Source organism: Pongo abelii, chromosome 3 (genome assembly GCF_028885655.2).
Source record: "Pongo abelii isolate AG06213 chromosome 3, NHGRI_mPonAbe1-v2.0_pri, whole genome shotgun sequence".
NCBI lineage: Eukaryota > Metazoa > Chordata > Mammalia > Primates > Hominidae > Pongo > Pongo abelii.
In genome coordinates, this window is record NC_071988.2 from 159,363,621 (window position 1) to 159,435,709 (window position 72,089).

General features: G+C 36.0%; 1 protein-coding gene across 2 annotated transcripts; it reads right to left on the minus strand.

The window, feature by feature from the left end:
- Window positions 1–8,718: 8,718 nt before the first annotated feature.
- On the minus strand, window positions 8,719–21,591 carry PCDH18 (protocadherin 18). 2 transcript variants are annotated; one of them, XM_054554507.2, is made up of 4 exons: window positions 18,635–21,591; window positions 17,768–17,853; window positions 17,514–17,677; window positions 8,719–10,730 (listed from the first exon to the last, which is right to left on the minus strand). In XM_054554507.2, the coding sequence occupies exons 1-4, from the start codon at window positions 21,119–21,121 to the stop codon at window positions 10,063–10,065; spliced, it is 3,405 nt and encodes a 1,134-aa protein (XP_054410482.1). In that variant the 5' UTR covers window positions 21,122–21,591; the 3' UTR covers window positions 8,719–10,062. The 2 variants fall into 2 exon arrangements, with proteins under 2 accessions (XP_054410482.1, XP_054410481.1); XM_054554506.2 differs by having other exon boundaries at window positions 17,768–17,856; window positions 18,635–21,579.
- Window positions 21,592–72,089: the final 50,498 nt, after the last annotated feature.

The window sequence follows — 72,089 nt, forward strand, 5'->3', positions numbered from 1 at the left end:
TCACTGAAATGGAGAACAAGGTTTCTGCAAACATTTCTGAGCTCTCCTCATTCCAGATACATTCCCTAACAGTCTCTAGGGAGGCTTGGAGCCTAACAAATGGCATAAGGTCTTCACTTACAGGCTTGGGGGAGCTGCACATTCTAATAGCTTTAGTAGCTGTTCCGTTTTTAAAATTTTGGAGCAACAATCTTGTTGCTGTTCAAAAACTTCATATGATAGTTCTGGATAAGTCTCAGATTTCTCTTCCATTGTAACTGACAATGAAATACCCCAGGAATAGTTTTGGAAAACTCCATAAGAATTATCTCTGTTGTTGCCGGAGCAGTGGCTCACGCCTGTAATCTCAGCACTTTGGTAGGCTGAGGTGGGTGGATCACTTGAGGCCAGGAGTTCGAGACCAGCCTGGTCAACATGGCAAAACTCTGTCTCTATGGAAAAAAAACCCAAAAAAACAAAAAAACGATAAATTAGCTGGGCTTGGTTGTGCATGCCTCTAGTCCCAGCTACTTGGGAGGCTGAGGCAGGAGAATCACTTGAACCTGGGAGGTGAGCCGAGTTTGAGCTGCACTCCAGCCTGGGTGACAGAGCAAGCCTCTGTCTCAAAAAAAACCCCACAAAAACAAACAAACAAAAATAATTCTCTCTGCTGCATACTTCACATATATTTCTCCCTCTTTGTCTCAATCTGAACCAAAAATAGGGTTGTTTTGTGTACCTACTTTCCCATAATATTTGCTATCCTGACAATGGATGCAGATTTCTCCCTTCTGTGACAAGCACAATTTGCGTTTCTGTCAAAATAAAACAAAAATCGTAAGGTTTTTCCTAAATATAGGAAGGCTCCTTAATTGAAGTTTGGTCTTCAATGTTCATGATAGTTTCTTCAACACTGTTCCCCTTGTCACATCTCATGGTGCAAAAGTCACACTATTTAGCTCTAAGTAGACACCCTCTCTCCTAAGAATCCTTATGTTGTAAGAGAAAGAAGACTGGGTTGCAGAACTGAGTTGCTGCCAATGCAACATCATAGAGAATATACTGTTGGAGACTTTCCCTGAAGTGACTTCTGTCTAAATTAGACAAATAGATTTGTCTGGGCATGGTGGTTCATGCCTGTAATCCCAACTATTTGGGAGGCTGATGGCAGGAGGATCCCTTCAGGCCAGGAGTTTGATATCAGCCTAGGCAACTTAGTGAGACCTCATCTCGAAAAATAAAACACAAATAAATAAAATTTTAAAAAATTCAAATAGATTTTGAATTCAGTGAGAAGTCCTCATGTTTTTTCTCTATTTTTGTTAATTCATTATATTATTTAAGTTGTGAATTATTTTTCAGTTTTTTCAATAGAGATATGATTTGTATGCAATAAAATTTACATAGAAAATGCATAGATGTTAAATGTACATTTTGATGAGCTTTGACAAATGTGATGTACCGCCCCCAATCAAGATAGAGAGCACTTTTTTACCTTAAACATTTCCCTCAATCTACTTTGCAGGCTCCATACCCCCAACCCCCACCCCCACAATCAGGGAGTCACTTTTCCAATACCTATCAGAATTTGGGAACAAGCAGTCACATTTATTTTGAAAAGATGTTGATTCTGATAATTACTATGTATACTAACACATCCTTATCATATTCCACTCCCTGTCCTCACCATATTCCACTCCCTGTCCTCACCCTCCATTCCCAGCCATTAAAGTCTACTGTGAAGGATCTGTGTAGGATTCAAATGACATTATTTTTTTCCTTATATGTTTACTTGTGATTGAGTACCTTTGACAGGTCAAAACTCTACTAGTCTCTGTAGAAAAAAAAAACAGAAAATAAAAATATGCTCTTCCTTCTCTCTAGGTATTGAGATTCTAATGTGCAACTTAGAGAAGTAAACTGAAAATTACTGTAGAAATTATATAAATAACTTGTAGTGACATTTTGAAGGTGCTAGAACTCCTAAAGATTGCATTATAGGAACAGCCTGGCTCACCAAAATACAGTGGCCAGCATAAGCCTCCCTAAGTGGTCATGTGACTGTTTCTAGACAATGAGCTATCAGTAGAAGGAACATGTGACACTTTCAGGCTGGTCTCTAATGACCTCCTAGTTGTATTTCTCCATGATCATTTCCCTTGTGCCTGGTTGGAAATGAGATTCCTCCCAAATGATGGGTCATTGATGGCAGAGTCTCTATGGTACAGGTCCCCAAAAGATCTCATGAAGGAACGTCACTCTCTCAGAAATTGTACTTTCACTTAAGACTGGCTGTTATGTGTGCAGAAAGAAACTTCTGCTATGTATGAAAAATTATTCATTTTGAGTTTACTTTTTGTAACTGTTAGCCTTTCCCAACTAATACCAACATTGACTATAACTTCTACTTTTTATATAATTTTTTTCTTTTCATCCACTTACAAACGGATAGAAAAAAATGTAAATGGTGAAATCTCAGATGGAGAAGAAACTTGTTGTTTAATTTCCTATAACTACACCTGAGCTGATGAGCCCTTTTGTAGAAAAATGACACAAGAAAACAAAATGTTCCTATTATAAATTCTCCCATGTCCTTATCCTTACTTAGATTTCATTTTTTTGTTTCGCTTGACCAATACAACAGTCCTTTGAGGGGAATAGTGTTATTAGTATTATTTCAATTGCAGTACAAATGTGGAAATCAAAGTATACACTTGTTATGTGACATGATCAATTACACTGCCATAAAGGGTGGAACTGAAACATCAACTTAGAAATTTCTATTACACCACCTAATCTAGAAAAAATGCCCAGAGAAAAGGGCAAATATTCCAAGTATCTGAATTGTCCTTAGAAAACTGAAAAAGAAGTGGATACATATCCTTCTTTCTGGTTCTAGTTGTTCTTGATTTCCAATTCCTCCTGCTGGCAGAGAACACTGAATGCTGTCAATTAATGTTATTCTAGTTCTCCCTGCTTTCATACTTAAGAACATTTAAGTAATAACTCAGTTTTTAATGGTAGGAATGCAGTCACATTTTTAGTCTTTCTCCCTAGGTAGCATATGGGTTCAAGATGAAGCCCACAGTCATTCACATATTCAACAGAGTTGTTAAGCATCTGTAATGGTCAACGGATGCACTGGTAAGCAAAGCAGGGCCTCGAGTCATGTCTCTGTCCTTCTACTGCTCATTACACCTGATGGGAAGTGTCCACCTGTACTGGTATGATGGTGTGGGCCTGGCCTGTCATGACAGTCATGGACTGGTACTGCAGGCTTTGCTCTTCCTCTCTTTTTTGTCTGTTTTGTTCATCAATGTATCACAGCAAACCTAGAACAGTGTCTCAGGCATAGTAAGTGCACAATAATTATTTATTGAACAAAGGAATGATTACATACTGCCCTTCTACTAAGATGCCACCTAAGGAGAAAATGAGGACAAAGGCATGGGAGAAAAAGCAGTGAGTGGACTGAGTCAGTGGGGCAGCTTGTCCTCGGTAGCTGTCTCCCATAGAGACATTTTGCTCATTACCATCTCATGTATTTGCCACCCAAAACTCTTAACAAATACCAAAAGTTGTAGAGGAAGCTCACAAAATCCACACTGACAGCCTCCGGGCATGAGTTTGCAGAAGAAATACAAATCACAAAGCAGGGACTGGCAAAACATTTTTCTGGTTAGAATTCATGAAACGTTATTAGTTGCATATTTGGGATTTATTACATCGTATGTAACAAGATTTACTGGCAGTTTTGTAGATAATTTAGAACCTAAAGCACTGTCTAAAACAAAGGCCTACTTCCAAAGGAAAGGTCTATGCTTCTTATGTCTAGAATATTCTGTGGTTAGCTATTTTAAGCTGTAGAATGTACCTTTTAATAAAACAGGAATGTACATGGGGTTTTAGAAAGCCTGACTTCATTAAGATAAAAGCACTTTGAAATATAATAGGGCTTATAGTATCAACCCCTCCCCCATTTCAGCAAGGAATAAAGTCTAAGTTTCTCCTAGGCCACACATCTATCCAAAGGCACTGAGGAGGAAGATGTTTCCCAGAGGCAAACACCTTGGCACCACTTCCTTCCATGTCTGCTCTCCTGTGCCATGAGGGTCAGGGAAACAGAAATTATCATTTTCAAAGTCTTGTTTCGTAATTTCTTCTAGAGATCATTGGCAGTGGGAATAAAAAATATACTAACATCTGATTTTACCCTTCTCAATTTACTCACCCCTAGGGCTTTATACTCCCAACAATTAGCTAAGTTATCATTATATTCTGTGGCAAGGGGCCTTTCTTATTCACTATGCTGTTTTCTTCCTGCATTTCACTTTGATTTATAGTAAAATTCCAACCTCACCATTCCAACCCTTAATACATAAAGAGAAGCGTTTTACATTAAAAAAATGATTTCCTCCCTCAATAAGCCACATTTTCTACACTAGTTTCTTTCTAGGCACTCGAAAACATTTAATTTAAAACTTAGAAAAAAAAGAAATGATCCTTTGTTCTTGATTGCATGAATTTACCTTCTCATTAAACCAATAAATCATAGGCAAGGTTTATTGAGAACAAAATGTATTAGCTTTATATATCAAAATTATGATCCCTATTATATCAATAACAAAGAAAAGACATAAGAAAGAAAAGACATAAGAAAAAATATAAAAGACATAAGAAAAAAAGACAAAGAAAAGACATAAGAAAAAAATATAAAATCTAGGTGATTATATGAGGAACTCTATACATGTGAAAATTTGGAGAGGAGTGCTATAAAATGTGGACAGTAGTGTGAATTATCAAGGAAGAATACCATTAAATAAATAAATTGAAGAGATAAAATCAGAGAAAGCAAACAAGAATTAGGAGCATCTTGCAGAAGTCATAAAAGGAAATAGAAAACTATTATTTTAAAGTGCCAGAGTAGGATGTGTCATTGCAATTTTAAGAGTCAGAAAGTATGAAAATTTTGGTAGCAATTTTTGTGATGCTAGCTCCTCATAAAATGTGTTTAACAGTGCTACAAGTTATATATGCTAGCATATAATAAAAATATAATAAATTAATAAGAAATATACACTACCACTTCTATATCTATTATATAGTGTCTACCTATTTAATTATTTTATGGGGTTAGATTATATTAAGGGTCCCTATTTTTTCTGGTAGTAAGAGTGTATATACTTGACTATGACCTCAGTTACACAGATAAAGAATGAAACCACAATTTAAGCAATACAATATTTTCAATTTCCATGTAAATATCATTTAATTATCTCAGAAACAGTGACTAGGTTTATTCTAGGAACTTAACTGAACCAGATGATACTTCAGTGGCCCAAATAGCCTAATTTATCAAATTAAAACTTCATTTTATGTAGCATACAGTATTATTGCTATCATTCACAGAGAAATCCAAATATTATAAATGATTACAATCAGTATGGTGTCTTACACTTTCACAACCTAAAACAGCTTATAAATGTAAAAGTGGCTTTATTTTGGGCATTCAACCTGCAATTAAGGAATTTAAATGTGCTGTTCCTTTGAAATGCCTGCACTATTTTTATTCTTCTTTAAACTGACATAAATCTTTAAGACTTTCATATGGTTGGATTTTTTTTTTCTTTTTCTTTTTCTGAGATGGAGTCTCTCTGTATTGCTCAGGCTGGGGTGCAGTGGCTCAATCTCAGCTCACTGCAACCTCTGCCTCTCAGGTTCAAGCAATTCTCTCTGCCTCAGCCTACCGGGTAGCTGGGATTACAGGCGTACACCACCATGCCCGGCTAATTTTTGTATTTTTAGTAGAGACTTGATTTCGCCATGTTGGCCAGACTGGTCTTGAACTCCTGACCTCAAATGACCCGCCTGGCTTGGCCTCCCAAAGTGCTGGGATTATAGGCGTGAGCCACCGTGCCCAGCATCATTTGGTTGGATTTTAATTTTTTTTTGAGATGGAGTCTTACTCTGTAGCCCAGGTTGGAGTGAAGTGGTGCAATCTCAGCTCACTGCAACCTCCACCACCCAGGTTCAAGTGACTCTCCTACCTCAACCTCCCAAGAAGCTGAGATTACAGGTGCATGCCACCATGCCCGGCTAATTTTTGTATTTTTAGTGCAGATGGGGTTTCACCATGTTGGCCAAGCTGGTCTCGACTTCCCGACCTCAGACCTCAGGTGATCTGCCTGTGTTTTTTTTTGTTTTTTTTTTTTTTTGAGACAGAGTCTTGCTCTGTTGCCCAGGCTGGAGTGCAGTGGCTCGATCTCGGCTCACTGCAACCTCCGCCTCCCCGATTCAAGTGATTCTCCTGCCTCAGCCTCCCAAGTAGCTGGGACTACAGGTGTGCACCACCTCACCTGGCTAATTTATTGTATTTTTTTTCATAAAGATGAGGTATTGCCATATTGGCCATGCTGGTCTCGAACTCCCGGCCTCAAGTGATCCACCCGCCTAGGCCTCCCAAAGTGCTGGGATTACAGGCCTGAGCCACCACACTCAGCAGATTTTTATTTTTTTATTTTATTTTATTTTATATTTTATTTTATTTTATTTTTTTATTTTATTTTATTTTATTTTATTTTATTTTATATTTTATTTTATTTATTTTATTTTTGAGACAGAGTCTTGCTCTGTCACCCAGGCTGGAGTGTAGTGGTGCAATCTCGGCTCTCTGCAACCTCTGCCTCCTGGGTTCAAGTGATTCTTCTGCCTCTGCCTCCCGAGTAGCTGGGACTACAGGCGTGCACCACCATGCATGGATAATTTTTGTACTTTCAGTAGAGACGGGGTTTCACCATATTTGCCAGGCTGGTCTCAATCTCCTGACTACTCGCCTCGGCCTCCCAAAGTGCTGGGATTACAGGTGTGAGCCACCACGCCCAGTCCAGATTTTAATTTTTATACAGCAACATGTATTGCTTATTCGGAGTTCAGTATATCCTTAATTTTTGAAGTCACTGAAGAAGTCACATTTATGAAAATCAGCTTAGTTTTTTTGTTTCATTCTTGTGATGATACATTATCCAGATATACTGAAATGGAATAGAAATGTCAAAACATGTAAGACAGTCTTGGGACAGTTCTGTTAGTTTCTGCCACGTTGAAAGCTGCCATGTCAGACAATGCATTTTTCACCCATACAAGTAATCCAGTATAATATTGCTCATTTTAAAAATAGATCTACAATCTTTAAATTTTAAAGTGTCAATGTTTCAAATTCATCTTTGAATATTTTCTGATCACCAGTATCAAAAGAATGAAACAAGAAAACTAAGCTGAGTTTCATAAATGTGACTTCTTCAGTGACTTCAATAAGACAATAACTTAATAACTCACTCATCTTTACCTTAATAGTTACCTATTGGTAAGTGGCAAATTTAAATATTTGTGACAGGAAGAACAACAATTTAAATGATTAACAATGTTATAAGCCCCATCTGCTAAGATCAATAAGTAAATCAATAAGCAATTAATAACAATGTTAATAACTTACAAGAATTTGAAGAAAGCTAATTCTCATCATTCTATAAACAAGCATTTAAGGAGGATTTGTTAAGCAATAGATTCAGTTTTGAGTTACATTTTTTGAAGATAATTTCCTTAATATATGATTATCATTGAAGAACATTTCAAATAATCCATTAGAACGAAAGGGATTAAAAATAATAAGTGGAGGAAAGAATGTGTCAGTGCTTTTTTGTTGTTTCAATCTGAGGAAGGGTAGGGTATCAAAAAAGAGGTGATACAAACTTGATGAGAGATTAGATTGCTATGATAGCATCAGACATCCCAGCTTTCACTAAAAGGATATTACTTGGTGAAAGGAACAGAAGCAAAAAGCTAAAATCTTGCACTTATATTCTCTTAATCTGTGGACATGGGAAGCAATAATAAATGGAGAAGGCTGGAGAAACAAGGGAATTTGAGACATGAAATTCTTGGAATATGGACAATACACAAAAGTTTTGTGTTGAATGAAATATTGCATTTTATTTATTTCACATTATTCAAAATAGCGGTTTTCAGCTTAGCTTCCCATATTACTGCTGGTGCTTTAAATTAACAACAGTGAGGATATAAAAGTCTTTTTCTTAATGGTAATATACACTGAAAGGAAGTGAAGTTGAAAGGCAGAATGTATTTAAATATGGTTAGCGTTCGTGTGTATAATCTACTGAAAAACATACTGAAATTTCACTTGTAATTGCAATCTCTCCTATAAAGGAAAATCTGCCTGTTGAAAGAGGTAATATATTCTATTTAATGTGGTACTTATTTGAGAATTCAAATATCTGAATTTTAGTCACTTTTCAGTTACTTAACTTTCCCAGTATTTCAATTCCCGACTAGCAAGCCAGGGACGATAATATTCTTGCCTCCTGGAAACATTGTAAGGATATCTTTTTATCCTGCACAATTTAATACAAAATGTCCTGAGAAAGTATGTGTTTTTGTAATTTGAAAAATATTCAAGCAATTCTTGCTTGCTTACTCTTTTTTCTTTATTCCCCAAATGCATTTAACTTATTTAGCTGGAATATGGCTTACTATTTTCATTCCCATTACAAGTCTCAAACTCATTCCTTTTCCATTGTGTTTTTCTTGTTCGCCCAGCCAACTGAATGCTGCCTGTTTATTATTTGAAACTCAACACTGAATCACCCTCTCAGGAAGGGCATGCTGCATGCCAAACTTTTGAACAGATATGTAGGAACAGGACTCTGACTTATAGACAGTTCCTTAGCTTTACTTTAATTTTTCTTTTATTTTCACTGACAGAAAAATTTTCTGAAGAGTACAATCAAGATAGTGTATTATTAGAAATAACATTAATAGAAGCTTGGTCAGAAATGATAACAGTCATAATAAGCATCTCTCTCACCAAGGCATTCCACACAGAGAGATCACAGCACAATAAATAAAGGATTTCTCATTTGCCACACAACAAATAAAACAATTGCAGTAACAAAAATGCGATTTTATAAATGTTCTTATACTAAAAATAAAAGCAAAAATATGAGATCATGCACTGGAGACAATAGCTAAAAATGAATAGTTATAACAAAAAAAGACAACATTCCAAAAGATTAAAATGTTCAAGTATTGTGAGAGGAAAGGGGAAGATTCAAAATAGAATGGGTTCAGAATAAGTCAATTATATTTACTACCTTAGGAGAGACACTGACATAACTGTTTTTATCCAGTAATATTTTATGCCATTAGAACACATACTGTTATCCATTTAAAGGACAGATTCCATTTCCTTGGAGCATGTTTCATACCACAAGGATGGAATAAAATTTATTGTTTACCGTAATTATAAGTAGATAATAATATTATGAGAGAAATATTCTCTGGAACAGGCCAGTGTGATGGCCTGGAATAGTAGGGGCCTTGGAGTCAGGAAACATTGACTTTAGTTCTGTTTTCATCATTGTCTATAAGAAGTTCATTTGAAATAATCATCTAATAAATAACCTTCAAGATATTTCTCAGTCCTGAAATAAACTTTCACTTTATCTTTCGATTTTCCTATAAGAGTTCAACTATTAGGGCTAGTAGAAAGTAGAGAAAATAACAATAAAATAAAAATAAAATAAAAAGAATCAACAATTTTAATGATTCTTAATGTCTAAAAAGTTATTGAAAAAAGTGGGATCACTTAATGGAATTAAGAATTGTATAATGCTTCAGTGGGGTTGTTCATACAACATAATAATTCTTCCCCAACAAAACTAATCTAAGCAGTGCCTTTACACTTTGTGGTTGAATTGTGTATCAGATTTGAACAGTGGCTAGTTTCTACATGACTAGGAAAAACATGTCTGTCATGGGAGTAAAAAAATAAAATTTGTTTGTTAAATTACACATAAATATAAGGTACAAATGTATTTTTAAAATACAGATTAAAATAATCACACTTGCATTGTGTACATACGAAAATACAGTATTTAATATTCAATATACACAGACACATTTATGATAAATGCAACTATTTGGCAATGCCAGTTCTTTCAGGGTTTGTTGTTGTTGTTGTTCCCTATTTCCATATACATGGAAACAAAAATGCTTCGCTAAAATCTCCTAGCTCTGGCGGACATCTTGAAGCAGTTTGTTAATCTCTGCCACCAGTTCACTGGCATCCATGAGTTCGTGTTTCCCATCATTGAGGTGGTTGAGCACATTGTCAAAATCATCTTCTTCATAATTTTCAGGGATTTCCTCCATGGCTGGCAGCCATTTTGAAGAAGGCTGCCCACTGGAGTGAGTTCCAAGTGGCGGCCCACAGTTGTTGGTGGGATTTTGAAAATGTGTACTGGCTGCCCATGCCGCTACCCCCTGTGGGTAACCCACAGTTTTGGCTGGCAAGGGTCCCTTCCTGCGCTCCAGGGAGTTGGACCGATCCACCTCACTGCATTCAGAATAGGTGTCCAGGGAAGGCGGTAAGAGACGCTGGAACACACTGCTCATTTCCGAGAGCAGAGATGATGTGCTGGTATCCCCAGTGTCCTCATCGCTTGGGGAGTCCTTTCCAAAGGTGGAAAAACTCTTCTTCTTTTCACCGGAATCTGCAGGCTGAGCGTCATCCTCAAGACTCTGATGTGGATGCTGCTGTTGGGGTTGCGTTGGGAATTCTTCCCCTGGAATGAACATGTTACTCCTATAATCAGAAGACGGTGAGGGCAGTGGTGGCATCCAGCACTGGTCAGAGTGTCCCAGGACCCTGCACTCCTCCGTGCAAAGTCTCATAGCTGCACTCAAGAAAAACAGTGGGGATTCATTATTATACTTAGCACGATTCAAAATGATGCAAAAATGCAATTTTACAATAAAAAATAGAATGAGACAATTTTAAACTATTTCCATGATGCCAACCTATTATTATACACAAAAGCTGGACTACAATTATGGCTTTAATTTGAACACTGGTTTTATAGACCTCCATAAGTGTTATCTTCTGGTGTACTTTTTTTCCTTATTGATCACGTAAGAATATTCTGCTACTTGAATAATGATAAGACGGGTTGATAAAGTATACATGTGAAGAACTAGGTGTGAGTGATGAAATAAGTGCTGAACATAAATTCTAAAGAACAGACTTGTAAGGTGAAACCTATAACTTTAGAATGCCACCCATTAATTCTTGTGTAATACATACCTTTGTGTAACTTCTTCAGTATTACTTTAGTTTTAATGGAAGCAATGAGAATATAATAAGGTATAAGGTAATTATACTTATTAATCTCTCTTAAAGATATTACAAATTATTTATTGACTTATTACTTAACACAGCAGTGAAAAGTATCCTCAGCTACTGGGTGGCCATCTGCAATTACCCTGTTAAGTTTTCTTTTAAAGTTTCAAAATATATTTATATTCAAATATATGAAAATGTCATCAAAAGATGAAGAATATGAAAAATCCATTCCTTAGGTCTTACAGATGTTCTAATGCTCTTATGGGAATATGAGTGGCCACAATCATAGGAAAAAAAATAGATGATATGAGAAAAGCAGGAAAATAAAGAGGAAAAAACCCCTCTACATTTGGCAAATACAATAACTAAGCTACATGACAAGGAAATGAAAAGATGTAAAATACACTCTATAAACCATTGACTTATTTCAGTGAGAAATAAGTCTCTTCAGTATTATGATTTCATTTTAGAGCAAAGAGCAGAATGCAGAAAATGCAAAATAATTCTCTTAGATTTAAAAGAACATTACGTTGTTACTAGCTATACTTATATATTAAGAGCTAATTTTGTAGATCCATCTACTTTGGAAAGATTCCTCTTCCTCCCAAATTATTGCTAAAAAGATAACTCTTGAAGGATGCCCATTCCCTTATTAGAGGAAACAAGTTGTCTATTGCAGTTACTGTGGTATCACTAGCAACTGGTAAAGTGCCTGCATACAGTAGGTATTCACTACATGTTTTCTAAATAAAACATGAAGAAAATAATGTTGACTTTCTGAAAAAAAAGAAGTAATGGTCTTTGATGGAAGGCGTAGAAATTGCTGCTTTTCTCTGCTTGAATCTGAGATAATTCTGTTCTTAAACTGCAAGAGTCCCAAATATGGACCTCAAGTTTTAATGAAAAGGAGGATAATTTGAGGAACAAAATGAGATCAAGTATTGCGAGTGAGAAAAAAGCTGAATCACTAGGAAACTAGAAATACAATGAAGCAGAAAAAAATGTGGAGAAAGTGTGAACACCAATTCCATGTGAATCAAGGTGGGGAAAGAGAAAGAGGGTAAGCATGAAGAAAAATTGTGCAATTTGTTATGAAAGGTTACATTTAAATAAGCAAGAATGATTTAAGAATAAAAGCTTTTTTAGATTTCCTGACTTCTTGCATTATTACTACTTGGAAATATTTACCAACTTTTTTTTTTTAATTTGATGTGGACAAAACAAAAGTGGTTGAAAGTAATTGGAATAACTTAATAGCAATGAGGTTTTCTCAGCAGCAAAATAACAATCATAATGGTAATGATTTTTTTTCCTTCTTAATTCCCCAGGTCTCTGAAAATGGAACTTAGACCTATCTCTATTGTCTTACTCATATCCTGTCAGAAGGAAGAAAAACAGACCTGCTGACACCTCTTCATTTATTTTATTTAACTCTGTAGTTTTAGGCTTGGGAAGGACTTAGTTGTTTGATTCACTTTATTTTAATGCTTAATGATTGGAGGGAAAGGAAAGGCTTGTAAGAATACTGAAAATGACCTAGTTTTCTAAAGACCTAAATATAATAAACATATAGCCAACAATACAATGCAAAAATACGATTTAGGTAACTAACGCAATCTGAAAGTTCATGCTCAAAAATAAGTTTGGTCATAGAAATTTTTTAAACAGTGAATGTTATTTGCAACTTCATCCCAATAAATAAGTGGAGCTTTAATTGTAAAATAATAAATTAACTTAAAAATGAAAAATAACAAGAAAAATTGATGAGAAAAGACTAATGGAGGGAAGGATGGCAAAAATAAGAGAAATAGAAGAGTAATGGTGCAGAAGAGGGCATTTCTTGCAACTTCATTGATATCGTCAACCTTGTCCCCAGGGAACTGACTGAAAACATTCTCAATCTGTAAGTAATTCAGTGCCACAAATGTTCCGTACTATATCCCAGTGATCAGGGCTTGTTGACAAGTGGTGCAAGTGGCTAATCTTTCTGTTGCTCCTTGAAAGCTCTGCTAGGTAGTTAAGTGTCCTCTGGGGAGGGGGAACATGGTGAAAGGAGAGCATCTTCTTTACCACTATAAGACTATGAATTTTGTCACTGCACTGCACCTTATTGGTGGGGCAGGAAGCAGATATATGAGAAGAAATATGTATGCCTTGCTTCTATCAAGTCACTAGTCATCAGGTGATCAATCAGTTATCCATTATGAGTCCGCTACATGTGAAGTGCAACAATAGCACCCTGCTCTCAAAAGTTGTGAAAAGATATAGCTCTAAGTAAAGTGTAGCAAATGATGTCATAAACACAGGCAAAGTGTCAAACTAGATGATGCTAAGGGCATGTCAAGAAAGGAAAAAAGAGTGGAGGTGGAAGCTGAAAAAGAAAGAGCCACCTAAAACAAACTTTGAAAGATGAATAGGATTCAGTTACGCAAAGTGACGAGAAGCCAGTTTCAGGTAGGAAGGACACCATGAGCAAAGCATCAGTGTATTAAGTGAGGAGATGCTTCTAGCTATAACAAAAGATACAAAGATGGCAACATATGAGAGTTAATAAGCTAAGAGGGGATTCCATTGCCCTTTGAATGCCAAGATAAATAGTTTAGTTCAGTGTTGCTGGGAAACAAGAGTTAAGTATTGATTTTGAGCCAAAAATGTGGATTAAAATGTTCTCAAAATGTTGTTCAAGCTGTATGAAAGAAAGATTTGACAAAGGGAGGAGTTACTAGACAGTTAATATCACTTTGCACACTGACACACTAAACCTGTCATGGAAGAAAGGCCAGAACAGATGGGCTTTCATGGATACCTGCCATGAGAAAGCAGAGAACATAGAATTTAAAAAGAATGTTTAAAGTAAGTAATCAGAGATGACAGACTGATGAAAAGTGGATTGGACTCAATCAAGAAAAATGAGTATCACAAGAAACAAAATCAAACGGCTGTATAAATCATCCTGGTGAAGTGAATGCAATGGAAAATGGAGATGTTTGCGGGCATATGCTTAGTGTTATAGTTCAAAGTTGAATGAGTAAGAAAGTATGTTGGCAAACATGAGCCAACAGACAAAAAATGCATACCAATTTAACTGCTCAAAATGCAGGATATTTGTGTGAGAATTAATAGCATGAATGACCAGAAATGACCCCGTTGGCAGGCAATGCAACATAACATAATCTATATTTGTTCAAAGTCTAAGGCAGAAAAACAGTTGGAACAAGACACTTTAGTCCTAGAAATATAAATGCTTTGGAAACTGTGCTGATCTCTTTTAATGGCATTCATATGTGGACTTACGTTTTTCTCTACTTGGGATATTTCCTGGGAATATAAATTTGCAAAACACAAGTTTTACACCCTATTATGCCTCCAGAAGTTGCCAGGGTAAACAATAAACTGGAATATGTGTCATCAAAATTATACTCATTAAATAAGGGATAGTTATCTTTGTATAGATACACAGTATGCATATTGCAGTCTACAGTAGTCAAACATGAATATACTTTGCGGACCATTGGTGACTTCCTGGTGCTCTATACCTCCAGGATAGCTTTGACCACACCTCAGATGAAGGCAGGTACCTAGTAAGGCAGAAATGTATCTACCATAATGTATTTTGTTGTAACACAATGTTAGGCACAAGCAAAATAACTCTCCAGCCACACCCATGGTTAAGTATGATTGTGCAAATATGGGATTGTTTTTTCAAAAATTGTCTCATGTTAAGTGGAATTATTAATGATGATATAAAGGTGAACTCCTAATTTTGAATAGAAATGTGATACTGAGGGAGCTTAACATCACTCACTAAACACAATTCAGTTTTCTACAGTTTATCTATGTCTACCTATTGTTTCCCCAATGTCTTTATTCCTTAACATCTATTATTATTATTGTGATTATTATTATTGTGATTATTATTATTATTATTTACTCCAAGTGCTAGAAAACTTCCTTGCCACAAACTTACGTGGAGGTGGCAACTTAGAAAATATAAGAAAAAGTAAAAGAACTTTGACCTAAAAAAAAAACTTTATAATTAGCTATTAGATTTCTACAGTTTCAGAATTAAAAGGGACTTTAGGATCATTTAATCCCCAAAATACCAAGGTTATGTAATTAGAGCAGCTATTCAGTTAAGTATGCTGATAAATTTAAATTTCGATGAATAAACATTATACAAATCTAAAAATATATAATACAATATTGATGTCATGCCCACTATGTTACTTTTCTGTTTAATGAAATGAAATTACATTATTTAAAATCAAGGATTAATACTCAAAATTAGGCTTCTGTCGGGATCACAGAATTGTAGTTTAGGCATCTCCTTTATTACCCAAGTATGAATAATAAAACTGATTCTCTTTGAGCAAAGTATCTGATTCTAAATATATTCCACTAAATTTTCAGAGATTTCTGTTCAAATTGGTCAAGAAAGTCTATGCATTAAAAACAAAAACAAAAAACAGACACCATGACTGTGCAAACAGGCTCTCAGGTACACTGCATGCCTTATTGTCTCTAGAAGTCCCCCCATACATTCATCCTGTGAGATATATTATAGTATCTATTACTGTAATAACAGAATTAAATAATCAACATTTAATAGTTACAGAGTATGTCATAAGTCTTTAGAACGTAAGAACAATGAGGACACTCTACTTAAAAACAATTACTACAACAACAAAAACCTGTTACTTCACATACTTGATAGATTAGTGTCTAAGAGTACAGGGATTGGTCCAAATCTCAGTCTCCCAAGTACAAACTGCCTGATTTGAGATGCATTTTCTAACCTTTATAAGTTTCAGTTTCCAAATCTTAAAAAAAAAAAAAAATTAGAAACCTGTTACTACTGTCACTACTACTAATTCCTGGCAAAGCCTTAGGAGAGGCAGTGCAGGTATCGAACTCTGCATGAGACTGGAGTAAACCTGGGGGCATAGTTGGTAACTACTATTGCTACTACTATTCCTAATATTAATACCGCTCTGGCTACTGCCATCACTACTTCACTTACGAGTGCTCGAGTTTCTATTCACAGTGGTCCTTTGGTATCCAAAGGGGATTGGTCCAGGCCCCCTGTGGATACCAAAATTGGGTTGCTTATATAAAGTGGTAGGGCAGTTATATAGAGCCTACGCACATCCTCTCAAATACTTTAAATCTTCTCTAGGTTACTAAAAATACCTAATAAATGTAAATGCTATGTAAATAGTTGTTATACTGTATTTTTATTTGTATTGTTTTTTATTGTTGTATTGCTATTTTTTATTGTTTAATCCAAATACTTTTGATTAACAGTTGGTTGAATCTATGGATGTGGAACCTGCTGATATGGAATGTCAGCTATATTGATTTTCTTGAATTCCTGTAGCTGCCTGAGGCTCCCTCATGTTTATTTCCTAAACTCTCTTACTTATCTGTATTCAAAAATAGAGGTGCGATGGAACTAATATGGGTGATATTGTGTTGTTCTATCTTTCATATATCAAATGGCAGTCACTGATCCACATTCAGTGAAACTTGGAAATATAGGCAGCCAAAAGAACACACGTATGTATTCCTAAGGTTGATTTAATATTGCAGTCTTTAGTAGTGGGGCTGCTAGGATAATATAATCAGTATTTACTCAGTTCAGAGAGTTTCTATTGCAGAATTAGAGGGAAGAAACGCTAAGGAAAACGTGGTTCGAAACTTAATAGCATCTCTTCTATCTAGCTGTGTACTTAAAAATTCCACTCTTGGGTCCCTGTGCCTCTTCTACTGTAGCAAAATGAAATGTTGGCAAAAATATTCTGTGCTTACCACTTACAAAGATGCATTCCTTCTCCTATTTTTAATGCTTGAAGTGTACAATTTCTAGTGTATTTTAGTCTCTGATTTTGTGAGTTGGTGCCCATCACAGGAAATGCATCCTCCAAATTACAGTCCAGTTCACCACTCTGTGCCAAAACAGTTTAACTGAATAAAAACCACCACCCAATAATTTTGCAAAGAGTTACACAACCGTGTTCTATGGCTGTATCGGATGAGGTGGAAAGGGGAGGAAAGTGGTTTTTTTTTTGATTTTTCCCTACCCCTTTCTTCTTGTCCTATGAAGCTGTCATGCTTACTCGTTCTCTTCCAACTGCTTAATGAAATTTAAGAAAACAGTGTTAAAATGTTTCAGTGTCTGTTCATTACTAAACAGTGATGAACATATTATAAAACATATTATAAATACTTTAGTGCAAGGGACAAATAAAGAAACAATATAAGCATGAGAGAAATTTTTCATTTTACTGGTGTCACGGTAGACCTGAAAATAAAGATTTATCTATCACTACCCTCTTACCTGCTGGAATTCTTCCATCTGTGAGAAACAGGTCGCTGAATCCTTCACCCAGCAGCCTATCTATTGGAGAATCTCGCCCCAAATCATAATCACTGTCTCCTGCCTCACTGTCACCACGGCCACTGTCTTTCAAGCTAAATTTGTCCATGTCTTGAAGGGCATATCTGGAAAGATAAATCAGAAAAAAAAATTACAGTTTTTACTCTTCAGCATTTATGTTGAGACTTAATAGGTAACACAAGAATAATTCATACCTATAGCTCCTGGAATATTTGTTTCCTCGAAAACTTGGTCTTGGCTGATATTGCCCCTGGTGAAGCATTGAAAGAAGCTGAGAGACCTGCTGGAAACCAAATAGACAGAACTGATTCCTGGAAACAAGCCTCCAAACACAATCTTTAAGCAAGAAAAACAGTTACTTGCTATTTCAACTAAGTAATTGAACATATTATCTCTATTTAAAAGATTTGCAAATGCTGGACTGTGGCGGACCATGCAGCCAGCTACCAACTATAACTAAAATATATCTCAGAGAGATTTGGATGACCTAATACAACTGACTTTTACTTTGTGAAAGAAGACTCCCTTTCAAATAACTGATTTATTTTCTTTATAATTCAGATAAAGTGACCACCTATAAAAATACATGGAAAATACTGTAAAATACAACACTGTAACTCATGTAGTTTAAAAAACGTCAGGAAATCTTCCAAACTTGGACAAACATAGCATGCATTGAAATAGAAGTCTGAAGGCCTCAGTTTTTTTACTTGTTCAGTAAAGACTATAACCTTGAAAATAAAGCAAGTCTCTACTTTTTGGCTTCCCATTATTTTAATATGGGAAGCAAGGGGACTCTAATTACATAGTCATTTGTGACCTTCACATTTATTTTTCAATATTACACATATTATATGCAAGTTATTTACTTAAGGAAAACTAAAAATAGTATGCTAACGTGTGCATCTTTGCTACATATTCACAATGTAACTTGTATCCTACCTAATTTGCACAGTATTAGTATTGTTACTTATTAATGAAAACATTTAAGAACTAGTAAACACAATTCCTGAACACTAACACCTAACATTGCAATGAATTGATGCGGTTTATGATCTTACCTCAACAGCAGGAGTGGCGTGGGTGAGTTCTAATGAGAAATTCTCTGGCACGTGGTTTGATGAGATTGTCACCAAACTGTTGAGTGACTGGTGACTGTTGTGACTCTGCCGGCTGCCCATCTGCCCTCTTTCTAAGGTAGGAGATGAAGATGGAGACGATCTGTGATGAGATCTGATGGGCAGAGTGCCATTTATGGTAGGCACCAATGTGATGTCCCCTTTGTGAATCTGCCGGGATGGCCTTTTTGGGTGGTGCTGGTAAGTTGATTCGGCCACCCTGCAGTTATAGGATCTAGTGTCTTTCTTCTCGCGGTTACACCTAGTTGCAAATAGCACCATAATAACCAACAACACTGCACAAATTGCTCCTAAGGAAATAATTATTATCATGGAGACATCCAAGGATGCCTGGCTTACTGAAGTCATTGCTGTACTTGTCACCGACTCTGCATATTCAAAGATCATGCACTTCAGAAGGACTTTGGTATGTAGCTGAGGATTGCCTTTGTCCTGAATGATAACTGACAGCTCCCATTCTGTGTAGGGAACAGAATCCATGCTAACGTTGGTATGGATGTCACATGATCGTGGATCAATTATGAAGATATTCTCCTCATTACCTGCTACTATGGCACAGCTGAGTTCAGCATTCACACCAGAGTCTCTGTCAATTGCCCTTATTCTTGTGACATGAAAGCCACTTTCAGCCCCTTTGGGAATGGTGATTTCTGCCGTATTATTACGCAATGCAGGCCCTATAACCACAGGAACGTTGTCATTTTCATCAATGATGGTGAGCACAACTGTGGTATTGCTTACCAGTTGCTTCGGGCTTCCTCCATCTCTTGCTTCTACCACAAAAGTGATCTGACTCACTTCTTCATGATCAAAGATTCTGAGGGCATAGATGGCTCCATTAGATGGGTCAATGGTTACATATGTAGTTATGGAACTTCCTAGAATAAAACTCTCCAAGATGGTGTATGTCACTTGCCCATTTTCTCCAAGATCAGGATCTGTGGCTGTAACAGTGGTGATATATGCCCCTGGGGAGTTATTTTCTGAAATTACAAATTCATATCGGCTTCTTTGGAAGTGGGGTGGATTGTCATTGATATCATTGATTTGAACTGTAAAATGTTTCACTGTAGAGAGACTGGGTGTCCCCTTGTCCTCAGCGATTACAGTCAAACTATATTCAGATCTCTTTTCTCTATCCAGTGTGGCATTAGTTAAGATTAAATAATTGTTTTCATATGTCTTCTGAAGTTTAAAGTGACCATGTCCATGAAGCTTACAAACTATTTCTCCATTCAGCCCAGAATCCTTGTCCTGAACTCTGACCAAAGCAACAAATGTATCAATAGGATCCCCTTCAAAAATATAAGATATTTCTTCTTTTCCAGGGGACATGAGGTTGATGTTAATTTCAGGTTTATTGTCATTAACATCCACAACCTTAATTATAATTTTGCAATGGGCTGGGATTGAATTTGGACCCAAATCTTGAGCCTGAACATCAATCTCATAGGATTTGGTGATTTCATAATCCACTTGCTTGAAAAGAGTCAAACGTCCTCTTTCGGAATCAATTTTAAAAGTCTCCATAATTTTGGGAGACACATGACTGCTGAAGGAATATACAATTTTCCCATTAGCGCCCTCATCTGGATCTGTGGCATTCAGATCTAAGAGCAAAGTGCCAACCGGGGAGTTTTCTAAGAGTTGTATTATATAAGATTGCTGCTCAAAAGCAGGGCTGTTGTCATTGGAGTCTGAAATGCTTATTTTTAGTATGGATGAGCCAGACCTCTGAGGTACTCCCATGTCTGAGGCAGTGAGCTGAAGCTCATAGCTTGACTTCAGCTCCCGATCTAACTCTCTGACCACTATGAGTTCTGCATACTTGGCTCCATCAGTCCTGGTCCGAACCTCGATATTAAAAAAATCATTGGCAGAGAGCGAGTATGTGTGGAGGGAATTTTCCCCAACATCTGGATCAAATGCACTGTCCAGGGGAATGCGAGTCCCAACTGCTGCACTCTCAGATATCTCAATAGGTATGAGAGATCTTGAAAACTGGGGAGAATTGTCATTAATATCCAGCACTTCAACTTCAATATGGAAAAGCTGCAGATGCTCTGTGGGTAGAGTGATCACATCAAACTCTATGGAACAGTTCAAGTTTTTCTGGCATAGTTGTTCACGGTCAATTGTAGCCCCTATGCTGATTTCCCCATTATCCTCGTTTACTACAAGTAGAGGAGAATTTCCCCTCTGCATGGCTCGAAATCGAACAGTAGAAGGATTAGGTAGCTTCAATAAAACATCAGCCACATCCTCTGATAGTCTTGCAATTACTGATCCAACCCTCTGTTCCTCATAAATCCTGTATTTCAAATTCTTGCCCAGTACATCGTGGTTGAAAGATACTACCAGAAGTGCAAAAACAAACCTAAAGTGCATTTTAGCATTCATTCGGTGCATTGGTCAGTTTATGAGATTTCCCTCACAGAACAAGTTAAAACAGCAAAGCAATTGCCTCAACTTCCTTTGGCAACGTAAAGCTACATTTGGTACTTGAAACTTGAAAGCGTCTCTTAATAACACAGCACAGCAATTAACAGCTCGCAAACTTTTGTTTTATACACACCGTGTCACGACTTCCAGATATCTTCGGCATGGATTCCAGTCCTTGCGTTTGTTTGGTCGTTCGTCCTCTTTCCAGGCAGAAGAGTGTCACCTCCACGTTTTCTCCCTTGTGTAGTCGGAATCCATCTATTGCAGGGTGCCGGCGGAGTCTGCAGTGTGTCTTTCCTGAGCGATTCTTTCTCCCTTTAGCTGCTCGGCTGCAGACTAAACACCCGTGATTGCTGACTCCAGTCTAAAATCTGTACAACTTCACTTCAACTCAGACAAAGCTCTTGCCCAGCGTGTGTTGAATCGCTTCCAGCCAATCAGCGTGCTTCCAAATCAAAAGCTGATGGAGTCACCCAAGGAGGGAGGGCGAGAGTGGAGGGTGGGAGAGAAAGAGACGGAGAAAGAGGAAGGCGGGGGAGGGTGCGCAAGGGAGAGAAGGGGAGACGGGCTGGTGGGGGCTGGGGGAGGAGATGGGAGCCAGTCCTTCCCTGTTCCTTCCTTCTTCCTCCCCACTCCCCCTCCGCCTTTCAATCTACTGCATTCACTTTCTCTGAGCGTGCCATGACAAAGGGGAGACAAATTACAGAAGAAAAACTTTAAATCAACTTCTGGTCGCCTTTATTTATATGGCACGTTAAATTCTTCTTGTTTTCTTAATTGCCCTTTCTTCTGCCACAGACATGTAATCATCTTGCTTTTCATAGTCCTTAAGTGCTAGTTTAACTTAAAATACCTCTAAGTGCGTTTTGTTGGTGGAGGAATTTAATACAATTTGAAAACTTGCTTCTAATTATGCTTCTCAGACCACCTTCTTCCCCACTCCCTCTGTAAATACTTGGGCCTTTCTCCTTCTAGGAGCACAAGCAGATTTTCTTGGAGCTCTGTTTTTAAAGAACGGAACAAGTAAAGAGGTTTCATTTTCTGTTTTCTTTCATCTTGATTCTTTGAAGATAAAAAAAGGGCTATCTTGCACTCTTGATTTCTCTTAATTAGCAAGACTTAAGGGAACACCTCAGAATTTGGAACTAATTAACACTATAGTTCTACTTTGTATGATTTCTTTCCTTGAGTTTGGGCAAAATTGTTTGTAATATTTCTTTGTCCTGCACTTCAAAAAAATTCTATTTATCTTGGGAAAAGACACTGCAAGCTTTAGCATGCCAATTTCTACCAAAAGGCACTATCTATACATGGCTAGTCTTTGCAGTGAATACTGGGGGGACATGGACTCAATAGTTTACAAGTCAAATTTTTTATAATATATGCATTATTTATGAAAACACTTCAGATATGTATTTTAAAAACCCCAAAGGTTGTTTACACTGACAAATCAAATGCCTGAGCTGAAAATTGCATTTTGTGTGCATCAAAATGCTAGGAAATATCATGGGAGGCTTGTGCTCTATCCAGGTCACAGAAACTGATATGGTATTCTTATTTGAAAATATGATTATTTATGATGTTCTTTCTGCTCTGCAATTCCTTTTAAGTTTATTATTGTGGCTCCATTTTTGCTGCTTTTTTTCAGACCTTTTGCATTATTCCTCAGCTGTCTTCATCCGCTTGCATATTTGCTGTTTCACATAATCTCAGTGTCACTTTTTTCCATTTATTTTTTCCCACTCTCTATTTTGCCCCCCAGAAACGTATAAAAAAAGTAATTTTCTGATTTTTCCACTTTGCTTACTCTCAGCAGAGCTCAGCTAAAGTCACTAAGAAGGCTCTTTCCAAAAAAGAAAGCAGAGGAGTCTCAGCGTGAATTCTCCTTCTTTTTAGGCATTCAAAAGCATTTTATAAGCCATTGTCTTTTTTCCCCCTCCTGAAACCAGTGCTGTGTGGCAAATTGTGCAGAATAGAAATGCCTATAATGAATGTATTTAGTACTGGGTCACGCTGATGAACATTCTGCCCCCATGAATAATACTGTTTTACAAGTTTGTAGCCCTTTCAAATTGCTGATCCTCAAACCCTATAGGCAAACTAGGAAAACTACCACAAGCAAGGGGGACTTTAGAAACCCATAGCCATCTGGCCTAGATCTCTAACAATCTGAGCCAATAATTATATCAATTCAGGCTTTAGCGAACCCCTTTGCAAACACCAAAAGAGCAAAGAAAGGAATTAGTGACTATTCAAAGTTGGGGTGAGAATTGAAAGGTAACCTAATTCCATTAGTTCTAGGAAAATTTTCTTTGAGAATTTGATAAGTGTACCCCCAAAAAAACTCCAAGAGCAATGGATTTGATTACGTTGATACGGATTTTTTTATGCTTAAAAAGTAAAAATAATAAAAAGCTCTTTTATTTCTGACAGTGGGCTTGAACAGAAATAATCATTGTGAAAAAGAGCTTCAGTGTAACTTACTGAAATATTAAATAACTTGTAAATTAATATATCCTCCAAAATGATATGTTTCTATGAGTAAGTATTTAAAGAACTTGGCATTCTTTCACCAACAATGGCTTTTTTCACTTGCAATATCATCCTTACCACATATTATTTCCTTTTCAGCTTCCCAATCTCTTCCTGAGAAGTCACATGTATCTACTCAAAAGTGATGTGCTTTTGATTTATCCTTGGTATGCACTGATCTGTTCTTTACACTTTTTTCCCCAAAAGTACAGAATTAAAAATAAATCTTTTCTTTGTAATATTGTATCACTAGTTCTAACAATTTAAATGTTCCTCATTTGGTATCCCTGAAAAGATAACAAAGAACTATCTCCCAAACTATTTACTATCCATGAAAGGGTTTATATCAGGGGAGAAAAGCTGATAAACTTCTATTAGCTGTTATCTAATGATGACCTGATTGAACTTCATCCTTCTGGAATTTGATGAAGTCATGAAAAAGGGGTAGACCCTCTAAAACAACTTCTCAGATAACCAGTAAGGGAGAGGTGATTGAAGGTTTCTTACAGTCCACCCTCTTTTGATATGGCAGTCTTTGTTGACAAAGAAAGGAAGTGGTTCCTCTTGAAGACTGTGCCCTCTTGAGTGATGTTAAGCACAGCAGCAAAGTGCTTCTAAGCTTCTAGAGGCAAATCGCAGATACATCCACCCTGTTGTGCATATTTTATCTATGAAGCTCCTTTTACCACTTCAGTTTAATTGGGCTGAAAACTGCTAAACCTAGATAAAAGATATCAACCGGCATTTACAATACATCCTTTCACCTCTAATAACACTTTCACCATGCCATTTACTTTTATTACTTTTGTTCTAAGGAAAATTAAGCTTTATAATTCTAAATTTTGAATGATTTTTTTCCTATTCAAGAGGAAGGAAAACATGGAACTCAATTGTAAGGCTCAAATTTATCTGCATTACGTGAAGAAAAATGTCTCTTTTGGTACTGGAATACAAGATGAAAGTCACTAAAATTTCTTACATGCAGATATGTATTTTGTTTTTTGATTTTTTGCTATTAATTTATATTTTATTAGAGCATATGAGATAAAAAGGTAGGTTAATAAATATTCCCTTTTATCTCACTATATGTCTTTCCTACCATCGAAATAATGACATGAGACTTACAATCTTCTGGTTGATTGGTATAGTTCACAATCTTTCCTCATAGCATTTTTTGTGAAACATAGAAGAAAATCATGGTCCTGCTTGACACTATATGGCTGTAACAAGCCTAAATAATTACTCTGCATCCTGGGAAATTAGGGACAAAGGCTTTTCCAGACAAAGGTTAGTAAAGTTAAGGAATTCCAAGACTTTAGACCTGCTTAAGATAAAGAGCTTGCTTGGCTTTTTGTATGAGCCCAATAACTGTGGGTACCACCAGTTGGCAGTTATGTAATCCTGGACAAATTATTTAACTTCTCTGCAAATGTATAATCCTCTGTGAGGTGGAGTAATAATTTACTCTAAAAAATTCTTTTAAGAATTTCAATGAGTGGGGCTTTCCACAAAGGCTGGCCCAGTAAACATACAACAAAGGTTAGTTTCCTTTTCTTAACCTGTGTGTGTCTGTTTTCCTCCTAACATTCATTGAAGAAGAACAAAATGTGGATTATAGCCACAGAACTTGGTGCTTCTCACACTTTTGGTTTAGATGCATACATAATTTTATGTTGAAAAGATAAAGCTCTCTTCATCTTGACATATAAAGGTCACCTGTGAAACATAATTGACAAAACTAATAGTATTGAACTGTGAAGTTCTTGAAAACTTGCTGCTTTCCTGAAGAAAATTCCAATACCTACCAACTATACTCAACTATACCTCCAGGCCCTAAACCATAGAAACATATCTACAAATACAATTAGAAGTCTACCAGGTGCTTATTTTTCTTTTATATTTGATAGTATACACATCTGCTATTTGCCTGTTCTCAAGGCTTTTGCACTAAACAGTTTTTTCTTTAAATTTCATGTGAAACTATAGCAGGAAGACAAAAGGATGTGATTTGATGTATCGTGGCAGTGACAAGGAAATATAAAATTTGTCAAATAAGATTTTTATTTAAAAACCAACCTTAGGCCTTTTATGAGTCACATTACATCTCTCTATGTTGTTCTTTCTTTATTCCATTTACTAATAGATTTAAGAATATAATAATGAAAAGTCACCGAACAATATGAACTCTTTATGAGACAAAACTTATCAACATAAGATCAAAGGTTGGGAAATGAAAATAGATCTCAAACTATCTTTAGATGTGTGTAACAGAAATAGACTTTAGTTGAATTCTGATCAAAACCGAATGCGCTAAGTGCCCACGGGAGACCCACACACCTGGAAGCATAGCTGTGCTAGGGCCGGGAGGCAGCACAAACCAGGGGCCAAGAAGAGTTGGCGTCCGTGAAATACAGTGACGGGTGCTAGGTCAATTTTGTCTGAGTGGGCAATCAGTATTTAGGATGTTCTGCCAAAGGTAATATGCCAAGTTCCAGCAGGTGACTTAGGGTCTGGCAAAAGGCAATCTATTGAGTCCTAATGAAAGGCATGTAGGTGAGCTGCTATTCCAAACAATAGGACTTCCTTCAGGACTTCCAAACAAGGCAGGTTATGAAATTCAGGATTAAAATAGGAAGAACAAAACAGGCACCTAGAGGTTTGGTGTTTTGTAAATGGGCACGTACAAAAAGCCTTCTCAAAATTGGAGACCAGATTGCAAAGTTAAACTAGATGGCAGCAAAATTGACTTTTAGGATTATTCATCTGAATTCCTTAAATTCTTTCTTTTCAGTACATTACCTTGAGGCAAAAAACTAAGCCTACAAAGCATCTTCCTATAGTTGCAGCTGAGAAGATTTGTGGAAACGGGTGGTGGGGAGACTAAACCCTTAAATGACTTCAGTCTCAATTTTTAGTTTAAGCGTTGCCATTCAATGTATGGGCTCTAAAGCAGCAGCATGGGCATTAGCTGGAAGCTTGTTAGAAATGTAGAATCTCAGACCGTACCCCAGACCTACTTAAACAAATTCTGCATTTATTTTTTTTTAATTATACTTTAAATTCTAGGGTACATGTGTACAACGTGCAGGTTTGTTACATATGTATACGTGTGCTGTACCCATCAACTCGTCATTTACATTAGGTATATCTCCTAATGATACCCCTCCCCCCTCTTCCCACCCCATGACAGGCCCCGGTATGTGATGTTCCCCACCCTGTGTCCAAGTGTTCTCATTGTTCAATTCCCACCTGTGAGTGAGAACATGCGGTGTTTGGTTTTCTGTCCTTGTGATAGTTTGCTCAGAATGATGGTTTCCAGCTTCTTCTATGTCCCTACAAAGGACAAGAACAAATCATTTTTTATGGCTGCATAGTATTCCATGATGTATAGGTGCCACATTTTCTTAATCCATAAGATTTAAGTACCATCATGTCAGAAGTTTCACCACTTCATTCAGATTACTCTTCTTAGCAATGTCTCAAAATTTAATGTGCATAGGAATCACCAGAGGACCTTATTAAAATGCAGAATTTCTTGACCAACCCAAATGTCCATCAACAAATTCTGCATTTTAATAAGGTCCTCTGGTGATTCCTGTGCACATTAAATTTTGAGACATTGCTAAGAAGAGTAATCTACTGAGTGAAGTGGTGAAACTTCTGACATGATGGTAGTTAAATCTTATGTGCTGTGAGATTTTTCTCCTCCAGGGAGTTTAGAGACAATTGGCACATGGAGAAGATGACTAGAAAAAGGGCCAGAGCTAAGACCTCATTAATTCAAGAATATAAGTAGAAGTGATATAAGAAAACTTCTCTGTTTAGTTAAATTCACAGAAAGAGAAGGGAAATTAAGCTTCCCTCTGGATCTAAGGTTTTATAGCAGCTATCACCCAGTTTATCCATTAGGCAGTACAGTTTCCATCAGCAAGGAAAACGCTTTTTAGAAAAAGAGATCTAATAATACTTTTGGAAGAGCTATTTCCGAAGGTGAAAATATCTCCAATGTCATAATATTTAGTTGTATACTTGTACATATGTATATGTTTAGGAATCTTTGGTTGAGTGTTTCGTATCTGTCAAGTACATATAAATCACAAGTTTGCTTTATGTTTTCTTCATGGCAACATTCCTTCGTTTATCATTCTTTTATCATGCAGCAAAGCAAATCTTGAGAATACAGTTTATTTTATCCTTAAATACTTCCAGCTCAGAGTTAAGAATACAAATCAAAGTGTGGCAAAAAGTTTATTGCCAATGTCTGACTCTTTGTGTTCATGTTAAAATACACTTCATGTATGATACTTCTAGATGCTCTTAATAAATAGCTAATTTATCCAACCATTTTTTGTTGTTCCAACTGGGAGTATCACATTGTTCGTAGACTGGCATCTACTCTCAAGAAAAAAGTTTTTATAATGTAAAGGAGAACTGTTATCATTTAGAAATATGAGCATCCACTTAAATAACAAAAACCAAGTCAATGATATTTTAGGATATATTAGGTTAGACTAAAACTTTTTGAAAGTTTTTGAAACTTTTTTGAAACTTTTTGAAAGGTTTTAATATAGTATGTTAAGCTTGGATAAATGATAAATATCGGCATCAAATATGTATAAAAATTATTAGTAAATACCACGCAACTTCATGGTCCAATTTCTTATTTACTTAGAATTTGTAAGAAGTTATTCACTTTAGGTTTATCATCCATCAATTGAAACACTTTTAACAAGGAGCAATCAAGGATATTTGTAGTGTAGTTAACAGCAGTGTTATAAAATTGAAGGATGTTTAATTTTAAAAGAAAAAGAAAAAAGTTCAAAGTATTCTCTCCAAAAGCAACTTTCATCAAAAAATAACTAAAATTTCATAAAATAAAGGAAATAAATGATAGAGATTTAGAATATCTAGTAGATACTTAGCTATAAAGTTGATCTCTGAAAATGCATGTGCTTACCATTTCTTTACTCACACTTACAAAGAGAATAAACAGTTCACATATAGGTTTTACATAATAAATATCTGAATGTATATGAATTAAATAGAAAATATTTCAAAGGGAATAAGACTGAGGAGAATTGTTATACCTTCACTGAAAATAATGCCTATTTCCTACGAGACTCATAGCAGGCCACCATTTGTAACGATATAGTGCCTCTTTTATTATCGTTTAGTATTTATTTTTAATTTGGGTAAGTTATTTTAATTGTAATAAACTAATCAATTTTAGCTGATATTCTCTATCCAAAAGAATTTAAGCTTCAAAGTAGACTCCCATTTAGTTAAGAGGGCAAATTTACAGTTTACATGTGGACTGTGTTACTGATATAAAAAATACCATCTATAATAGTTACATCTCACCTAGCATTTGAATGTAAGGGTCTTGGACCATAATAAAAATAAAGATAATAGTTATTGAACCATATTGAGTGCCAAGTGAGCTACACATATATTTCCTTTAATTCTTACTATAATTTTAATAATGAAATGTTTATGATTGTTAGAAACATGTGGGATATAATAATAGAACCCAGCTAAAATTGTCAAAAAAAGGAAGTTTATTATTTCAAAACAGGAGATACACAGAGATAGGACATTTTCAACACTGAATATTGAGCAGCTCAATAATGCCATCACAAACCAGGTGTCTCCCATCTTTCTGCTATTTGATAATCAATGTGCTGGCTTGTTCTGTTTTCTTGGGTTCATTCATGATCCCAAGACAGCTGCTACAGTTCTAGAAAATATATCTCCACTTAGCTGAATATAGAGTTACAAAAAAGACAGCATCATCTAATCTTCTTTCATCAAGAAATAAAATGTTTTCTAGTAGTTGCCTACTGATATGCTCTTAAAGCTCGTTGGTCAAAATTGTGTCACATGACCTTTATTAACCAGTCTCTAACAAGGAGAATAAAGCTGTTAATAATTGGCCTACCTAGACTAGAAAGTTTCAGTCCTGGAAGAGAGGAATAGCTCCTTTCCTTCCTGAAGGGCAAAGTCCTAAAATATAGTGTTCATTTAACAAAGTGGATTAGAGAGTGGATATTGAGTGGAGAACAAGTTGTGTCAGCCACATTAATCCTAGAATCATTTTATGTTTAAGGAATTTAAGACTCACAAAGTTTTGCCTAAAACATGGCTAATATATAGTAGATATTGAATTTTTATACTTATGTTTGTCTCCAAAATCTACTTCTATACAGTAATAATGACCTGTTTCTTAAACATTAAATGAAAAACGCTGTCATATTTTTAAATTCTTTTATTTTCCAAAATTGTTAAGCTATGGGGGAAAGACAATCAATGTACATTAAGGTGATTTGTCTTGTGAAAAAATATTTTAACCTATGCAAGAAAAAAATCCGCTTTTTTCTTTGGATGATACCCTTCAAAATAATCAGTGCTACAGGCTTAATTGAAGTGATTTTTAGGCAGAGGTGGGTGAAAACTGAGGAGGTAAGACTTGGTCTTTTTACTAGCTCTAAATACACCCCACATACCTTAGGTATGATATCTTCACATACCATGTACTGCTTCCCTGTGACTAGGCTCATACTAAAGGAAATACAATTCATTCATCTTTAGATTAAAAGGTATGAACAAAAAGTGAGAAGCTGGAAAAACGAGAGTAGACATTCAGATTCTTACTTATGTTGCAATAAGAAACACTCCAGACTTTGAGTAAAAGCCAATCAGGAGACTGACACAAGGGAGGAGCATAATGCAGTGCAGGAGATACTGACCTGAGATCAAAGACACCCACTTCCCACTCAACAGCTCTTTGATGTTTTATCATTGTACCATCATGTCTTTGCAGTGATGTCACTCTCCACGTATATTTTCTTGAATAATGGATTGGATCCTAAATTTGGGAAGAAGACATAAAAAATATACCTGGATACCCAGTTTTACTTTGAGTATTCAAGGGTATATTATTTATTTTGACACAATTTTCTGGAAACTCTGCTTCTGGCTGTGAGGCTAAATGAAAGACTCTAACATGTTTGGTAAAGAAGGCAATATAATTTAAGGCAAGCAAATGTGCTTTACCTTGCTCAGCCAAAAGTATTGGATTTAACTTTCCAAATAAAAACAAATCTCAAAATGTCCCCTCTTTTTTCTAGAGCAGTTCACTAAATCACAATAAAATATTTAAAATGATCTTACTGGAGAATGATAAACATACAGAAATTCCCGATTTAAAAAAAATATCAAAAGTAAACATATTTTAGCTTTTTCACAAATAATCAGCAACTGCAACACTTGCTGTGGTTCTTTCTGTTTTGCTGTAACTCGACAATGTTTTAAATTCAAAAGGTTTCTGCTAGGATTGGATTATGATTATTATGCAGGAACATATCCCAGTATAAACAGCTTTCTTGGCATTTACATATTGCTCCCACATGCTTCCATTTCTGACTTCTCAGTAAGTCAGAAGCACATATTTTATTGTTATGAAAAGAACACAGTTTTCTATTTACTATAGAATCTTGGGTCTTTACAAACAGAATAATCTAGCATCACAGCACTTATGCAGCCAAAACCTGAATTGATGATAATGATATAAACTTGCAAAGCATATAAATATTTCAATCTAAAATCTGTACTATTAACACAAGGTCATCAAAGGTTTTCTATAATGAATTCAGAAATTCCAGCCTAACTAATTGCTTTTATAATAATGAGGGTCAACTAGCTGAACAAAAAGTGAGGACGTAAGCAGCTTTTGTTTAACCTAGACAGAGACAGGGAGCCTCTTTCCTGGGGTGGTGTAAACAGCACAAATCTGCCCTATCTGCAGTTGCCATTTAAATGAACCCTGTTTTCTAATACTGGAAATAGGCCTATTATTTCATACAAGGAATATATGCCAAGATTTCTAAAAATCAGGTATATACATCCTCAAAAGTGAAAGTAACTAATCAATAGTAGACTTTCTTAAAATTTTACACCATTTAACTATCCTCATGGAGAGTCCTAAATTGCCATATGGAAAACACTGCCACACACACCTCCAGGGCCAGTGTGTGAGAACCACTTTTAATTTTTCTTGCCTTCATTCTGATTATTCGTTTTGTTAAACAGGGCATTCTGGCCTTCCTACTCTTAGATACTTAGCAAATTATTACTACTAAAGGATAGTGGGCAACAACTCAAACTCAGTAAAAATGGGTCATTCACAGAGCATTTTTCCAAAGTTGTTTTTATTTAAAAATATGTATTTATAACAATTCTAAGCCCTATTTTTTTTTTTATTTTTCTGTAGGAGCAAAAATGGCCCCTTTTCTGAAGGTCATCAAAAACTATATAGTTTTGCAAATCTGCTGTAGAATAGACAGCCTCGGGGGGAGTTATAAGAGAAAATGGCAGGCATGGCCTATCAGAAGAGTATGTATGATATAGTGAACATCAGTCTTTACATGTTAAGTCATTAACTGTTCAGGGTGCAGATAGTTCTTCATAAAGAATCAGATGTTCCATTCCTCTAGTATAGTAAAACCGGTGCCATAAAGTCATTGCAAAAGACAGCAAACAACTTTGTTATTGTAATGTGCTTTTTTTTCTTTTAACAATAGGTCTAGCAGGTGGCATGTGGCTATGGCTGGGTCTATCTCCATCTCCAGGGTGCCAAGATGTCCCTCAAAGTTTCTGTGGGAGGAATTTGTTGGTGGGATTTGGATTGTAAAGGCACGCGAGCATCTGCTGCCTCCCTGGTCTCATTACCATTCACACAATTAACTCCTGCAGCTCTCAGCTCAACAGCCAGAACCAAGGACTCAATTTTACTGCCTCTTTGACAATGCTCATTATCATTCATCTAAACTTAAGAGTTCCCAAGCTTTCAACTCAGTGGAAAGTTTTCTTGGGGGAAAGAGCTCACACAGAGGAAAGCCTTTGGAATGAAGAGAGAAGGAGTAAAAAAGATTAAGGACCTAAAATCAACACCTTGAAGTAACTGAGTTTCTAAAATGTGGAATTTTATTTCGTTTTGTAAGTAACATGCCACATCTTTAAAGACTGCCTCATATTTAAAAGGCCTATGTTTGGTCTCCTAACATTTTCACTTAAGGAGCTATGATCAGTTAACAACAATAGTTCTTTCTACTGTCCTCATTGATACTAGGTCCAATTTTGCATCTCGTGGAAGCTTTGGCCAAAACTACAGCTGTCTGAAAAAAAGAGTTTTGAGTAATTTTCCATAGAGAGTAAACAGACTGTTTTGCTATGCAAGGAGAGAAAGATTCACAAAAGATGACAAATTCAGGAAAGCCTATATTTTTAAAGCCTCAGCAGTCCGATTATGGTAAACTGCATAAATATCAGCCTGCTACCTGAAAATTAAAAGTGTACTGTCCCTTTAACCATTTTGTCTCATGATAAATATTTACAAACTGAAGTTTTTAACAAGTTTATGTTGGACAAGAGTGAGGTGATAATACATGATTTTTTTATAGGTTAAATAGCAGAAGCCTATTATTTATTGACATGTACGCTACAAAGAGGTTAAAAGAAAACCTCCTTCCTTGATGTTAAATAAGTGATACAAAAACTGCACCGTCTCTTAAAGATATAACTTAATTTTAAAAAAGAAGCATTTAAAACTGTCTGCTCAAATGAAATAAAGCCTCTTCGTTTGGAACAACGGAAGAATGATTAGGCTGCTAAAAGCTATGAAAGCAGTGCTATATAGTGAAAGCTATGAAGATTAATTTGTACTTTTACAAAAAAATTAGATAGTGAAAAATAGGTAAACTTTTACTTCAATGACTACAATTAAAAAATATATATTTATGATAGCACTATTGAAAATTTTGTATATATGTAGCTTTATATTTCATAGAAACAGGAAACAATCTTATTGATACTGATTATCTTGCTTTTCCTTTGAATGCCATATATCAAAACCTAAAATTTCATTACTATATATACATTTTTAATATAGCATTAGGAAAAAAGAAATTTTGGTTAAGATTATAAGGTTTGTTTTAAATTACCTGATTTTATAAGCCATTCTTTGCTTATTCCCAAAATGCAAATTTTCTCAAATAAAACACAGGAGAAAATAAAATTAATGTTTGGGATGTGATATAATTCAAACTCACCAACATGTAGATGGAGAAAAAATATCTTCATTTTTAAATATTTTAATGGTTATAGTTATAATTCTTGTGTGAAGGATAGGTAATGTATATTTGAATCTATAGAAGATGCATTGCCCCCTGGCTTCTTAGACAAAATAAAAGTGGGTATCTGTGTTCTTTATGTATTTGTCTTGATGTAAGTGATAACATGCCATTGAAGAAACTGTGCACACCTAGATTTCTTAACAGAATAAAACACTCAGTCATTTTCTATTATGCTAGAAGTCTAGTATAAACATCTCTGGTTATTTACAATATTCACAAAGACTTGCACAGTAAGATTGTAAAACCCCAATCTGACTTCTCTGTACCATGCAGAAGTGTGACTGCAGATTTTTCTAAAAGTTGCATCCACACAAATACAATTTATGTTGTTATTTGTTTCTTGAATTCTGCTACTCACATGAAATGCTGTCTGGTTCACGGCCTTTGTATTTCTCTTTTTTCCTGTCTCAGACCATTTGAACCCTTCCCTTTCCATCCCCAGAGTTCTGAGCTCTGCCCCAGTATATCCAAAACCAATCTTGCCTGAGTCAGGAAGGAGGTATGAATGCTGGTGCTCAGCAATTGTTGATGCTTATGTTGACACTGACACTAGGCCTGTTGCATGGCTCTAGTTAGACTTCTTTACACCTGATGCGTCATCCTTGCCTACTGTCCCACTTCAATAATTGACGTTTAGACACTGTTTGGTTTTGCTAGTTTTATTCTCTCACCATTCCAGCTCCAAGTTACTCAATCTTCTTCCAAACTTTTATGACTGTTGTCTTTATATCAGCTGGTGAAATTCCATGATGCTGACTCTATTTTTGGAATCTCTTCTGGAATCCTCATTGTTTGCACCACCTACCGTGAGAGTACCAGCAATCTCATCTTACGCTGCCAAGTGCTCAATGAGTGATGGTTTGTAGTGTGCTGTCAGATTCTCCAGTGTTCTACTCACTACATTGGATTTTCTTTCAATGCTTTTGGATAAGTCCCCTAGAATTTACTGTGCTCCTGCAACAGGTTTTGTTTATAGGCTCTCTGTCCTCATGGCTTTGCACAATCATGCTGTTAACTAGGCCTTGCTTGTCATACTTGCCTATGTGCATAACATAAATGAGCTTTTAGTAATAGTTCTTCTTAATGCATTATGAAAAATGTGAACTTCATAGAAACTGAAACACATGCCAACTGCTTAAATTCCACCTCAGTTATTGCAGAAGTCTATAGCATGGAATATTGTTGAAAATAATAGAATGCAAGCATATATATTATTAACACAAATAGATCTCCAACAGCAACAGATTGTGTTTTATCTTTGTGTATCATGTTAGCAATGTTGTCTCAGATATTATTTTTAAAATTGTACCTATAACAAAGCAAATCTGCATTAATGAACCAAGATATTTGGACCAAGTCAAGCTCAGTACTTGGCTTACTATTATGCTATAACAAATAGAATCGGGCATAACATTATAGCAAAGATATTTGCTATATTTTCTCTGAGGATTCTAATATACATCAGTTTTAATATATATAGATATGTGTGAATTCATATATACTTTCATTATTTATTTAATATGTCAATTTAACTTTTCAGGAAATATAATGGCATACAGCCACATGCTAATATAATTAAAATAATAAAGTGTACTTTCTCTCCAGAGTTATAAGTATGACAACATCCAAATGTTTATTAAAATATTTTCTAAAAATCATATATTCCCAGGCACATGAATTAAATCCCTGAGCAAATACAATGCATAATGAAACAGCTGGTATCACCTCTTACAAATTAAAGAATATACAAATTTTAATATTTTCATGATAAGAGTTAGAAGTAACCTGAATTTTCAAACTCTATCACACATACAAATGTAAACACATATTAACTTATTCTTCATGTGTTAGAAAAATTACTTTTCTGATCAAAAGTAAAATTTTACCATTACCTAGTAAGGAAAAAAAATCTGTGTATATTACTAACAAAATTGATGTGCTGAATTCAGTCTTTAGACGGACTATCTGCTAATCAATGTTAAAATGTCATATTCACATTTTGCCTTGAGTCCCCTTTTAAAACCGTCATGTTATTAAGATATTGTTTGACTGTTTTGCCCCTACAAAGTCTCTGTAAATCATGGAATAAGGAATAAGGCTGTTAAGCAAATGTAAAATAAGTCAACCATGTATTGTATGACATATGGGCAATTTCCATTAAAGAAGTTTGTATGTGAATAAAAGTAAAAATTCTATAAGAGTCCGACTTCATTGGTCTGTTTTGCTTCCTGAGGAGCTCGAAAAGTTCCCCAGGTGATTATAATCTACAGTCAAAGCTGAGACTTATTTCACTGGAATCTTTTTTTTTTTTTTTTTTTTTTTTTTGACACAGTCTTGCTCTGTCACCCAGGCTGGAGTGCAGTGGTGCAATCTCCGCTCACTGCAACCTCTATCTCCCGGGTTCAAGTGATTCTCCTGCCTCAGCCTCCCGAGTAGCCGGGATTACAGGTGCGAGCTACCACGCTTGGCTATTTTTTTGTATTGTTAGTAGAGATGGAGTTTCACCATGTTGGCCAGGCTGGTCTCGGACTCCTGACCTCAGGTGATCCGCCCACCTCAGCCTCCCAAAGTGCTGGGATTACAGGTGTAAGTTACCATGCCAGGCCTTCACTAGAATCTTTCCAGAAACAAGAAATTTGGCTATGAAAAATGAAGTCTGTCTTATGCACAAAATATTAAAACAAGTAAACTAGTTTCTGGGTTGGTAGAAAAGTTGTATTTACATCTCTTTCTAGATGGGAGTATAGCAGTAGAAGAAGCACATTAAGGAAAGGGGTGGTGGTGAGAAAAATGGAAGGAGAAGAAACATGAGCACCTTCTGGAGGGCCGGAAAGGAGAGTGGACATTGTGTGTCAGAGGGAGCTAGGGACAGGGCGCAAAAAGCATCCCTGTCAATCCCTTTCTACCTTACATTCCTTTATCTTTGTGTTATTCACATAAATGTAAAGATTATACATAAATGATAGCATATTGGGAGGAGAAATACAACAAAATATCAACATTATATTATAGCTATTAACTACTACTGCATTAAAAAAAAGACTAATTGTAAACAAATCCTGCCTTTAGTGATTCCCTAGAAATAATGAGTTGCTTCTTGACCAAGGAGAAGTCTGGACTCACAGATGCCTATATTAATATGATCATTTGTGTTTCCATTCAACTATTTTAACAGTATAAAAATTACAACTTTGATTTCTATTTAAAGGTCAACTTCACTCAAACTGAAAAATGAACTATCAATTCAGAAACAATCGTGAAGAAAAATGGTGATAAATGAGCCACAACACAAATGTTACACTTTAAATAAAAGAGGACTCTCTGAGGCAAGTTGGGAAGTTATATGGCCCTATCAAACATGAATTTAAGCTGAGGTTCTCTGAAGGAAATAGATTTGGCTACCTTCTAAGGGAGACGAGATATCTAGGCGAGGCCAGGTGAACAGGGATGGCAGAAAGTAGAGTTTTAAAGAGTTAAGATTTCTCTTTTCCCATCACTATAGAGGAGTGCCTGGAAGACTCTTTAGTATTTTAAATGTGTGCCAAGTTACTTGAGTAATGTGAAATTGATACGTCACTCTATAGCTCAAGTACTGAAATTATTAAACTTTAATTTTTCTCTTAAATGGTATATTATAGATGACAATTGACATAAAAAGGCAAGGGGCAAGTGGTAAACACAGAAAAAATAGATGAGCACAATGAAAGCAGAGGCATGGTATCAGAGAATTAGAAGAGTCTAGTTAGGGGAGACTTCTGCTGGATACCATGCTGAGAGGTTGCTCTCATCTATTACAGGCTCTGCTGCTGATTTGAGATTTGACTTCCACGCAAAATTAAATGTGAAAAGGTGTTGCTTTCCTCCTGTTCTAAGTTTTTTCACCGGTATGCATTATGGTTATTTTGCTAGATTAATCAATCAGTTGTCCAATCAATTAAAATCTTCATAGCACTTTATTTTCTGACAAATAGTCTTTGTTTGTGTAATGAAATGACTACCTACCTTAAACTAGTTAAGATAAAAATCAAGTCATTGAATAGTGATAATACAGAATAAATTATATGGATTATGCTATTTATAGTTATAAAAAGTAAATTTCAAATGAAACAATGGACATACTCATCAACAGTAAGCTTTGTATAAACTATGTTTAAAAATCTCTCCTGTATAAGATTATGCCCCTGGAATGAGTAGCCATTCATCTAGTGCCTGTCAAGATGGAGAAAATTATATGGAATATATTGCAAATTATCTAAGAAGTGTTAAATTTCAGAATGTATGTGAGTGTAGTTGTTTATATTAAGAAATATCAGAAGTATATTCACAAAATTTTTAAGTTTATCAATAGAGAAGGGAGAGGAAAGGGCACGGTGGTGCATGTCTATAACCCCAGCACTTTGAAAGGCCCAGGTGGAAGGATCACTTGAGCCTAGGAGTTCAAGATCAGCCTCGGCAACCTAGGGGGACTCCACTTCTGTACAAATTAAACTAATTAGCCAGGCATCCTAGCTACTCAGGAGGCTGAGGAAGGAGAATCACTTGACCCTGGGAGGTTGAGGCTGCAGTGAGCCATGAGCGTGCCACTGCACTCCAGCCTCGGTGATGGAATGACCCTGTCTTTGAAAAAACAAAAATGAAAAAAAAGGAGATGGAAGAAAATGGGGCAGAGGTGAGAAGGATATAAACTGAATTTCTTTGCATATATGCTACTTATAGGTTGAACTTTGGAATCGTGTAAATATGCTATTTAATTACAAAACAAAAATAAATGTTAAAATATGTATATAAAATAACATGAAACAAAAATAACATGGGACAATATTTTTGGAAAATAGATCCACTGGGCTGGGCACAGTGGTTTATGCCTGTAATCCCAGCACTTTAGGAAGCCCAGGCAAGTGGATCACTTGAGGTAAGGAGTTTGAGGCCAGCCTGGCCAGCATGGTGAAACCTCATCTCTATTAAAAAAAGCGAATGACAAAAAATTAGCCGGGTGCTGTGGCACACGCCTGTAATCCCAGCTACTTGGGAGGTCGAGGCAGGAGATTCACTTGAACCAGGGAGGCAGAGGTTGCAGTGAGGTGAGATCGCACCACTGCACACCAGCCTAGGAGACAGAGGGAGACTCTGTCCCTCCCCACTGCCAAAAAAAGTAAATAAAATAAAGAACAAAATAGACACACTGATTTATACTTATATTTCCTATTTCTTGCCACTGAAAAGATCTAGAATCAAAGACCAACTCAAGAGAAATGAGTTCTTTTAGTGCCCTAATTGTTGTCTCTCAATATCATTTTCCATTGAAAGGATCTAGGGTTCCTTGGGGAAATAGTTGCTTCAAAGTCTGAGACAGGAAATGCTTAAGATGAATCTGTATCATTTTGTCATAACAAAAAGCAAAAATGTCAGCAAAGCCTATAAGAAAAATGTTCTAAGGACCCAGGATCAAGATTGAATAAACTCACACTGGCCAAAGATGAAATCATTTGAGCATTATGAAGAATAATAACTACAATGTATTAAAATACATGAAACATGTTTGCATGAATTCATAATGATAATAAACACAAAAATTTTACTAGTCAACTTTTAAAGATGCTAAGAAACCAAATATCTTGTAAATAAAAGAAAGGAATTAAGAATTACCCCGCCTTGTCTAAATAACTTGTACTTCTAGTTAACCAAAGAGTTGATATGGGAACATTCCTCCTTTTAGAATTATTCTACTCAACAAAAGAAAAAGAATGTTAAAAATTGAATGTCATCATTTTTCAATCTGTAATGAAATAAAAGATATCAGCTATAATCATCAGTACTGATAATATCACAAAAAGACAACTAGAGACGTTATTTGCCTCTTGATGAAAATACATACTTAAAAAGTACACTTGCCCAAAACACCTAAAACAAATCTAATCAACCTTCTGGATCTAATTATCAAATTATAGGGAATACAGGGGAAGAAAATCATGCTAAAGACACTGCTGGGATGCAATCAACAAAACCCAAAATGTGGGAAAGAAAATTCTGTTAAAAAAAATCAAAACAGATCTTCAACAAAAAATTCCAGAAATATTCCAGAGAGTACATGGTAAACTCTACATTAAAAGACATTTCAGTTAATCTTAAAATATGGCTCTTCTTTTCATTGACATTTTAAGCAAAGAATTCTTAATAAAAGATGAACAATTAGGAAATGTTTATTTTAAGGAATTTTAAAGATGTGATAATGATATTGTAGCTAATTTGATTAAAGAATCCTCATTAAAAAAAATCGATTCGGTGAAAAAGCATCACTTTAAACCTTAGGATTTTTCAGAGAAGTACCCTAAAAGATAATTTTTATAAAAATAAGTTAAGTGAATGGTAATCATTTTATATTTAAAAAATATACAGACACAATGAATACCACAAATAATCACTCACTTGCTTCATTTGCCACTTAAGCCTGTAGATTATTGTTGTTGTTTTAATCAATAAATCAATATGGCAATATCTAGTGCCAGTAATTCAGAAATTGTTCCAAGCAATGTGGCTTTCTGGCAACTGTCCTTCCTGAATCTGACATACAACCTGAAGGTACTAGGAATTTAAAAACTCTTATACTAACAAGTAATGTGCAGGCTGCTAGTGCCCATGTTCATGTTTTGTTCAGGTAGAAATACAACACTTGATACTGTGTAATTAATAGGTGGGAAGTAGATCCCAGAGTAAATGGAATACAAGGAGTCAATGGCAAAGGATAGCTGAAGCACATTCATGATCAATCAAGCTCCATCTTTAAGGTTTTCATTTAATCATCCAAGGTCATGAATTTACAAGAAATTAGTTTATGTCATTTCCAGATATTTGTATTTTATAAATGCCTAGGTGAATATATTTATACATGTTTATCTACGTGTGTCTACACATGAGTGTATGGAAATGTGAGTGTGTGCACTAGAGAGAGAGACAAAGAGAGGAGAGAAATCTTACAGTGATTAACAGCAGACATTTTGGAATTAGATTTTCTTGGGTTTAATTCCCAGTTCTAGCATTGGCACTTACCGGTCTTGCACCGTTGGCCAAATTACTGATATTTACTAATTCTCAATGATTTTATTTTTTACATGGGACTAATAGGATCTTAACACTACAGTTTGTTGCATTAGGTGAGATAATAAGTTTGTAGAATTTAGCACATTTCCTGGCACCTAGTCAGCTGCTCGGCAAGTGATACCAAAAGAATGAATAATCTAAATTCTAGTTTTTAAAAATACACTTCAAGAGAATACAATATGGAGGGTTAAATTTTGAGAAGAATTTTCTCAATATTTTAATTTCCTTTACCTGGATTATCTTTAATGAGCCTGAAAAATTTTATGCCAAACCAGTATTGCTGTAAAAAGTCTAGATTCTGTGAACACTTTCAGCCCCTAGAAGTAGCATACTTAATGGTCAAATTTATGCTTTAGTTTTGCCATAGCCAGGACACTCAGTCTAGAACCCATTCAAAACTTTCCATAGGAATATACATGTTATGTCACAGAGTATCTGTAACAACATAAAGGGAACAGTATTTGGTCCGATACCTCATATAAGACAAAATTGGTTCCTGAAAATACAGAATTTCTATTTACAAATAATCACAAAATATTTAAAAATGATGTCAGCTTTACTGTTATCATTTCATTTTCCTTCAACAAATTTGATGTATTATAATACCAAACAATAATAAGCAATCTCTGAAAAGTCTCAATTCTTTCATTCAAAAAACTCATATATTGGACTAAAGCAGTGCTTCACACACTTTAGTCATTCTTGTAACACCTATATGGGTTTTTGTATATCTGAGCATCACCTATATCATTATCTACTAAATTATTTTTTCTTCAAACTGACTTAGTATTTTCACTTAAAAGTTTTAAAAGGAGAAGATTTGGCCAAACGTGGTAGCTAACGCCTACAATCCCAACACCTTGGAAGGAGGAGGCAGGTGGATCTCTTGAGCTTGGGAGTTTGAGACCAGCCTGGCCAATATGGTGAGACATCCAGCTCTGCAAAAAATAAAAAAATAAATTAGCCAGGCTTGGTGACACATGCCTGAAATACCAGCTACTTTAGGTGGGAAGATCACTTGAGCCTGGGAGGTTGAGGCTGCAGCGAGCCGTTTTCACGCCTCTACACTCCAGTCTGGGCAACAAAGTGAGACTCTGTCTCAAAAAAAAAAAAAAGAAAAAGAAAAGAAAAGTTACATCACTAATATAAATTGTAGTAGAGGAAAACAAATGGAAAACCAAATCAGTTGCCATATTAATAAATATATATATACATACTCAATAAAACTAATACATAATTTTAAAATAAAAAATAAGATAATGATTATATCAATTGCCCTCTGTGTGGAATTTTATAAAACCTTTCATGATCCATACCTTGGTTAACTCCTAGTTCTTCTCTTATTTTGCTTCCCTTCCGTCTCCCTTTTGTAAGAACACTAAATGTCATTCAATCCTGTGTATTATCTAAGATCTCTTGCCACAGGGTCTTTGTACTCACTAGCTCTGCTTGGTACATTTTTCTCCTCTTTATATCTAGTCAATGATTATCCTTTTACACCTTAGTTGGAGAATGCTTTCTCAAAGAAATCTTCTCAGATCTCCCTAAGCAAGTCAAATTATCCTATCATAGGTTCTCCTATTTAGCTTTTGTCAAAATTGTGGGTTTTCATATGTTTTGTGATTAACTGATTTTTTCTTTCTCATTAGATTAGAAGTTTCAAAAGGGCTGTAATAATTAATGGTTATTCATATAATTTTATCTCTAGCAACTAGTACATGCCCATCCCACAAGGAATGGTTAATATATTTTGTTAAATAAATGAATAAAATAATAAATGTATTTGTACCATATTTTTGAAAACATGAGGAAGAATATTTCTACAGTTAAAGAAAATAACCACATCCTTTATTCCTCTAACTACATTTTTTCCCACTTCTAACCATGCTAAATTTGGATTTTATAACCAGCCAAGAGAAAATTAGGTATGACTTTTGTGATATTGACCATTTTTCCTGTGAAAGGTTGCGTCTCCTTTCTCAGGTAAAAGAAAGACTGTCAAAGTGATTTTGTGGTTTAGAATTTTGAGCTTCAGAATTCTCTGAGTTTGCCAAATTTTCTCAGACAGTGTCATTTCAATACTGGAACACCATTATTTTCATATTAGATCTTTAATTTTTACATTGAAGAAATGTATAGTTTGTAAATTCAACAAGTAAATTTCACAACCATTGAAATAAAAATCAAAGTCCCTTCATAGAATACCTAAAATCTTATACTTCCATAATGATGAACACTGGACTAACGGATTTTGAAGTTTTCAAAATCACATTACTTTAGATTCATGAAGATTTGATGATGTCTAAGGCATTTTTGCATATATTATGTGTTTTGACCCTTCCACAAATACTAAAATTCGAGCAGAGCAAGTATTCATATTCCCAGTTAATAAATGCAATGACTTAGTAAAATGGCCACGATCTTAATAATAGTTTATGTTTTGACTATAGAAGCTTAGTGTTGGAAAGGACTGGGTTATTCAAGTGGACTAGAGATTAATGAAAGTCAAGGAAGTTTCCAGTTATTGTCTTGAGGACCTCCATGTAGACAAAATCAAGTATGGTAATGGAAGAAGTTTGGTTAGAAAAGAATCAAAGTTTCGGCGTACAAAAGATTTCATGAATCATGGGGAGTATTTGAATACTTGTAGAGAGAAACAATGAAAAGAGAAAACATAGTAATTTATAATATAATCAAATAAAGTAAATAGCAAAGAAGAAATGATCTGTCTCAAGTGGAAGATTAATGATATAAAAGTGTCAGTGCAATGTAGGAGAATACCAACACTACCTCTTAATGAAAATATTCCTGAGACACAGAGAATTAGGGTACTAGACTCAAGTGATCTGTAAAAAAAATCACTAATTTTAAGGGAGAGGCAAGTATTAGTTATGCCAAGGAAGTTTATCATTCTATGAAATGTCTGAGGCTACTTTCCTATGAGATAGAGGGAGCAGGCTACAATGAAGAGGATGGTAGAGAAAATAACTTTGAGCCGTCAGAAACGAGATGGGGGGTGGAAGAAGGTGTGGAGAAGGAGGAAGTACTCCCTGAGGACTTGAGAAGGAGCTGGTTCTGAGAGACTTGCGTTGGTGGGGATAGGTGAACAATTGTCGGCTTAGGAGTCTGTACCTTTTGCAGAATAGCCTTGAAATCTGGAGAGAAAGAAAAACCTAACAATATAGAGACAATACATTTAAAATACATAGTTGAAAGGAAGAGATTTTTGTTACCTTTGTGGCCATCAAAGTGACAAGGAAAGCCACCAATGGGTGAGAACCTCTCTCTCTTTCTTTGTGTGTGTATACACACACATTATATATATATACTCACATGTGTAAATACACACATATGTATATAAATACATATATACGTATATATAAATACATATATACATATATACTTGTGTAAATACACACATATATGTATATAAATATATAAATACATATATAAATATAAATATATATATATAGACATTTTTACATCTGGCGAAATTCTGAAAGAAAATGTATGAAACCAAATTACAACATGTTCAATCTTATAGTTACATTTTGAATTCAAGGAATGAAAAAAAATTGGCCATTAAGTTCCATGAAATAAGTTATTGTGTTGTTCCCATACAGGATAGCAAAGGATAGGAAAAAGTAATGAAATTCAACAAAGCCTATACCCCAATACCATTGCCCAAGGAAAAAAGGAGCACAGGAAAGAAAAAAAAATTGCTAGATGAAAACAGAAAAAATTGAGAAAGCTTGAAAAACAAAAATTGCTAAGATTAGATGGTCATTATTTTGCTTCTTTTCTCCTCACCTTATATCATCATGGAATGCATGGAGAGTAGATGGTTTGGAATAAATTGAAAGCCTAATTTGATTTGAATCAATACCTGTGACACCCTGTGCATTAGGTATTTTTGAAGATAATTCATCCTCTGAATTAGGTATTTTTGAAGATAAAAAAATAAACAAGGCTTCATAGAATATTCACTACATCCAAGATAATGAGCTGTACACAAAAGAGTAACACAAAACACCAGTGTCGATTAGTGCCATGGTTGGAAAAGGAGCCTATGGGAGCAAAAAGGTTTAATTCTTCTTAGGAGTATCACAGACTTTTTAAATGGGATCATATGTAATTAGGACTCTGATGATTGTGTAGAATTTGTATAGGTGGAACTGGAGCAGAGGGAATCAAGAGAATCCCGGAAATATTAAAATGGAGGGCAGGTCTTAGGGCAGGTGCTTTTTGTGGGCTATGAAACTGGTAATTCAGATCAAAAGGAAATATAGACATTCTGAAGGTCTTCGGAAGGCCTTGTTGAAAGATATTGTATTATACTGGTTACAAACTCTTGCAGAGATCCGATTAAAGCTGTTGCTTCTCATGCACATATGCACATTCAGTAATGTTTTGCACACTGTTTCATAGTTTCACAGAAGGCCTTGAGCTATCAATAAGCCTTACTCATAGGCAATGGGAAATCTATGAAAATATGAAAGTAAGTTTCTAAGAGCACACATTTTCTGATAAACTGCAAGCAATTTCTTTGTTTCATGTGAAACTCATCATCACCATCTACAACTCTGGATACAACATGGATTTAAAATTGCAATGGTCTTCCCAGGTGTGAAAAGATTAAAACATTTCTCTGGAGAGGTTTACACAATGCCAAGGGTAAATGCTTTTAAGAAGTAAATATCATCTATGTGAGCATATATCTCTGATTCTGTGTTTGTAGAAAGAGCCCCTCTGATAAGTGTGCTAGTTTAAAGGAACATAATATACATATTTTGAAAGCTGAGAAAAATGACAGGGTTTTGTTCCTCTCACGTTATTTGCATAAAGGGATTTTTATCACACAGACATTTCTAGAATTAGAAAAGAGCTTTCACAGATTTTTCCCTTCGAAAATGACAATATCTAATCTCTTTGCTTTCATGAGCCTAGCCTGCATTGCCAAATATCTCAGGAGGGAAATAGTAAACTATTTTTCACAGATCCTCAATAATAGATGAGATATGAAATGAATTTCATGGAAGTTGAGCACCCTGGAGGTTATTAGTTTGCCATAATATATAGCATTATTCTGACATCATATCATTATTGTTATTTTTTTGTGCAACCAACCTAAAACATTTGAAAAATTTATCAATTTTATCATTTATGAATCTTAATAAAGAATGTGTGTCTGTTTCTTAAAACTGTTAAGCTATGACAGTCATTTATATTTTAAGTTATACATGCATGCACTGAATATTTAGTATGGCAACTTGAAGTATATTAGAGAAATAGTTAACCAATATTTAGTTAATACAAGATACATTTTTTTAAGAGCAAAGAACATGTACACAATTAATACATCAAATTATTGACATAAAAATAAGTAATTTACACAGGAATTATCAAAGGTTTAATTTTAAAGTCAAAATGTATAATAAATAGTGATCATTTTCTAAGTGTTATGCTTGGGTGTTAATATATTTTTAATATTAGTATATATATATATGTGTGTATTTTTTTCTTTACGCTAGTTTAGTGAGAGACCTAAATATGCATATTTAATCTCTAAAAGGTTCAACTTGGAAATTCTCTTCAGTATTTTCAAGCAATCTTCAGTGTCAATTTTTAAAAGTTGGGAATTGAGGATCTTATCTCTTATTAGCAATTTTTTCCTCAAAGACTCTACAAACCAGTATTAAAATGTTAACTAAACACAACAATATATATTTGTTAAAACTAATAAAACCTTGCACTTAAAAGGGTAAAAAAAATGTAAACCAAACATCAATAAAGCTGACTCTAAAAAAAGCATGAAAAAATGAATCATGTAAAACTTTTAATGTACTTTAAAATAGATAAAAACATTGTTTACAAATATCAGTACAGTTTGAGCATCTCAAATCTGAAAATCTGAAACCAAAATCCAAAATGTTCCCAAATTTGAAACTTTCTGAGAGCTGACATGATGCTCAAAGGAAATCCTCACTGCAGCATTTCAGATTTCAGATTTTCAGAATAGGAGTGCTCAACAGGTATAATGCAAATATTCTAAAATTTCCCCAAAATCCCAAATCTGAAACACTTCTGGTCTCAAGCTTTTTGGATAAGTCATAGTCAGTCTGCACAACCATGAGCTAAAGAATTTTTTGTCCACCCTAAAGCCCGTTTCCTAAAGAGTAGTACAATTAGAACAAATTTAAAATTCTTTGTTTATCAATATTTTTTCTTTCTTAAAAAATATTATAAACATTAATTTCACTACCAAAAATCAGTCCATTAAAAATTAAACAAAAATTTCCTCTTTGGTTTTTGGTAGGAGATGTCGAAAGAGTTTTCTTGATAAATTTACTATATTTTCTTGTTTTCATCATTTAAAAGATTTATGGCTATTTGTCTATTTAGCTAGCAGATGGGAAGTGATTTTCTCATGTTCTGTATTCATCACAGAATGACTGATCATTCCTATTTTCCCTTTATTTCAGAGAAAAACAAATGAAAAATAACTTTCATTATAGTCGTGCTACTTTCATTACAGTGTTATTGTCAGAAGAACCCTTTACACTAATCCTAGATATGAGTCAAGGCACTGAATATCCAGTAAAATAAAATAGCTTTTTTGTACTGTCTCCAGTAGCCTAGTTTTGATTCTAAGCCCTTCTGCTAACCAGCTGCACACAACTCTTCCTGCATTGTCTGACCTACTCTTCCTTGTCAGAATTCAATTGCCTGCCTTTTCGGCTGACCTCTTATTGATTCTGTGGCGAGACACTTTGACTGTCTTTGAGTTTCGGATAAGACCTTATTGTTCTATCATAAGTGGCAAAACTAAGACCAAAAAGCCAGTGCCCTATAAAGGGTCTAAGATGTGTTAGGATCCTAGGCACCTAAATCTGGTGTGAGATGTTCACAAGCTTTCCATGCCCTTCTTCAAACATGGAAAGAGTAAGAAAGTGCTGACCACTGGCATTTGAATCACTTCATGTCCAATTCTCCCAATCCAACTATTAGGAATCTCATCCAGTATGAGATAGCTCCCCAGTTCAAGAACAAATGAGCCCACAACCCTCCCAAACCCATATATTTTTTGGCTTCACTCCCAGGAGACAGCTCTCTCACAGCTTTCTTCTTCCCAATCAAAGCATAACCTATCTCACCTATTAGGAATAGTGAGATAATAGTAAGGAAATCCTAGTCTTTTCCTCAAAGCATCCCACTGGGACATTATTACTTAGGCAAATCCATGTCCTCCACTCAAAGGAAAAAGGAGACCCCTTCCTATCATACATAGAATAGTTTAAGAAGGAAGAGCCTGCTTTAGAGTTTGCCATTGTTCATCTTTACCCATAGTATCATTCCCTTCAAGGACTCTAGATTTTAAGCTAATTAAAACCACATTACTTTTGATCCTTTATATCAAGTTCAAAATAAATATGACTTAATGATATTCTGTTTGGTTCAACGTTTTGGTAACGGTTCTTTATTCTGACTGCTACTAAATATGTTGTTGAATTCCAGAAGATCCTGGTTAGCCATTCTTGAAATAACATACTCAATAGCATTAATTTGGATTCATCCATATATGGAAACCTACTTTGAGTAAGTGGTCTTTTATTGGGATACATCTAGAATACATTAGTTGTTCCATTAACTGACTGCCCACTTGTATATAAAGATATTACTCATGGAAATGTATTAAAACCTCTTTTAGTAACCTTTGTATATTATATAATCTGCTTCTCACAAAAACTTTATGAGGCAGGTACTATTATTAATGCCCATTTTAGTGTTCAAGAAACTGAGGTGGAGCTCTACTGAGTAAATTTCTCCAGGACATGCAGCTAATAAAAGGTTATGTTTGTATTTGAATCAAGAAAGTCTGGATCCAGAGCCCATGATTTTAACTGTGACTCAAATTAACTTTAGCAGATCTCCTGTCCATTTTAACTGAAACTCTTCCTATTTTTTGTCAGAACTTGATGAGATTGTATGACTCAATTTTAATGGAGTCAGTCAACTTTCACTACCAATTTCACTAGCCCACAGCATCTGTAATAGATAGATCCCACCAAAAGATGTTCTGCCAGAATGTAAGGACATAGAAGAAATTTGAAATACTCAAGGGCTAAAATTTGACAAAGAGCCACTGCAGGGTGGAAACAAGATTTTGAAGTATTAAAATGTCAACCTCTTATTCTGACACATGTATATCAGTAAGATTTAATATAGACCTTCTGACTTTCTAAACCTCATCCCTGGAAGAGAGGGCTCATTGATCTTTCATCTACTTGTCATCAAATGCTTGAAAAATTATTCATAAGAACTGTGAGTTTGCAAAATATCTAGGTTGTAAAACGTATTTCCTCCTTCCATATTACAGCTTCTGAAAAGCAATATCATATCTTTGAGAATGAGTTATATCAAAAAGCGATTATTCACAGAGGCCATCCCTCATGCCATTCTTATGGATTACATCTCTAGAGAAAGTAAAAACTCTTATCCATTGTGGTTTAGGAAATTTCTTTCTGTATGTTCCTCAGTCATTTTATCGTGTCCCCTTCAGCCTGCTTGTAGGTTCTTGTTTTTGTTTTGTACACCACCTTCTCCACAATTAGTAGAATATTTACCTTATTGTCTTAACCCACAGTTTCCCAATCTCAGCACTAGTGACATATTGAACTGGATAGTTATTTGTTGTGAGGGGGCTGTCTTGAGTATTGCAAGATTTTTAGCAGCATCCCTGGCCTCTACATTAGGTGCTAGCGACACTACTCCCTCCCTGTCCCCAAGTTATGACAAGTAAAAACGCCTCCACTCATTACCAAATGTCTGTTGGTGAGGAGGGCAGCAAAAATTACCCTCTGCTTGAAAACTACTGACGTAAAGCATGGAGAAGGTTGTTTCCTAAGAAGATGTATAAGATCACTTACATAGCTTTCAGCTTTAAATTTCCCTTCAAGGAGAACTTAATAAAAGATAGTGTTAAAGTACGTGGGCAATAAGAGGCAGTTATATACCTGAAAACTGACCATAGATTTGGGATTCAGACTGCCTGCCTGGGCCTGAACTCCAATTCTAGTACTTAGTAATTACATGAAAGTTCACCACAGTTTCCTCATCCGTAAAGCTGAAATAATGACCTTGTACTGATTATTTTCTTTTGCTCCTCCAGATTATCTCCACCCTTGTCTTCCCTGACTGGGAGGCTGACCCACAGGACTAATCTTATTTTTCAGAAAAGAAACCTGAGATTCTATGACCTTAATAAGGAGTTTTTCTGAAATTACAAAACTTGTATCTGGGAGACTTGGTCTTCATAGCTAGGAGCACTGTCTAAAATTAAACAACTGCTCACAACACCAATGACTAACTTCCTGTTTTAATAATTCTACTAATTAGGAAAGTTTTAATACCCTTTATTTCATTTTGAAGATACTTCTATAACCGTACTTACTCCTGCATATGCTTTCTATTAACTCTCAAATATTTGTGTAAAGATTACTATCATTCTCCTTTAACAGATGAAGAAACTCAAGCCACAAGCCTTTTTTGTATGCTCTCTTATCCCATGAACATTCTCTTCAGCCTCTGCTTGATTTGTTTCCTCCAAACATTGGGCTTAAAGCCCAATTCTAGCTGTCACTTCATCAAAGAGCACTTTTGTGGTTATCGTGTCATCTATAGTCAGTTTCCTTTATTCCTTATTTATTCCCTGTATAGCACTTATCTATAATCTCGAATTATTTTATCTACACAGGTTTTTCTACTTGCCATTCTACTCTCCAGCAGAAGAGACAGAGAATATAGCTGTCTAGTTCACGTTTGTCTCCTCTGTGCCTAGCATGACAACAGAGAGCAATATGTGATTAACAAGTATTGAATGAGTGAATGAAAAATCATACATCTAAGAAATGGTAGTCAGGAACTGAACTCAGATCTTAATGAATGAAAAGCAAAGCTTGAAATCACTATGGCTATTTCCTTTTATAATCTGAAGGAATCTCTAATCCTAAGAATATAAGGGCAGGCAAAGAATACAAGCTTCTCTACCAGTCTTCCCACATCAGTTTCACAGTTGCTTTTTCTCTCACTGTTGACCATCCTCTCTTCCAGCACCCTCAACTATTGGTCAATTTTATTGTACCATTTCCAAATTACATAACTAGTCCAATCACTTACTTTCATATTCATTGCTACCTTAGCCCAAGATAATGTCTTTATTTTTTATGCTATAACACAGTCTTCTTATTGATTTTTTTTTTTTTGTTTCACTCTTTCTCTCGATATATTCTCCACAGAACAGCTGGTAGAAATTAAAAAGAAAAAAATCATAACATTGCCTTAAGGAAAAATTCTCAATCATTTTCCTTTGCAATTAGAATAAATATAAAAATCGTTAGAATAACGAACAAAATCGTATTCTCTGATATTGCTTTCTGCACTTCCCCTCATTTACCTCTTCTCAGTGTTCCAGCCTTTTTTAAGTTTTGTTTGTTTGTTTGTTTGTTTTTTGAGATGGAGTCTTACGCTGTCGCTCAGGCTGGAGTGTGGTGGCCCGATCTCGGCTCACTGCAAACTGTCCCCCGGATTCAAGTGATTCTTGTGCCAGTAGCTGGGACTACAGACGTGCGCCACCACGCCCGGCGAATTTTTTGTATTTTTAGTAGAAACGGGTTTTTGCCATGCTAGCTGTTCTCGAAATCCTGACCTTAAGTGATCTGCCCGCCTCGGCCTCCCAAAGGGCTGGGATTACAGGCGTAAGCCACAGCGCGTGGCCCCTTTTTTAAGTTTCTTGAGCAAGACAAGTTCAATCCTTTCTTTGGAATCCTGATCATTGTGTGTTAGGCTGCCTCATCATTCAAGGAAAGTTCTGCTTTCCCCAACTACCGTCCCTAAGAGCAAATAGTCCTTTTTTTTTTCTTTGTGGCATTTATTTGCTACTGAAATTATTTATATGTTTCATGTGTACCACTCCACACCAGAGGTTTTAGAATTTTTCCTAGATCATAACTGTATTTGCAGTTCCTGAAACAATACCCGGTGCGAAGTAGACCCTCTAAATTTAAAAAAAAAAATGAGTAAATGAATAAATATATTTATTCTAGACTTTCACAGAACTTTTAGAATAATGGCTCAGCATCATTACGTTTTATTCTTATCTAAAAATGTTTCTAAGAAAAACTCAAATCTAATATGCTGGAAATAGGCAGGAGCCTTTCCACTGCAAATGACACAAACTCAACGCAAACTACCTTGGACTAAAATGTAATTTGTCAGCTCTAGTGTCTGAGATACCCAAAAAGTGACGTGACATTCAACATGGACTTGAAGTTAAAATACTGTTGGCTGCTCCTCTTTCTCTCTCTCTCTCACTGTCTCTTCCCCTGCCTCTTTCCTCTTTCTCCCTCTCCTTTTAATTCTCTGTTAACTTTATTTTTAGATCGTATCTCTATAATTAGTATTAATATGACCGCAAGCTACCCCAGGCTTACAGTTTGTGATCTCAGAGTAAAGAAAGCAGTCCCCTCTCACACAGTGTACATAGAGGTGCTCCCAAATTATTGTTTTGCTCCATCTCAAAATATGAGCCCATCTCAATAATGGAGGAAGTAGGCATCTCCTTGTGTGACAATCCCAGCAGAACCACATAGAGAGGAAGAGGAGGACTGGCTCAAAAATTAAAGCTCAGGAAAGAAGAAAGTGCACTTAAAGGCCACTAAGCCATAATGTGCCCTTTTCAGTGGCTCATTGTAGGAAACACGCCAGCTGTTCAAAGCCACCTACAATAACCGAATCTGAGGTTAAACACGTTGGAAAGACAGATCCAGGTGTATTTCACCTTCCTTCTGATCCTGGATGGTGACATAACTGGTTCAGCCTTTAGGATAACTGTTCAACTTGGGTTGAACTTAGCCATGAGGCAAGAAAGTATGGAGATTTTAAATGTTCTAAATAGTTTATGCTCCATTTCACACTCAGTGATATTAAATAAGACATGAGAGATGAACAATGCAGTTGGTTCTTCATTAAACTGTTATAGCCATTTCTATTTTAAACTTTTACAGGCTTATATCTATTTGTAGATGTGCATGTGAATACTTGCACATTTCCTCTGACATTTGTGGAGAATAAACAAATACCCATGATGGTAAAGATACATTTCTTCATTCTAAAGATATCAATTATCAATATGTAGATTCTGGATTGTATAAAACATTAATCTCTAGTTTGCCAACATTGGCTAGAACATTTTCTAAAGAAGCCTAACAGTTTAGGGGGATGTAGACAGTATTCCCCCCTTATTTACGGTTTTGCTTTCTGTGGTTTCAGTTACCCACAGTCAACTGAGATCTGAAAATATTAAATAAAAAATTCCAGAAGTAAACAATTCATATTCTTTAAATTGAGTAGCATTCTGAGTAGCATGATGAAATCCCATGCTGTCCTGCTCCATCCTGCCTGAGACATGAATTATTTCTTTGCCTCAAAATATCCACCCTGTACAGTGCACTAACCTGTCCATTAGCCACTTAGTAGTTGTTCCTGTTATCAGATTGGCTTAGTGGTATCGCAGTGCTTGTGTTCAAGTAACCCTTATTTTGCTTGTAATAACTTGAAAGTTCAAGAGTCGTGATGCTGGAATATTGTTTTACTATTGTTGTTGTTATTCTCTCACTATGCCTAATTATGAATTAAGCTTTACTATGCCTAATTATGAATTAAGTTTTACTATAGGTATGTATGTATAGGAACAAACATTAGTATATATAGGGTTTGGTACTACCCAGCATTTTTGGTATCACTGCAGGAGGTGGTCTTGGAAGGTATCTGCTGAAGATAATAGAATACAATTTTATCTTAACCATACAAATTCTTACATAAACCAAAGGAGTCTAGGGAAAATAAGCCATATTTTTAAAAAATACTTAGCTAAAAGATCTATTTCTCTAAGCTGCTTATCTGCATTAGTAACACAGGGGCACCAAATTGGAGATAGTAACTTTCTGAAAGAAAGTATGTTTTGAGGACGCTTGGAAAATAAAAAAACATAGATGTTTTGGGAAGAAAAATCCTGCCAAACAGCCAAAACAATATAGTAGAATGAGACAATTATATTATTGACCAAGTTTACATAAAATTTGATTCTTTACAACCACCACCACCACAGAAAGAAAAGCTTACATTGGACACTACGTTTAATTATGAAATACAGAAAAGATTCAAGTAGAGATTGTTTTAATGATGACTAACATTGTAATTTTAATGAAGAGAGTTTCTCTTGACTTAGAGCTTTCTTACTACTCTTTATTCTAGTGTGTGTTAAGCTATTACATTGGGAAACAAAATTATAATAAAATAGGATTTGATGTAGTTTGATTGCGTGTCATGGCCCAAATCTCATGTTGAAATATAATCACCAATGTTGGAGGTAGGTCCTGGCGGGAGTTGGTTGGATCATGGGGGCAAATTTCTCATGAATGGCTTAGCACCATCCCCTTGGTGCTGTCCTTGCGATAGTGAGTGAATTCTCTCAAGATCTGGTTATTTAAAAGCATGTGGGACCCTCTGTCTCACTCTTGTTCCTGCTTTCACCATGTAATGTATCTGCTCTCCCTTTGCCTTCCTGCCTGGTTATAGTTTTCTGAGACCTCCTCAGCAGCAGATGCCACTATGCTTCCTGTACAGCCTGCAGAACCTTAAGCCAATTAAAAACCTCTTTTCTTTATAAATTACCCAGTGTTGGGTATTTCTAGCAATGGAAGAATAGACTAATACAGATTTAATATATAACAAATCAATATAAAAATCTCAGTGAATTCACACTGCCGAAAACTTATTCTACATACATGGATTACCCTTTCCTTAGAGCTTCCTAAAATTAGATTAATGAAGGTAAGTAGAATCTGCTCTAATGATCCCACTGTAGTTAGGAGATATGGAAAAAAAAACCATAAGAGGATTATTTACTCTTTGTTATTTTCAAACATCATTAAATCTCCCTCATATTGATGGGAGTAATAATCTAATAATAAATGCTATGAAATAAGCAGTAAAAACTGATTACTGTCTAATGAACAAAAGTGTATTTGCCAAATCCAGTAGTCCCTTTTTAGTTTCAATCTTAAAAATTTTAGTCCTTAATTAACTCTGATAACAATCTTTTCTTTTCTACTATTCTTTTTCTTCTTTTCTTCCTTATTACTCCTTCTCTTATTTCTTTGCCTGCTTCTCTTGAAGCTTATTTTCTGTAAGTACAAATACTCCACCAGTTTAGGTTCTATCTTTGGCTTTTAAAATTCATCTATCTAGGCAAGGCACAGTGGCTCACTGCTGTAATCCCAGCACTTTGGGAGGCTGAGGCGGGCGGATCACTTGAGGTCAGGAGTTCAAGACCAACCTGGTCAACATGGTGGAACCCCATCTCTACAAAAAAAAAAAAAACAAACAACAACAACAACAACAACAAAAAACAACAAAAATTAGCCAGATGTGGTGACGCAGGCCTGAAATCCTAGCTACTTGGAAGACTGAGACATGACAGTCATTTGAACCTGGGAGGTGGAGGTGGCAGTGTGCTGAGATCATGCCACTGCACTTCAGCCTGGGTGGCAGAGTGAGACTCTGTCTTAAAAAAAAAAAAATCTATCTATCTATCTATCTTTTGCCATTGAAATTCTATTTTGCCACTTAACCACATTTTTTTTCTTCTTTCAGAACATTATTTTTTCTTTTTTTTTTTTTCACTTCAAGTTCCGGGATACATGTGCAGAACGTGCAGGTTTGTTATACAGGTATACGTGTGCCTTGGTGGTTTGCTGCACCTATTGACCTATCCTCTAAGTTTCCTCCCCTCACCCTCCACCTCACAACAGGCCTGGTGTGTGTTGTTTCCCTCCCTGTGTCCAAGTGTTCTCATTGTTCAACTCCCACTTATGAGTGAGAACATGCGGTGTTTGGTTTTCTGTTCCTGTGTTAGTTTGCTGAGAATGATGGCTTCTGGCTTCATCCATGTCCCTGCAAAGCACATGATCTCATTCCTTTTAATGGCTGCATAGTATTCCATGGTGTATATGTACCATATTTTCTTTATCCAGTGTATCATTGATGGGCATTTTTGTTGGTTTCATGGCTTTGCTATTGTAAATAGTGCTGCAATAAACATATATGTGTATGTGTCTTTATAGTAGAATGATTTATATTTCTTTGGGTATATACCCAGTAACAGGATTGCTGGGTCTAATGGTATTTCTGTTTCTAGATCCTTGAGGAATCACCACACTGTTTTCCACAATGGTTGAACTAATTTACATTTCCATCAACACTGTAAAAGCATTCCTATTTCTCCACAGCCTCACCAGCATCTATTTTCTTGAATTTTTAATAATTGCCACTCTGACTGCCATGAGATGGTATCTCATTGTGATTTTGATTTGCATTTCTCTAATGATCAGTGACGTTGTGCTTATTTTCATATGTTTGTTGGCCATGTAAATGTCTTCTTTTGAGAAGTGTCTATTCATATCCTTTGCCCACTTTTTGAAGGGGTTGTTTGTTTTTGTAAATTTGTTTCAGTTGCTTGTAAATTCTGGATATTAGACCTTTGTCCAATGGGTAGATTGCAAAATTTTTCTCCCATTCTGTAGGTTGCCTGTTCACTCTGATGGTAGTTTCTTTTGCTATGCAGAAGCTCTTTAGTTTAATTAGATCCCATATGTCAATTTTGGTTTTTGTTGCAATTGCTTTTTGCATTTTCATCATGAAGTCTTTGCCCATGCCTATGTCCTGAATGGTGTTAGCTAGCTTTTCTTGTAGCCATCTTGGGTTAATTTTTGTTAACCCAATAAATTTTGTTAATTAATGTGTAAGGAAGGAGTCCAGTTTCAGTTTTCTGCATATGGCTAGCCAGTTATACCAGCACCATTTATTGAATAAGAGATCCTTTCTCCATTGCTGTTTTTTGTCAGGTTTATCGAAGATCAGATGGTTTAGATGTGTGGTGTTATTTCTGTGGTCTCTGTTCTGTTCCAGTGGTCTATATGTCTGTTTTGGTACCAGTAGCAAGCTCTTTTGATTACTGTAGCCTTGTTGTATAATTTGAAGTCAGGTAGCGTGATGCCTCCAGCTTTATTCTTATCGCTTAGAATTGTCTTGGCTATACGGGGTCTTCTTTGATTCTACATGAAATTTAAAGTAGTTTTTTCGAATTCTGTGAAAAATATCAATGGTAGTTTGATGAGACTAGCACTGAATCTATAAATTACTTTGGGCAGTATGGCCATTTTCACAATATTGATTCTTCCTATCCATGAGGATGGAATATTTTTCCATTTGTTTGTGTCCTCTCTTATTTGCTGAGCAGCAGTTTGTAGCTCCCCTTGAAGAAGTTCTTCACATCCCTTGTTAGCTGTATTCCTAGGTATTTTATTCTCTTTGTAGCAATTGTGAATGGGAGTTTATTTATGATTTGGCTCTCTGCTTGTCTACCGTTGGTGTATAGGAATGCTTGTGATTTTTGCATATTGATTTTGTATCCTGAGACTGCTGAAATTGCTTATCAGCTTTAGCAGATTTGGGGCTGAGATGATGGGGTTTTCTAAATATAGAATCATGTCATCTGCAAGCAGAGACTATCTGACTTTCTCTCTTCCTATTTTAATACCATTTATTTCTTTCTGTTGCCTGATTGTTCTGGCCAGAACTTCCAATACTATGTTGAATAGGAGTGGTGAGAGAGGGCATCCTTGTACCGGTTTTCAAAGGGGACGCTTCCTACTTTTGCTCATTTAATATGATATTGGCTGTGGGTTTTTCATAAATATCTCTTATTATTTTGAGATATGTTCCATTAATTCCTAGTTTATTGAGACTTGTTAACATGAAGGGATGTTGAATTTTATCAAAGGCCCTTTCTGCATCTATTGAGATAATCATTTGGTTTTTGTCTTTGGTTCTGTTTAGGTGATGGATTACATTTATTGATTTGCATATGTTAAACTAACCTTGCATCCCAGGGTTGAAGCTGACTTGATCATGGTCAATAAGTTTTTTAATATGTTGCTGAACTTGGTTTGCCAGTATTTTATTGAATATTTTCGCGTTCATGTTCATCAGGGATATTGGCCTGAAGTTTTCTTTTTTTGTTGTGTCTCTGCCAGATTTTGGTATCAGGATGATACTTGCTTCATAAAATGAGTTATCCCTCCTTTTCAATGGTTTGGAATAGTTTCAGAAGGAATGGTACCAGCTCCTCTTTGTACCTCTTGTAGAATTTAGCTGTGAATCCATCTGGTCCTGGGCTTTTTTTGGTGAATAGGCTATTAATTACTGCTATTAATTATTGGTCTATTCAGGGACTCAACTTCTTCTAGGTTTAGCTTTGGGAGGGTGTATGTGTCCAGGAATTTATCCATTTCTTTTCAATTTTCTAGTTTATTTGGTAGAGGTGTTCATAGTACTCTCTAATGCTAGTTTGTATTTCTTTGGGGTCAGTGGTGATATCCCCTTTATCTTGTTTTGTGTCTATTTGATTCTTCTCTCTTTCCTTCTTTATTAGTCTAGCTAGTGCTTTACCTATTTTGTTAATTTTTTCTAAAGTCCAGCTCCCGGATTAATTGATTTTTGGTAGCTTTTTCGTGTCTCTATCTCCTTCAATCCTGCTCTGATCTTAGTTATTTCTTGTCTTCTGCTAGCTTTTGTATTAGTCTGCTCTTGTTTCTCTAGCTCTTTTAATTATAATGTTAGGGTGTCGATTTCAGATCTTTCTAGCATTCTGATGTGGGCATTTAGTGCCATAAATCTTCCTCTTAACACTGCTTTAGCTGTGTCCCAGAAATTCTGGTACGTTGTCTCTTTGTTCTCATTGGTTTCCAGGAAATTCTTGATTTCTGCCTTAAATTTCATTATTTACCCAAGAGTCATTCAGGAGCAGGTTGTTCAATTTCTGTGTAATTGTGTGATTTTGAGTGAGTTTCTTAATCCTGACTTCTAATTTGATTGCACTGTGGTCTGAGAGACTGTTATGACTTCACTTCTTCTGCATTTGCTGAGGAGTGTTTTCCTTCCAATTATGTGGTTGATTTTAGAATAAGTGCCTTGTGGCACTGAGAAGAATGTATATTATGTTGATTTGGGGTGGAGAGTTCTGTAGATGTCTATTGGGTCCACTTGATCCAGAGCTAAATTCAAGTCCTGAATATCCTTGTTAATTTTATGTCTTGATCTGTCTAACATTGACAGTGGGGTGTTAAAGTCTCCCACTATTATAGTGTGGGAGTCTAAGTCTCTTTGTAGGTCTCTAAGAACTTGTTTTATGAATCTGGGTGCTCCTGTATTGAGTGCACATATATTTAGGATAGTTAGCTCTTCTTGCTGAATTGATCCCTTTACCATTATGTAAAGCCCTTCTTTGTCTTTTTTGATCTTTGTTGGTTTGAAGTTTTGTCAGAGATAGGATTGCAACTCCTGCTTTTTTTTTTTGTTTTCCATTTGCTTGGTAAATTTTCCTCCATCACCTTATTTTGAGCCTCTGTGTGTCTTTGCATGTGAAATGGGTGTCCTGAATACAGTACCCCTAAGAGTGCTCTTTCCAATTTGCCAGCACCCCTAAGGGTGCCTCTTTCCAATTTGCCAGTCTGTGTCTTTTAACTGGGCAGTTAGCCCATTTACATTTAAGGTTGGTATTGTTATGTTGAATTTGATCCTATCATCATGATGCTATCTGGTTATTTTGCACACTAGTTGATGCAGTTTCTTCATAGTGTCATTGATCTTTATATTTTGAGGTGTTTTCTGCAGTGACTGATACCAGTTTTTCCTTTCCATATTTAGTGCTTCCTTCAGGAGCTAAGGCAGGCCTGGTGGTGATGAAATTTCCCTCAGCATTTGCTTGTCTGGAAAGAATTTTATTTCTCCTTTGCTTATGAAGCTTAGTTTGGCTGGATATGAAATTCTGGGTTGAAAATTCTTTTCTTTAAGAATGTTGAATATTGGCCCTCAATCTCTTCTGCCTTTTAGAGTTTCTGCTGAAAGGTCTGCTGTTAGTCAGATGGGCTTTCCTTTGTAGGTGACCTGGCCTTTCTTTCTGGCTGCCCTTAACATTTTTTTCTTCATTTCAACCTTGGAGAAGCTGATGACTATGTGTCTTGGGGTGGATCTTCTCATGGAGTATCTTAGTGGTGTTCTCTGTATTTCCTGAATTTTCATGTTGGCCTGTCTTTCTAGGTTGGGGAAGTTCTCCTTGGTAATATCCTGAAGTGTGTTTCCATTCTGCACGTGTTCTTCAGATACTCCAATCAATCATAGGTTTGTTCTTTTTATCTAGTCCTGTATTTCTTGGAGGTTTTGCTCATTCTTTTTTGTTCTTTTTTTCTCTAATTTTGTCTGCATGCCTTATTTCAACAAGGTGATCCTCCAATCCTGATATCCATTCTTCCACTTGGTCGATTTGGCTACTGACACTTGTGTATGCTTCACAAAGTTCTTGTGCTGTGTTTTTCAGCCCCATCAGGTCATTTGTGGTCCTCTCTGAACTGGTTATTCGAGTTAGCGGCTCCTCTAACCTTTTATCAAGGTTCTTAGCTTCTTTGCGTTAGGTTACAATATGCTCCTTTGGCTAAGCAGTGCTTTCTATTACCCATCTTCTGAAGCCTACTTCTGTCAATTTGTCCATCTCATCCTCATCCTTGCTGAAGAGGCATTGCAATCATTTGGAGTAGAAGGGGCACTCTGGCCTTTGGGGTTTTCAGCATTTTTTCGTTGATTCTTTCTCATCTTCATGACTTTTTCTTATTTCGATCTTTGAGGTTGCTGACCCTTGGTTGGGGTTTTTGTGGGAACTTTTTGTTGTTGTTGTTGATACTGTTGTTTTTGCTTTCTGTTTGTTTTCCTTTCAGTGGTCAGGCCCTCCTTCTGTAGAGCTGCTGTTGTTTGCTGGGGGTTCACTTCAGGCCCTATTCATCTGCTTTACTCCTGCACCTGGAGATGTCACTCAACGAGGCTGGAGAACAGCAAAGTTGGGTGCTTGCTCCTTCTTCTGGGATCTCTGACCTTGACAGGCACTAACCTGATATCAGTAGGATAGCTCCTGTATAGGGTGTCTGACAACCCCTGTTGGAGGGTCTCACCCAGTTGGGTGGCACAGGGAACGGGACCCATTAACAAAGCACTTTGACTGTCCCTTGGTAGAGGGGGTAGGCTTTGCTAGGGGGAAACCCAATTGTCCGGGCTGTCTGGATTCCTCAGAACTACCAGGAGGAAAGGCTAAGTCTGCTGGTCAGCAGACTGTGGCCACTCTTCCTGCTAGGGGCTCAGGCCCAGGGAGATCAGGGTTCTGTCCCTGACCCTCTGGCTGGAGTTGCTGGAGTTCCTGCAGGGAGGCCCCACCCACTGAGAAAGTATGAGTCAGGGTCAGGCCTGAAGAAGCACTCTGGCTGCAGTCTGTCATAGCTGGTGTGTTGGGCTGTGGGGGACACATCTTGGGACCAAGCCATCCAGGCTTCCTGTTTCCAGCAGGGGAAAAGCATGGCCTGGAGCTATAGAGATGGATGCTGCCTTTCCCCAACCCAGGGAGCTTGGTGTGTGAGGCAGTTATGAGTCCCAGTGCTAACTGCTGCCCCTCCCTCAAGGAGCTCAAAATGCTTAGCTAGGAGGCAGCGGCAGCTGTGGAGCTCGTGGCCCCTTCCCCCTGAGACCTTGGCAGGCTTAAGCAGATTCTAGCTGAGAGGCTGTTGAGAATCTGCATGGCTCTGGGATTGGGACCCTAGGCCTCAGTGGCATGGGTTTGTGAGTGAGATCTTCCGATCCGTGGGTTGCTCAGTTCTGTGGGAAAAGCACTGTTTCCCTGGCTGGGTAGCATACTCACTCATTGCCTTCCTTTATTGTGGGGTGGGGGCTTCATGTCCCATGTGGCTCTCCGGTGGGCCACCGCACCACACTGCTCTTCTTTCCTCTCCGTGGATCATGCCAGCTGTCTAGTCGGTTCTGATGAGAGAATATGTTTACCTTGGTTGCTAGTGCATGATTCATATGCTACTATGGTTATTTTCAGTGGCCGCCTCTGATTGCCACTGCTTCTAGTCAGCCATCTTGGCCCCACCCTCTAACCATTTTTCATGTGGCTTTAAAATTCTCATTTCTAGATCAAACTTCAGATGAACTTTTTGTACAACTTACATCACTTGTCCCATTGACAGTCCATTTTGTAAGGAACTAAACTCAATATCCTCCCAAAACCTTTCATCTTCTTAGTTCCTTCTTTCGATTAATGATGCCAGCCTTCCTATTGTGAAGTGTAAAACCCTAGTCATATTTAAGCCCTTACTCTCTTGAGCTAACTACAATAATTTAATATTTAAATCATGTGATTCTAAATTCCAAAATATCTTTTTTATCCTCTCTTTATTATTTATTTTTAATATTGTCCTATTTATACAAATTCTTTATCAGATTATAGGTACGTCTCATAGTGCCTTGCAGCACTTCGTATAATGCCTTATATCAATTAGGCGTAACACATATAGTTTGTTGAAGTAAGTTTTATACACAGGTGCCAACATTTATAATTATGGTCCTTATTTTTCAAAGAAACATAAGCTATAGTTTAGAGCTTCCCTTCAACAAAAATTACATGACACTAGAAGTAAAATCAATATTAAAGTCATATTTTAGGTACTGTAAAACCCAGCTCTACATGATATGTTTTCTACCACCAAAAGTTTAGAATTCATATTAGTAATTGTATAGGTTGGAAATACCCAATTTGCAGCTTTTCTAATCTGTAAAATAACAAAATACTAACAATTCATGAAAAGCAATAAATTCAACTTGAAAATTGAACAAGGGAAAGGATACTAACATTGAGTGCTCGATATTGGCAGGTACTGTGATAGAGAACGTACATAGGCAGTTCAGCTAAAACCTTACAATAAGCTTGTGGAGAGAGATTATTTTATGGCATTTTACACATAGGAAAAACTTTCATATTTTTATTTATCCATGATCACAATTCTAGTAAATGGCTCCCCTGAAACTAAAATCTAACTTTTAACTTTTTAAATCACATTTGCAGGAGACACCTAATAATATGTACCAGGCTTCTGTCTTACTGTGCAATGCAGATAAAATTTAAAAAGAAAAAAATGTGTTATACTACATTTGGGAATTTTTAAATAAGAAGCAAAAGTTTATGTTAAGCTAAAACACTTTCAAATCTCTAAAAGCATCAATCATGTATTATCTAGCCTCCAAGCATTTATATAAACTGCTTTCTCTGCCTAGTAAAATAAAGACAATATAACAATAAGTGAATGACAGTAAAATAATTCATACATTCTTTAATTTAACAATCAAAAATTGAGTGCATACTCTGTGCAATGACCATAATTCCTGGAGTTTACAATTGTTCCTGGATAAATATATTCATCAGTTGGATATTCTACTTATTAGCTGTGTAACACTGGATAATCTGCTATTTCTCTGAACTTTAATTTTTTATATGTAAATAGGATTTTAAATTTCTTAATATATTAGACTCTTGTAAAAAATAAATGTAGAAATATTGTGATTTGTTTAGCACAGTTACTAGCAGTTATTTTAGATTTGACTTTCAACCACAATTTTGGTTATTTTTGGTGTTTTGCTAAATTCTTCTTTATAATTTAGCAATCTGATTATATATCCTTCTTCCCAAGAAACCTTCCCTGCAACTTCAGTACAAAATGAAGCATCACTTCTGTACATATAGTCATATAACTATCTGTATATCTCACTATATTACAAATCACATTTTTTTTGTAATTACATGTATTTTACACCCCAAATCAGACTATAAGGTTTTTATTTTTTATTTTTTATTTTTTTTTTGGAGATGGAGTCTTGCTCTTTTCACCCATGCTGGAGTGCAATGGCACTATCTTGGCTCACTGCAACCTCCACCTCCTGGGTTCAAGAAGTTCTCCTGCCTCAGTCTCCCAAGTAGCTGGGATTACAGGTGCCCGCCACCACACTGGGCTAATTTTTGTATTTTTAGTAGAGACAAGGTTTCACCATATTGACCAGGCTGGTCTCAAACTCCTGATCTCAGGTGATCAGCCCGCCTCGGCCTCCCAAACTGCTGGGGTTACAAGCGTGAGCCACCACCCCCAGCCAACTATAAGATTCTTAAGGGTAAGGTAAGATTTGTGCTGCTCACCCATGAGTTCACAGCAGGTGCCACATTTCTAGACCACAATGGATTTCTAATAAGTGGTTCTGAATGAATGCGCTTGGAGTACAAAGAAATAATGGGGAGGTAGGGGTGATAAATTTCTTGGCAGTTGTTTCAGTATTGCAACCCAAATTGGACCTACAATGGATGGAAGGCCATTACAACCCAACAGCCGGGTGCTCCTCAGTAGGAAAGGCAAAACAGACTGCATGCACTGTCTGGAATATTGTTGAAAAGTTTCATATATTAGAAGAAATATTGGACTCAAGAACATTCCCAGGCACCACATAGAAATGTATTACTTAGTTTGATTTTGCTCAGAAAAATGTAATATCTGGGTAAATAAAATCTGAAAATAGAGCATTTATTGTCTCATTATATATAAGAATTGAATAACCTTGATATTTAAACAGAACTTGTGAATGCAGGTAATATTAGTTACAAAATGTCATCAGTCAAATCCTCAGTCTTTCATTATGGTGGCTATGAAGATTGAAAATTTTAAATAAAGCTGGGCTGTACTGAACTTTTCACTTCCTCCAAGTAAGTAAGTTCCTTTTTTTTTTGGATTGTCCTCAAAGCAATTTTATTCCAGCAGTGGCTCTTTATGATACACTGGGATAACTTCATCCTTCATTGATGGATGTAGGCTCCTCTGCTTACATGACAGATTTGCTTTTTTGTAAGGTTTTCCTCAAGAAATATAGCAATTAAGCTTAGAATGTAAGAGGATAAACTATAATTTATAACCTTCTCCCTAACACAACAATCTAGAAAGGGTGTTTCTAATTCAGAGGAAATACAAACAAAACAAAACAAAACAAGGGAAAGTCAAAAGAACAACAGCAACAAAAACAACAGTAGAAAGGGGTTGGTAAGGCTTTCAAAACTTTAAAACTTTTTATACACTGTACTTGACATATCTCAGTGGAATGTGCATCAGAGGGGAAAAAAGGCATGTCATTGCTCTGAAACTGTCTTTTCTAATTCAGTGCATCCATGTATTGTTATAAATCTGTTTCCCAATCATGCTTCCTCACTGAAAGATGCAGACACAAGGGAACAAGCTGCACTGCTATCTATCAGCTCAGATAAAGGAAAAGTTTCTTTTAGCCCGACACTGACAGCTTAATGAAATGAAAGCCAAGATGCATGCATGCAAATAAGAGAAAGACTGGTAAGGTAGTGACCATACTTAGTATTTAAAATAGGCAAGTAGGGCGACTTGTACCTATGTTTCTTTTTTCCCTTGGCCTAGGGCAGTAGACTAAGACTGCTTTCTGTGGATAGTCTGTGGACACTGCTTTCACAACTTTATAGATACAACTTTTCTTTGGCCTGATGAAATAATTGAAGCCATAGCACTTATTTAAAGGATTAAAAAAAAACTATAGTATTATTTTTCTATTTTGATAAATGAAGAAGATGATAAGATACCGGATCTCATTATGTAAACTTGTATTATGCATTGTGATTTCCTGTCATTGCTTTGAACCTTGCAGCTGAGTTATTTTAAAATCTCTAAGGACCAGTGGGATTTTTATAGAATGAACTGAAAAATGGACCCAATCCTTTACTTGAAACATAGCAAATATTTATCACCCTTTGTTTCCCCATTAGTTTTTACTTTCACACGCCTACACCTTTCCTTAGCATCTGTAGGAGAAAAAGAATAGCGGGAAGAATTGGAAAGAACTTCCTGTCACACACTCCAGATTATTAACAGTAAACACAAAGTACTCAAAATCTCATGAGAAAATCTGAATGGTAAGAGAATTACAGCATTAAGTTTGGTGAAAGAGGTGATGATTATAATGCAAGCGGTTTTTTTTTCCTTTTTCTTTTCAATCTTCATTTGGTTAAAGGTGAAAATGTTTTGAAAAAGAATATAAAATGTAGTCTTCACTGACATTTCACCCAATCACTAATCCTTAAAAGGATTACCTGTCAGAGATTTTGTTCCTGATTCGAATGCATTTACACCGAATATGTGAGAACTGTGTTTCTGTATGTGCTTCAAGTTGCCAGTGTCCTCCAAAACACACAAGTCACCTTGTAAAGCTATTTCAGACAAAAGTGACATAAAGATATTGCTGTTTCTAAGATTTTCCCCCATTATATAAATGTCTATAATACCATTAGGATTACAATAGAAGAGAAACCTGATTTTCTCCAATCACTAGCTAGATTTATATCTAATATCACTCTATATCTTCAGAGCATTTTAGAGCTTACACCAAGAACACAGTTGAGGCCAGGAGTGGTAGCACACGCTTGTAATCCCAGATACTCAGGTGGCTGCGGCACGAGGATTGCTTGAACCTGGGAGCACGCCACTGCACTCTAACCTGGGCAACAGAGTGAGACTCTGTCTAAAAAAAAATAATACAGCTGAAATCAGAATTAACAGAAAGATTAACGCTACAGTTTTAAAGTGGAGAAAACCATTCCTAAAATTCTGGGTTTTGTTTGTTTGTTTGTTTGAGACAGAGTCTCACTCTGTCGCCCAGGCTGGAGTGCAGTGGTGTGATCTCAGTTCACTGCAAGCTCCACCTCTCAGGTTCATGTCATTCTCCCGCCTCAGCCTCCTGAGTAGCTGGGACTACAGGCGCCCGCCACCACGCCCGGCTAATTTTTTGTATTTTTAGTAGAGACGTGGTTTCACCGTGTTAGCCAGGATGGTCTCGATCTCCTGACCTCCTGATCCACCTGCCTTGGCCTCCCAAAGTGCGGAGATTACAGGCGTGAGCCACTGCACCCAGCCTAAAATTCTGTTCTTACATCAGTATAAAGCAGGTGTTTCATCTTCATATGTGAAAGATTTTTGACCTCTATTTTATCCTCTATCTTTTTTTTCTTTATTCTTATACCAATAGCCACACACACACACACACACACGCCTTAAAGGTAGAGGTATTAAATTAATTCAGTATTTTATTTAAACTCAGGGGCAACCACTGATTCACAGTCAAACAATATTTATCAAAAGGCAAGAGTTATTCTAAAAACAAAAATCTTAAGAAACTCACTAAAGGATCTACTGTGGTTAGCTATTATAGGCTAATTGCTATAAAATTAAAAACAAAAGCAAATACTTTTTTAGTTGTTTAATACGGTGGAACTTTATGTCTTCCATCTCAGTCTACTTGTGCAGTCTCCTGTGTGGTGATTGAGAGACTCGATGTCATTCTATCTAGTGGCTCTCCCACTATAAGGGCCTCAGAGTTCTCCACCAGACCCTGTGCATCAGAACTAGAGAGAAAGGAGAGCAAGCATGTCTCATGGAAGGTATTTTAGAGGCTGGGCCTAAACTGGATGAAATTACTTCTTTCCGCATTATTTAAACAAGCCTCAATAAAATGGCTCCATCAAACTAGTGTGTAATGTAGAATTTTTTTTTTATTATACTTTAAGTTTTAGGGTACATGTGCACAACATGCAGGTTTGTTACATATGTATACATGTGCCATGTTGGTGTGCTGCACCCATTAACTCGTCATTTAACATTAGGTATATCTCCTAATGCTATCCCTCCCCCCTCCCCCCACCCCACAACAGGCAACGGTGTGTGATGTTCCCCTTCATGTGCCCATGTGTGCTCATTGTTCAATTCCCACCTATGAGTGAGAACATACGGTGTTTGGTTTTTTGTCCTTGCGATAGTTTGCTGAGAATGATGGTTTCCAGCTTCATCCATGTACCTATGAAGGACATGAATTAATCCTCTTTTATGGCTGCATAGTATTCCATGGTGTATATGTGACAAATTTTCTTAATCCAGTCTATCGTTGTTGGACATTTGGGTTGGTTCCAAGTCTTTGCTATTGTGAATAGTGCTGCAATAAACATATGTGTGCATGTGTCTTTATAGCAGCATGATTTGTAATCCTTTGGGTATATACCCAGTAGTGGGATGGCTGGGTCAAATGGTATTTCTAGTTCTAGATCCCTGAGGAATCGCCACACTGACTTCCACAATGGTTGAACTAGTTTACAGTCCCACCAACAGTGTAAAAATGTTCCTATTTCTCCACATCCTCTCCAGCACCTGTTGTTTCCTGACTTTTTAATGATCACCATTCTAACTGGTGTGAGTTGGTATCTCATTGTGGTTTTGTTTTGCATTTCTCTGATGGCCAGTGATGATGAGCATTTATTCATGTGTCTCTTGGTGGCATAAATGTCTTCTTTTGAGAAGTGTCTGTTCATATCCTTCGCCCACTTTCTAATGAGGTTGTTTGTTTTTTTCTTGTAAATTTGTTGGAGTTCATTGTAGATTCTGGATATTAGCCCTTTGTCAGATGAGTAGGTTGCAAAAATTTTCTCCCATTCTGTAGGTTGCCTATTTACTCTGATGGTAGTTTCTTTTGCTGTGCAGAAGCTCTTTAGTTTAATTAGATCCCATTTGTCAATTTTGGCTTTTGTTGCCATTGCTTTTGGTGTTTTAGACATGAAGTCCTTGCCCATGCCTATGTCCTGAATGGTATTGCCTAGGTTTTCTTCTAGGGTTTTTATGGTTGTAGGTCTTACATTTAAGTCTTTAATCCATCTTGAATTAATTTTTGTATAAGGTGTAAGGAAGGAATCCAGTTTCAGCTTTCTACATATGGCTAGCCAGTTTTCCCAGCACCATTTACTAAATAGGGAATCCTTTCCCCATTGCTTGTTTTTGTCAGGTTTGTCAAAGATCAGATAGTTGTATATATGCGGCATTATTTCTGAGGGCTCTATTCTGTTGCATTGATCTGTATCTCTGTTTTGGTACCAGTACCATGCTGTTTTGGTTACTGTAGCCTTGTAGTATAGTTTGAAGTCAGGTAGCTCTTTTTTGGTTCCATATGAAATTTAAAGTAGTTTTTTCCAATTCTGTGATTTTTTTTTTTTTTTTTTTTTTGAGACAGTCTGGCTCTGTCGCCCAGGCTGGAGCGCAGTGGCACGATCTTGGCTCACTGCAACCTCCACCTCCTGGGTTCAAGTGATTTTCCTGCCTCGGCCTCTTGAGTAACTGGGATTACAGGCACCTGCCACCACAGTCAGCTAATTTTTGTATTTTTAGTAGAGACAGGGTTTCACCAAGTTGGCCAGGCTGGTCTCAAATTCCTGACCTCAAGTGACGCCCCAACGTTGACCTCTTAATGTGCTAGAATTAGAGGCATGAGCCACTGTGCCCAGCCCAGAATAGCTGACGTCTGTAAAAACATGGCACAGTTTAGTAACAATCTTATTGCAGATGATGTTCTTTATTAGTTTCATCATTTCTGAGCTCTAGGAGAGTTCTCACTGAGAAATCTGATTACATTAATTTTCTTTCAAACATAGTTTCTCATGAACAGTCTATTTTGGAAAGGACAAATTTCCTTTGTCATAATGTAGGTATGTAAGTCATTATGGAAGGCACCATTAGATTTAGACCTGGATATACATTATCTTCTGTAAAGTTGTTTCACTTTCTTTGTTCATTCCACTTTACATAGATGATAAATTTATTATGTATTTGATTCAGTTATATGAACTAATTGATCTTACTGTAACATCACTATGAACAGATAAATAATTATATAAATAAATAGACTTATAGAAAACTACATAAGTAGATGTATAGTTAAATAACTTTCATTGATAAAGAGACAAATATGCAGTTTTTATTGTAAACAATACAATATGATACAATTTTGTCTTTCCCATCAAATCACATTTAATAGGAAAGAAAGACTCTAAAGTGATAAGTATAATGGCAAATATAAGCATAAGATGTATACAGGGCCTTGAACCCACATAAAGGTGGAAAAAGAGAGATGGAAGTTGATGGTCAATAGAAATTTCCTGAAGCTGGGGAATCTTGCAAAATCAAGTAAATAAAGGTGGGAATATTCCTGGTTGCTGGAGTGCCATACAAAGGCATTACAATATGTCAGAATGTTCTATGTTTGGGGAACTTCAAGAACATTTTGGTATGGTGCAATATCATATTCAAGAGGAGTAGTGTCCAGATAATAATGAGTCTCAAATTTAATGTAAAGCAAAGGAGAATCAAATCTTTAATGCAATATTACATAACAATTGCCTAAAGATCCTGATTCAGCAGGTAAGGCTTTGGCATATTCATTTTTAGCAAACAACTCCGGTGATTTTTGAGGCTATTTGTCTCAAATGTATTAGATATTATTTATTAGATAAAACTTTTGCAATGTTGCTTTGTAATGAGAGTCTTGAAAGTGTTCACCAGGCAATAACAAGGAAAGATTTCTTTTGAAAATAATAAATTCTCTGACATTTGGGTGAAGAAATGAATTAGAACAAGTTGGTAATAGGAAATAATATAAATTAGGAAGTTGTTAAATAATGTAGGTGAGAAATGATAAAAGTCTCACCTACGGCACTCCTGGAAGTGGACAAAACATGGAAATTGTTAATAAGGAAGAATCGCCTGGTCAATACCAAACCACCACTCATATATACTAAAACCCTTACTAAATTTAAATTATTTCATGCTCACATATCTATAATGAACATGTGTTATCTCCTTTTACAGATATGGAAAGTTTCAAAGATAATTTAAATAACTTGCCCAGTGTTATATGACAAGGAATTGGTTGAAGAGGATTCCAGCCCACACTGATTTCAAAGCCCGTTTTTTTCAACATCATGATAGACTGTCTCTTTTGTGAAACAGATAATATAAATCCCACTTTAGAGAATTTTGCCTGAGAAAGTAGGGAAAGAGACAGGCCTATTACAAGATTAAAATTTAGGGAGGTAAATTTCTGTAGTTTAAGTTTTAAGGGGGAGTAGATTTGAGACTGCTTGTTTCATGAGGGCAATATGTTGGTGGAGCTGAAGACAAGGAAGAGGAGGAAAATTCATAGAATATGATGATGAAGAAACTGGAAGAAATGGGATCTAAAGCACAGTTAGAGAAACAGGCTGTAAAGATGGATGCATTCTCTTGTGGGTCAGACGAGCAAGGCAAAAGGATTGGTATAAATAAGCAAAATGTTGAAGTTGAAGGAAATGACAGAATCATGGAAAAGGAAACAGCCATTCCGATAGCCTTTATTCTGTGGCAATCTCATGTCTAAAATGAGAGATCTAAAATGAGAGCATCTAAGCTATATGGGAAGAAGTATGGCTATCATAGAGGGCTGCTAGAATGGTATGAAACATGGCAATCAAGATGTGTAGCATTCATGAAGACAAAGAATAACCTTAGATGTAACTGAGCTAGAGAATGGTTAGGATGGATTACACTACATTTTTTGAAGGCAGAGGAGTTACAGCTAATGAAAAATTCCAGGATGGGTTATGGGTGTAGGTGAATAAAAGTTTCCCTTGAATGCTGAATCAATAAATATTTGAAGACACAGAGAAAAGCACCAGTTAAAGAAAGACATTGAAAATATAGTGGCAAATATAGAAAACTTTTGAATAGAAACTGATCATATATAGTTTACTTTCAATGTAATAAATCATTCTAAACTTAACTTTATATCAGGAATGACAAATAAGAAGCAGAAGTGCTGTTACTTCTCTCCCATAGCAGGTATTGGTGATCAATCTTTGAGCTCATTCCTTTAAAAAAAAAAAGAGAGAGCCTCACGTTCCTTTTTATCTTAACTCTCAACCATATTATTTGTTACATTACCTTAAATGTATTTACCACACCTGATATATCGTAAATAGCTTACATTACATTGACAATTTTATAATAATAGCATTGATCATTTTGACTGCATTGGCTTATTTTCTAAACAGGATTATTAATATAAAACTCTTACTACTAAAATTATTTTAAGGCTATTTGAACATTATCCTAAATATAAGGGCAATTTAAAGGATACAAAAAGATACCTAATAGTTTAAATATTCCATACCCTGTCAGTTTTTTTAAGTTGACATATCTCAATATATGCTTAAT

Bases quoted from the DNA above. Each gene is read 5' to 3' on its own strand.
- PCDH18 (XM_054554506.2), bottom strand. From the start codon at position 21,121: ATGCACCGAATGAATGCTAAAATGCACTTTAGGTTTGTTTTTGCACTT. The intron at 17,857-18,634 runs GTAAGATCATAA...TTTGGTTTCCAG, and splicing joins ACGCCACTCCTGCTGTTGAG to CAGGTCTCTCAGCTTCTTTC. The intron at 10,731-17,513 runs GTAAGAGGGTAG...TCTTGAGTGCAG, and splicing joins AGATGGAAGAATTCCAGCAG to CTATGAGACTTTGCACGGAG.